The 72,089-nt window shown below is 34.2% G+C and overlaps 1 pseudogene; it reads right to left on the bottom strand.

Annotated features, from left to right (window-relative positions):
- Positions 1 to 19,429: 19,429 nt before the first annotated feature.
- Positions 19,430 to 22,789, bottom strand: LOC141512904 (LIM domain kinase 2 pseudogene; annotated as a pseudogene).
- Between the last annotated feature and the right edge of the window lie 49,300 nt (positions 22,790 to 72,089).

The raw sequence follows: 72,089 nt of genomic DNA, 5'->3' as shown, positions 1-72,089 counted from the left end.
ATGATTTTTATTTGGTTTTGCTTTATATATATATATATATGCAAATATACAAATATATTTAAATGAATACTCACAGATAAGTAAAGGGCATTAGAAATTGGAAAGAGCTCTATAAACCTGTGTTATTGTTATTTCTTTTCATTTTGCAGTTGAATAGAGTTGTCTGGGAAGTCTTCATGGCTTGCTAATAATGCTTAATGTTCTTCAACAACAATGCTGAACAACTATCTCATTGTAGTACTCATCCCCTTGTCTCATTTTGGAATTTATATGCTCTTCTCTTCAGTTCTACCATACCATTTCCTCCCCTCCTTAATGGTGACTCACCTTTGTAATTCTTGGGCAAGTCCTCTCATTCCAGGTCCTAGCCCTCACCACTTTTCACCTCAACCACTCCTATTTGGCAACTGGTCTTTCTTGAACTACTTTGGTGGGTGATTTCTGAGTATCTCCACCTGCTTTAACTTGGCTCACTTCATTTGTTCCAGGTAAAAAAGGTTATGAAGACTTTAACAAAAGTCAGGGTGATGATCTTAAGTTTATTGTTCATTTAAATCCACAACAATCATGTATGAAAGGGACTGAAAAAAGGTTGGGGTTTTTTTTGGAGGGTAGTATATTTATACACTGGCACAATCAGAAGGTGGGATCTTTAATAGTTGGGATTTTCAGTTCCCGTCCATCAAAGGAGCTCCCTGATGTGTTTGTGACCATAGTTAAAATTGAATTTTAAAATACATCCATTCAAAAGAAAAATTTCTTCATAAAGATTACCAAAAGAAGGAAAAGAGAAAAGCTCTTGGATTTTTAAAATGGTTTTATAAGTTATTTTGACTATTATAAATACCCAAATTAACTATAAAAGACATATGAAGAAAGATATCTATATCCAGAGAAAGAAGTGATAAATAGAAGTGTTTAGAATAATTGTGCATATGTGTGCATATGTTTATGTATATGCATATGTATATATTTTTCATATATATATATACACATATATTTGGGTCTACCTAATGGAAGTCAAATCTAGGTGAGGGATGAGGGGAGAAAGAAAAGAAAATATTGAAATTTTCATGATTGATTGTCATTAAAGAAATAGCAAATTGTACAAAGATTAGTATTATGAAAATGCTTAATTATTCCATAAATTAGAAATAAATTTTTTTACAAAAAGAAAATCACCCTAGGATCTCAACATGGGTATTTTATGCCTAACTTTTTCATTTTTTTTAAAATTTCCTTTCTTTTCCAATTACATGTAAAGATAGTTTTCATTCCCTTTTGTAAATTTTTGGGCTCCACATTTTTCTTCCTTGTCTTCCCCTCTCCCCATGGTAGAGAACAGTATGATAAAGGTTGCACATATACAATCATGTTTAACTTATTTCCATACCTAATTTTTCTGATATAGTATTTACTATGTTGTACTATGCCCTGGAAATACAAAGTCAGAAACCTAATATCCTCTGCCCCCTAACAACTTTTGTTTGTCCTTCTCTCCTGAAGAAGACCCTGACATCAGGGAATTCTTGCCACAACAAGTATGTGAATTGGATTTGAGTGAGGGGGCTGTACTAAGTTACCAGCCCCACTTCTTTATCCAGAGTCATCTGGGTCCAGTGACCAGAAAGGAATCAGGATGACTGGAGAAGAACCTGAATGCGAGGCAATCAAGATTAAATGATTTGCCCAAGATCACACAGCTAGCAAGTACCAGAGGCTGAATTTGAACCCCCATCCTCCTGATTACAAGGCCAGTGTTCTATCCACTCCATCATTTAGCTACCCTCCAACAACTTACATTCTATACATTAATGTTAGCAAAAGGAGGGCTTATTACATAATAAAAGATTTTAGGAGATATAAAAAGTTATAAGACTTTGTAAATATGTGACTCTACCTAGGCACCGACTATCAGAAGTCTAGGTATGCAGCTTCTCATTCTTACCTCAAGATATCTAGGAGTGTCTAAACAGTTATTTGGGGGTATCTAGATAGACCCCCACACTTTCCCCAACCAATTAATGGTGTTCTTTGAGTAGTATGAACAGGATAATGTGGCTAAGTGACTTGCCCAAGGTCATATATTTGGGTAATTATTAAGTTTCTGAGGCTGAATTTGAACTCAAGTCCTCCTGACTTCAGGGACAGAGCTCTATTCACTGCCCCATCCAGCTGTGGACAGAGCACTGGCCTTGGAGACAGGAGGATAAGAGTTCAAATCCAACCTCAGACACTATCTGATTCCAGCTCTCCTGCCCCTACCTGAGTTCCCTCCTCCGACTCTTCCCACCTTGTTCCCACCTCATCCTGGGTTGGAGGACTGAATACTTCTTTGATTGGAGGTAATGTTTCAAATAATGCCTTCTGATAGTCTAGACTATTTAAAGCCAACAGTAGGCCTCTAATTGGAGGGAATCTGGCTTTCTAGCTAGACCTCCTCGACCAGGACCTGCATAATTCTTGCCTTAGAGAAATATCAAGAGATGTGCTTGCTAAGCTAATTCTGTTTTTCTCATTCTTAAGGAAAATAATTAGTAATATTGCCTTTGATTAAGAAAAACTCTAGGAAGATTAATACATAATCATTCTCACAGGCCAAAAGTTATCAAGGACCCCTCCTCATTTTGAGGAATTTTTTACATCTTTCTTTTAAAAAGGTCAAGATCTCCCCCTGCATCTAGGGCCTTCTCCACTTGTCCTGATCCAGATCTGGACACTGAACCAACATTGCTTTGGATGTGAAAGTGAGACTGGTGACTTTCCACAGCCTCTCTGCACCTAAATCCAATTCCACTGGATGTCTTGGAATCACCTCACTGAAGGTCTGGTCTTCTTCAAGAATGAAGGACAAACAACAGTAGGTGGAGATGAATCCCTTCATTTTGGCTCCATTTACTCAGGACCATCTGCTTTTATAAATGACTATTTACTTCAAAGTCATAATAATAAATATATAAATGTATTCCCCCAATACATGGGAAGAATGATTCTCCTCCCAGGAGCCTCTGGAAGTAAAAGTGACTCATTCTGCAGCTTTTCTAGATTCCTATAGATCCCAGTCTGAGTTCCAAACCCTCAATATTCCTGGGGCTCAAGTCCCAGGCATCTTGGCTTCTAAAGGATTCCCTTCTGGCCTGGCTGGCTGTACTATGCTGCCTGAAGTCCTGGCTCCAAGGCCTCGAACAGATTACCTGCTAAAACCCTGAAGGACAAACAATACAAAACAGAAATAAACACTTTCAAGCCTATTTCTCAAAGCTGGGTTAAAGAGGGAAAACAAGGGAAGTCTTTTTTCTCTCACTGGTTCAATTCACAGTGCCCAAGTATTGGGTGAATTGGGATCAAGAGTGTCACCAGTTTTAAAGACATTGGTAGTACCACCACAGTGAGGTCCTGGGGTCTCCATGTTGGGCAATTTGAACATGTTCCTCCAAAGGAAGGGGAGCCTCTAGATAAGGCAACCTGGACATGTCCAGCTAAGGTCGGGTTATGCATAAATCCAAAAAAACTTAAGCCAACAGAACTTTGGACCTGGAGTTAGAAAGACCAAAATTCAAATCTTGCCTCTGACATGTCCTAATAGTTCATTCCTTGATAACTACTTTCAACTTTCCCCTCTGTGAAATGGGGTGATAATAATAGCATCTATCTCTCAAGGTTGTTGTGAGGATCAAATGAAGTAATACTGATAAAGTGTTTTGCAAATCTGAAAATGATATATAAATATCATCTACTGTAGCATATGGTACTCAAGAATAGACAGTTTACTGTTACATATGCTAATGAGTATCAATGAAACACTAATTAGAATAATGTTTCTCAATGAATGACATCAAACAATTAAAGCTTGCAAATGTCTGAAAACAAATCACCAATCTGTCATCTTAGAGGTTTCCAGAGGTTTCTTTCTTTCTTATCTGATTTCCATTAGGAACATACATGGATCTTGTTTCTCTCTCTATCCACTTCAAGGTCATTTATCTCTCTGTGGTGTAGTACTCTAATAAATCTTTGTAATCTCCATCAGCCAACCAACCCTGGCCCTGAGCCAATGCCAGTGCAAGGGTGGGAACACAAGAGTCACAAAAGTATCAAAAAACAAAACATAATTCTAACAAGAATTTTGGGGGGATCAGATTCTGGCAGAGTAGGTCACATATATTTCAGCTCTCCAAATTTCCTCCACAAAAAAAAGATAGAACACTGCCTCAGAGAAGTAGAAATAAGCATGGGGAAAAGCCTTGTCTTCCTAGAATAATTTGAGAAGATTCTAAGAGTGCCAACCTCCAGTGAAGTGCAAACAGCTCCATGCCAGTCTACAAACCACAAGCCCTGGGGGCAGCTGGGTTGAGAGGCAGCCTTAGCCTTAGAAACTTTAATTTTGTTGATAGTATGGGAATCTGATAGCTGAGTAGATGAAGATCGAAGGGCCTTCCACTCTTGAGGCACTGCAAGCAGTTGTGCTGTCCGGATTCATTCAGGGTTGTGGGGTTGTGCCTGCAAGGAGAAGGAACTAGTATACATTTGGTGGGGGCAGTAGTGAAGGATGGGGACCTACTGGCTGTGGACACTTGCCGAAGAGCAGTATTCAGTTCTAGGGCAATTAGGACAGTGTAAACCATGGAAGAACTGCAGGGAACATGACCATTTGTCCAAATAGTATAGTGGGGGTTCCTAGAAACGGATGGGATTAGAGAAGAGACCCCAAGGTTGGGTCCTGAGACAAACTTCAGAAAATAATAATAAGGACCTGGGACCTGGAACATCATTTCCTAAACCTTGGAACTAAAACTTGATTATACTCATAGCTGCTAAAAACAATTAATTAAATGAGGAGTAAGTATGCAAAGGAGAAAGATTCCCACCACTGATCATTTCTAGAGGGAGAGAAAAGATCTAGGTTCATATTTAGAGGAAGATAATGGAACTAAAAAAAGTCATTCCTTTTTCAATGAGAAGTGTAAAATGGTCCCAAGCACAAAAAAGAGTTCTTGGAGGAACTTAAAAAGGATTTTAAAAATCAAATGAGAGAGATTGAAGAAAAATTAGAAACTATATTATAAGGGAGAGCATTGCTGAAGTATAAAATTATTATTTGAAATTAAAATTTTCTTGTATAAATAAAACCTATGTAGCCAAAAATAAAAGGAATAGAAAATTGGGGTGAAGGTGGAGGAACCTTTCATAGACAATCTCTTAATTGGTTCTTATCCTTTGTTTTCTAAGAAGACTAAGATGACATCACTATGTTAGAGACATTTACATTGTGTCTGATTGTGACTGATCAGATCAATATGAGCTCAGAATGCTCTACCACAGGTTGGGTACAAATAGTCCTTGTGAACACCTGGGGTGGTTATTCTAAAGTGACATATCTTAATTTCCTTTGAGCCACTTCAATTCTGCCATGGTCATACAGCATCCATTCTGATGAGGGCATGCCAGATTGGGCAGTCCTGTGCTAGTTTCTCACATGCTATACAATCCATCCAAAGCTCCTAAAGAGACTTTCAGGGTGTCGCTGTATCTCTTCTGACCCTGCTGTGAGGGCTTGCCTTCTGTGAGTTCTCCATAAAGTAAGTCTTTTTGCAAACATAAGTTTGATATTCAAACAATGTGGACAGCCCATCATAGTTGCACTCTCAGATAAGACATAATTGGGGTTGGAATATTGTTGTGGTATAGGAAAGGATGAGCTAGTTGATTTAGAAATACACAGAAAGACTTGAACTATGAAGGAAGATGCTATTTACCACCTGATAAACAGGTTACAGGTGGAAATAAACATAGGATTTTCTTAAATATGTGTTTTAAAATATCTATACATGTGCATTATATATATACATACATATATATATACACACTTCCACACTTAATTATAACCTTCTTTGGAAGGGGGAAAAATGAAGTAAAAAGTACACAGCAGATAAAAGAAAACCAACAAAGAAGCAAAAAAAAAATAAAGCTAGGCAGCTTTGAAAACAATGTGTAGTATTTATTATATAGGTTTACTTGAAATGTAAAATTGTTATTTTATATTGAATCCTCTCTTAGGGTCTGCTGTAAACATGACTTTTTTCTTTTCTCATTTTGAATTTAAGTTTAATTTTTTTAAATTACAAAAAAATAAACTAAAAATACAAGAATTTTTAAAGTAAATTGCCTTAGGCTATACAGTTAATCCTAATTTACCAATATCAAAATTACTGATAGAATTGTGTATTGTTTTTTTAATTGCTTATCTGCCTTTTTGAAAGCTCTACATGTTTCCAAGTTGTTATCTAACTACCAAGGATTGGTTACTATAGTATAGTGAGAATCATAGTCACTTAAATTAAAAAATAATCTTTTTGCTAACCTTGAGGAAAAAATATGCTGTGAACAGTGCAATTTAATTTTTGTACTTAAATTTCTCAGGAAAAAAGTGCGTCTATACGTATGTAGTTATATAAAATGTTCTGTCAATAGCTATTCTTAGGAAGTTTTGTGGGAAAAGGGTAATGAATGTATTGGATACCCAACAGCAAATTATTTAAAATAAGATAGCTGAAAAACAAATGTCTTAGCCATCAGATTGAAAAGGAAAGAGAACTAAGCATCCTAATCAGTAAAAGCACGTTTGTGTATTCCTTAGGCAACAGAGCTTTTCTTGATTCTGAGAAACACTGGTCGGTGTCTCTGACCTTTCTAATTGGCATTAGAGAAATGCAGATTACATTTATTTTCTCATAAATTACGGTAAAGGAAGAACATAGGCTTGAAGAATGAAGGTTAATTACATGAAACCAGTTAGAATCTTTTAGTTACTGGCAAAAATAAACACTTAAAATTGCAGTCAAAAGATTAACAGTAATAGCTCTTTGCACAAAGCCTACTCAATTGTTCTTTTTGAAGTTCTTATAGTTCTTACAGTTTATTTGAAAGCATGAAAAGTCAGTTGATTTGCCTAAAACATAGAAGAATTTAAAATATAGATTATGAAGCCTGATTTTGTTATATTTTTGAATTAAAATTTTAAGACAATATATTGTTAGGATAAAAAAGGGATGAAGAATGTTTTGGGGGAGAATAGCAATTATCACAATCTGCTTTGACATTTTCTTTAGACTGAGTTCATTTTAAAGTAAAATGTAAGAGAAACTATCTTTGTACAATCAGGTGAATGTGAATTCACCCAAATTAAGGCATCAATAAACAAAAGCTCATTTTTTCTCTTTTCTCTTCTAAATTTTGGGTTCTGTCAGAGTTACACGAAGGGAGTAGTTCCTTCATGAGTTCTTTGTGGCTGGAACCTCAGGAGATCTACTGTTAGGCTATCAGTTCAGAAACAAGTAGAAATAAACTTAATGAATTAAAAACAAAACAAAACAAAACAAAAACAAAACTTGGAAATAATACCAGATCAAGGACAAAAATTAGAACTGTACTAGAGAGAGGGAAAAAAAGATTGGTGTTCTTCTGTTTCAAATAAAGAGGTCCTCTGGCTTATTAGGGAATAGGTTGGGTGACCCAAGGAAGAAAATCCAACTTTGCTTATCTAATTAAGAGATGATTACTAGGCAATGGAAACACTGCATGCTGGAGTCACATCAGAGGAGGTTCTATACTCTCTGGGGAAAAATTGCAGTGCCTCAAAGGAAACATGAGATGCACAAATTTAGAGACTACCCAAATTGATCATATGGATTATTTGTGGTGAGCTTATTGTGGAGCATTTCAAGTCTATATGGTCTGATCAGCCACAGTTGGATACACTGTATTTTAACTCCAACATAGTGGAGTAAGCAGCAGCATAATTGATGAGTGCTAAAATCTGAAGTCAGGAAGACCTAAATTCAAATCTGATCTCAGAATACTTACTGGTTATGTGACACTGAGCAAGTCACATAACCTTTAAAGAATGGATTTTTCTCATTGAATTAATGGAGACCTTAATAGAGCCTATTTCTCAGGGTTATTGCAAGAATCAAATAAGGTAATATTGTAAAGCACTTAAAACAATGCTTGCCAATTAGTAGGTTCAATATAGAAATTCCAGCTATGATGATCATTTCATTGATAAAATTTAAGCTCTTTAAGAATAGGGACTACTTCATTCATTCATTCATCTGTTTATTTATTTGTATTTTTATTTACTTTGTATTCACAGTACCTTGCATAATACATTGATTCTAATGTATACGTAATATTTTAGATAATTATTGATTGTCCCAATGGGATTCTTACTAGGTCCTATAAGAGTGAAGATGTTTCAAGAATGATGATAGTTTATAATAATCTGTTGGTCAATCAAACGAAGCTCAGAGAATCTTGTGTCTATAGAACTAGTCACCAGATGATCAGTTTTTAAATCAACATTAACTCTATTAGACTGTCCCCTTCATACAAAAGTTATCATCTGCATAAATGGTGGGAATGCCCATAAGCAGGAAATCACAAGTGCTCAATAATTCAAAATTATAAACCATTTTTCTCTTAATGACTCTGAAGTAGGTAGTACAGTTGTTATTTTTTCTAGTCTTATAAATGAAGAAATTGAAATTGACAATCAAAGAAGTTCATTGACTTTCCCATAGTTATATATTAAGTATTAAAGATAGGATTCAAATCCAAGTCTCTGAACATTGAATTCAGTTTTCTTTCTCTATATTAAAAGATTTTAAAGATATATTGAAGGAGAGAGGGTATGGTCATAGAAAAAAATCATCCAGCCCTGAAAACCTTAATTTTTAAACATTTATTTTCTATAGAAAGATATCAAAGTCTATTTTTTCTATCAAAATTTATCGGCATTTATTCATTTTAGATGCATTGTAAAAATTATTCCTGGATATCAATTTGTCTCCTAATTAGAATCTATTTTAGGAAAATGTAAATAATAAGCATATTCATTTAATGATAATATAATTCATGCTCTTATATTTTTGTATTATGATTTTATAGAGCTAAGAGGTCTTTTAAATGAAAAAAGCATTTAATAACAATTTTAAACTTCAACAAAAGTTTAATTTCATAACAAAATAATAGTTTCAAAAAGAGTAGAATGAACCTGTATCCTTTTAATAGTATATAATATGTCAATCAAAAATTTGTATTTATGCAAAGACTATAATTAAGGACTTGAATATGTTATAATTTGAACATATTTTAAGTGAATTTTGTGCTCATTTAAAAATATCAGATTGACAGTTCATAGACTGAAATCTTATTTTTACATGCTAAAAATTTAGGGGATAAATCACTAGTGCCATATTCCTTGTGTTATTTTGTTAAAATGAATCTTGGAACAAGGATTATTGATAGGAAAGATTGCTATTGTTCAACTACTATTTCCATTCATCCATTTGTGTGTGTGTATATGTGTATAAATATATATGAATATATGTAAATGTGCATGTATATGTATAATTATAGTTCCAGAATTATAGATTTTTAGCATATTTTCTTTAGTCACAAATGGTTATTTGTGACTAAAGAAAATAGATTTGAAAAAAAAAAGGCTGTGCTACTTCTCTGCCCCCCCACCCCGCTTCAACTCTCTTATCCCTTAGGATCATAATATTCTCATACTGTCTCCTCATTCTCCTCTCCAGTTTGTTCAAGGCTTTCTTATTCTAATGTTAATTTCTAATAATGGCTTATTATTCAAGCTGATACTATGGCATCTCAATGTGAGGCTTCAATGCATTAATCCAAACAAATATGACTTTAATTCTTTAGATTTCAAATAACATGGAAAATCACTAGAGAAAATATTTGGAATGTGGGGATTTTGACAATTCACATCATTAAACAACTACCTGTATATTACCTCTGATGCCTGATTTTAAAAAAATCATCATTTTTTATATAATTTTAATATAGTATATAGCAGTAGTAGATAAGAGCAAAGGGTCTGGAGTAAGAAAGACCTCTCTTCTTGAATTCAAATTTGGTTCAGACATTTACTAACTGTATGACCCTGAACAAATCATTTAACCCACTTTGCCATAGTTTCCTTATTTGACAAATAAGCTGGAGAAGGAAATGGCAACCTATTTTAGTGTTTTTGCAAGGAAAACTTCAAATGGGATCACAAAGAGTTGAACATGATTAAAAACAACTGAACAACAATATTAATATGGTCATTCTAAAAATGCAAAACAATGTATTATGTTTAGTTCCTCAAAATATGGAAATAAAAATGGAAAGGTAAGAGAAAGGTGGATAGAAAATAATTTATTGATAAATTCAAGCAATTTTCCATGTTAAAAACCAAATTACTTTTATTCGGATGATGCTATATCATCACATAGTTATTGTTTGTCCCTCTTTTTTTGAAGAGGATCAATGAGATCATAGGGTGATGTCTCGACTAACTCATGAATTAGATTTAAGTGAGACAGACTTGCACAATGTTATCAACCTCTCCCTCCTAGAGCCATCAAAATCCAGTAACAAGACAAAGTCAAGATGACTGATGATGACCCAGGATGCAGAGGATGACTTTAGATTTTTCATGTCTGACCAAACTCTAAATACCCCACAGTGCCTCTTCACTGACAGATGAAGAAATTGTTCTCATCTATCCAGTCTACTGGGGGGAAGTCTTCTCCAGCTTGGGGTGGACCCCCCACCCCCAGCTCACCAAAGAATTTGAGGTCTATTGTTTACCCTTAACAAGGTTTAGCTTGACCACCAAAATGGTTTACTAGGATGTGGCTGTTTTGCTTGCCACAGTTTCTTGGAGTCATAGTTAAGAGTTGGATCAACAGCCTCGAAAAGGGCTCAGCACACCCTCACACCTACTTTATAAGTGAATAAGCATCCTTTTTACTGCATAACTGGTAAGTATAATTCAAATTCTTCTAATTTTTTAAAATGAACTTGTATAACTATCAAGACAAATTTCGCTTTTTTTATAAACCTCCAGCCATTTCTATTAGTTCTGTCCTCTAGAGGCAATCAGGACAAATCCTTCTCCCCAATGACAGCCCTTCAAAGATTCCCTAGTACTTGACCTCTCAAAGCAACACATTTTAAGCTTGTTAGTATTTACTTTTATATACATACATTATCTCCCATTCTTTTGCAAGTTCCATATGAGTAGGGAGTATTTCATTTTTAATAATATTGTTAGCCCCTAACATAGTGTCTAGCACAAAGTTTGTGTTTTACTCATAGTTGATTAGTTCAAGAACTGCACACTTCAATTAACTAGCAAACATTTAAATATCTGTTTGTGCCAAAAACTATCCTAAGAGCTGGGGGACTGCAAAAAGAGACAAAAGACAGTCCCTGTCCTTATGGAACTTACAATATAATGAGATAACATGAAAACATATTTACAAAATAATCCATATGCAGGATAAATAGGGAATAATTCACAAAGGCAAGGTAAGAACCTTGCAGCTATTAAAGACAGCTATTATGTACCATGTGAACTTTCTCTTTTTCAGGCTAAAAAGTTCTAGTAACATCAACCTTTTATGTGTTATAGCCTTTAGGACCTTCACCATTCTGATGCCCTCACATTATACATCTTTCAGGATTTGAATGGTCTTTCTTCTTAAAATGTGATGTTCAATTCTTCCCCCAATACACCAGATGAAATGTGACAGTGCAAAATCAAGACATACTATTAAGACCTGTTTATTCCAATAAACCTGGACTTTAAACACGAGAGTCACATTACATTTTTGAACTTTTTTTGGTTGAATAACGATTGGCCTATTTCTAGTCATATACATCACTTTGATATCATGTTTCTTTCCTTAATAATTTATTTGAATTATTTTGCAATAGAGATAACCTTACAACCTGTCCAATACCTTTAATTGACCCTCAAATTTAGTTTCCCTAAGACTGTAATTTTTCAAGAATCATAACCATATACCATCACCAGAAAAATGTTCCTCCAATACATAGGATAATTGGGGGTTTATGTGGATAAACATAATTACTTTAGGCCTTACTAAGGACCAGATATGTTACATTTCATTCCTCTCCCAGGGATCTTTCAGTATTTGCAAAAATAGGGCAGATAGATGGCTAGATCATCCGCACTGGGGTCAAGAGGACCTGAGTTCAAATCCAACCTCAGACATTTCCTAGCTGTGTGACATTGGGCAAATCACTTAACCCCATTGCCTTAATAACATTTTTTTAAAAAGGCCCTCAGGGATGTCAGGTCTTTCTGATATTGGTTCCAGGCCAATTTAATGGCTCCTTGCACCCAAATCCTATTATTAGTCAAATTAACTTTTTAGAAATAAGTATCTACACTTCAGAGATATATCAAGAAAAAAATTTACAATCGCCCCTGTTCCCTTGCTCGAGAGAGAGAGAGAGAGAGAGAGAGAGAGAGAGAGAGAGAGAGAGAAGAGATTGGGCAGAATTTTACTTAGGAACCATATAGCATGGTTCCACCAAGTTTCAAGTCTAGGAAGAGTAAACCTGAGTACCCTGGCTTCTTGAGGGCTGCCTACTGGGCTGATAGGAATAACTGGCTTAGCAACTTCTCTTCTTGACCTCCAGGGTCCAGAGGTGGTCTTGAGGATGCATCAAAGTAAACACACACACACATGAATATGTTTGTATTTATTACATATATGTGCATATTTGTGAAAATATGCATGCATAAAGACTATATATATGTATGTATAAATGTGTATATTTTATATGCATATTTATACCTGCAGGTGCTTTGGCCAAAGGAATCAAATTGTGATCACTGAAACCCTGCAAACTATCTGGAAGTTTATAGACTACTTGTTTTTTTAGGGACAATGCTTCAAATCCAAATTACTCTTGCTCTCACTGATTGGTCAACAATAGGTTCTGCCCAAGACTCAGTGGGTCATTGTTTGAGTTTTAATAATTTAAGGTGCAATTGTTTGTTTTGATCAGAAATCCTGAGGGTCTTCCCATTCCAGATTGACCTTTTTAATCAGGAAAGGGGTCACTTTTTGCTTCATTTCTTACCTAGCCTTTATTATTGTGATGAATATTGCCTCAGAAAAATTTAGACCTTGCAAAGATCTTAGCTTAAAAAGACCAAGGTATCCTACTGGATCCAGGACATCTGACCCATATCTGTACCCAGATGACTCAGAACAAAAATGAGGTTAATGGCTTTGTGAGCACTACCTCACTTATAACTGTGAACATAGGCTCAGGAATACTTGTACTAACCAATTAAATATAGGCTAACTTTCCTTTATCACAGGCAAATCAGACAGTGAAATAGCACAACTATTAGTCCATCAGGAGGACTTCTGATTTCCAAGGCTGCCTGACTTACCAACAATCCATTGCAGTGAAACCCAGTTGGAAGCTCATTTGAGATTTGAAGCAGACACTGAGCTTTGGTGGTTTATGTATCTTTGAGAGTCTTCTCTATCTTCAAAGATTTTTTTTTCCATAAGTTATGAGACTATAGATCAACCTGTTTTTATGACTTTTTGGAGACAACCTCATCTCCAAGTGATGACTTTGTTTATAAAGCTTTTGGAATATTCTATTTTTGGAGATGTCTCCTTATGAAGCCTTGAACTATAATGGACTGTTTATCACTAAGAATGCCTTTTGATTTGTATATCAAAGGACCTCAACTCTAACACCAAGAATTCCTCATTTCCCCTATTTCCTGGGAATTTTTTATTAGCATCTCCTCAAATTCTAGCCTTTTCTCTTTTCTTTGTTCAAAATTTGTATAAATTTCTCTCTCATTCCAATTGGGCTTTGAACATATGTCAGAACTGACATGTTCCAGTGTGTAGACCTTTTGTTCTCAAACCAATAAAAATGTATTTTTATAATCTGTGTAAATTGTGATGGGACATGGTTTATTTCAAGTCTCCCTTCTTTGGTTCTGGGGTTTCTTCTATTTCCAGAGAATTTTTTTTAACAAATTCAATTCACTTACAAGTCCTGACATTACCTTCCTGATGTCATTGGTCTTCTTTGAAAATAAAGGACAAACAACAAACTACACACACATCCACATACACAAAATGTAGAAAATGTCATTTAAAGCCATTTAAAAAAAAACTATAATCATTTAAACACAATTAAATTTAGAATTAAGCACAAGAAGTGTATTAATTGCTAGTATTAGGATAGAGTTAATTTAATGTAAGAAATATATTGAAAAAATATATTTTGAATGTTCAACCACCTCATTTTATAATCATTTATCTTGATCCAGATTCACCAGTGTGGTTGATTTGTCAAGCCAATTGTTTGGTGTCATGAACATAATAGTAAAATTCTGGCTTATATGGGGATAAGTTCAGTCTTAATTCAATAAAAATCAATATTAATATGCTGAAACTAAGCCAGGAACACATTTTTACAATTTATCTTACCACTATGACTACCTTTTGTTTAAAGAGATATGAGCAATTATTTGGTTATAGAGATCATAGTCAACTGTTCCTGAATTATAAGACAGTTAAAAACTGGAAGGTTATTTTTTTATAGTTGTTTTGCTTTATTTTATTTTATTTTATTTTTGTCATATGTAGCTTTGAATCTCCATCAAATTCAAGGCTAAGAGGAAAAAGGTAAGCACTTCACAGACTACTTTCAATTCTGCCAGGATCTCGTTTTCTCTTCACAAAGTGAAAGTAGACTAAATTCTAGCACCCTTAAATAAATAAGAGACATATCCCCTGAACAATTTCAAGAATCAAACTTGAAGAGATCAAAGAGACACAGAAATGGTATTCTCTACTAGGCAAGAGGAATGTCAGTTCTAATGAGATAGCAGCTAAGATGGATATAGTCTTAGGCTCTGATAAGAATACCAGATACATACTGGTTTGATCTTATACTTGATAAGTATTCAGACAAGTAGAGGATTGTTCTGTCAGTTTTATTGGAAAAGTGCCTGTTTTTCCCTCAAAAGGTAGAGAGGAATTATGTACAAAATAAAATAAACAAACTACTTTGTAAAAATTTCACTCAAAATGATTTGCTGTTTTTTTTGTGAAAGATCTTGTGTAATTTTCTTAGATGCTGAAAAATATCTATATGTTTTCTGAAGACATGCAAATAAGAACATGATCTCTCAACATGGCAGGTCTCTTTATCAAATTTCTCTTTTTTTTTTTGGTTCAAGGTCAGAGGATTAAAGGAAAGGACCAGAGACAAATCAGCATACAATATAGGCCACTAAAATATAATAATAGCATTTATTCTGGATTACTGAATTTAAAAACAAAAAAGTAATTCTTAAAGTTGAACTTTCCAAACACATAATTTTATAACTGTTTTAGACTGCAACTTGTTCAAGGTGAAGGGCTCTCTTTTGCCTTTCTTTGTATCTCCCTCAACCTGCCTTCCCCCCCTCCCCCCTTCAGACTGAGAATAGTGTCTGGAACATTATGTACCAACAATACTTATTGATTGGCAGAGACAAGCAAGTTTAAAAGGACTAAATTAAAGCTGTGGCACTTTAAAGAAAATCTGAAGGATCTTTATCCCAATTATTTTGTTCACTGACACAATATATGGCCGATAGCTGGGGAATGACTCAACAAATTAAGTTATATTGTTATCTATGGGGCATATATGGGATATATGGGGCAGTTAGGTGGCACAATGGTAGAGTCATGAAGACCTGAATTCAAATATGTCCTCAGATTTGAATGACCCCAAACATATCACTTAAGTTTCCTCATCTGTGAAATGATCTGGAGAAGAAAAATGAAAAAAACACTTCAATATCTCTGCCAAGAAAACTCCCCAAAAGGGGTCACAAAGAGTTGGACCTGACCAATAAAAAAATAAACAACAAAATAACAAAAGAAGAATGGTTATGGAAAAAAAATCAAAGACTTACATGAATTAATAATAGGTGAATAAAGCAAGGACAAAAGAACAGTAGATGATGTTTATATAGCAATTTAAAGAATATAAAAATTTCATGTAAATTATCATTTGATCCTTAAAACATCTTTCAAAATAGATATTATTACTATTACCATTATACAGATGATAAAATTGTGGGCTACGGGGGAATATTTCAGTTCTTGACTTCCATCATATCTGAATCTTCATTTAATAGCAAAAGTGATTATGTTACAATGGGCATTCTGGTTATCATATATAATCATGCTTTCCTTTAGAATATTTTATGGATGCCACATTTTATGTTAAATTCCTTTGGATTATGGATGTGTCTATTTTTTATTGTGTAACATGCATCATTTTGACTCAAAAGATACTACCCATTAAACAGCTGTACAGATACCAATACACAAATGCACTGACTTAAGTTTATCACTTGATAATAAGAAGGACGTGTCCTTAAATTTTGGCATTATTATACTAACATTTATCATTGTACTTCACAGATTTTTTTTTAAATGTATATATTGTTCTATATATTATGCATCTTGGGAAGCAGAATTATGTAATAGATTGAGCATTGGATTTGACTTTAGGAAGGATAAGAAAGGAATATTTTTATAATATTATGAATTCTCCTAAGGCACTCAACTAAGTATTTTACAAATGTATCTCATTGGATCCTCAAAGCAGTCTTGTAAGGCATGTCCTGTTATTATCTCCATATTAGAGGTGAAGGATACTTAGAGTTAAGTGACTTGCCTAAGGTCATATAACTCTGAGGCAGGAATTAAACTCAAATCTCCTTTTCTCAAAGAGATGGTACAATGGATAGAGTACTTCAGTTGAAGTCAGGAAGACTTACCTTTCTGAGTTCAAAGTTTCTTTCTTCATCTGGAGCAAGTTGGAGAAGTTAATGGCAAAAGACTCCAATATCTTTGCCAATAAAACCCCAAATAGGCTCACAGAGTGTTGCACATGACTGAACAACCACAAACTTCCTTACTCAAGGTCCACCTAGCTGGCTAAAAAAATCAGCCATCAATCATATACATATCTATGCGTATATATACATAAACATATATGTATACATGCATATATAAACATACATGTACATAATATATTTATATATGCTTTTATGTATAGGAGAATCTATTGTAATGACAAATCAGGTATCATTATAGATATAGCACTCATTTGAAAAGAAATATGGTTTTGAAGAGTTTGTGATATTTGCTTGCTGAAAAGTCAAGAGGTCAAGAAATGCATTACTTTATCCTCCAGTGGAAACTCATTTCTATTTTATTCTCACATCTCTGCCAACCTTCAGGCAGTGAGCACACAGTAGAGATAAAACAACCCATTGCATTTGTTTTACCACAGACAAAATTTATATAGAGCTTTCGGTTTTACAAAGACTGTTCCTCAAATTGTTTAAGCTTTTAACTAAGTGGCATAGTAGATGAGATATATCTGACTGATAATCAGGAAGGCCTGAGTTCAAATGAAGTCCCAGTCAGTAGTGGTGGAATGTCAAACAAGTCACTTAACCCATAGCCACTTACATAGCCACAATAGCAAAGATAAATGAGATATTTACATATTTATAAAGTACTTTGAAAAACTTAAGGCACTATATAAATAATTGTTATTATTAAAACCTTGTTAAATAGGTAGTGAGAATATTCTCATCCCCTTTTCCAGATGAGGGAACTAAGGCCTAAATAATTTGCTTAAACCTTGTGAAATAGGTAATGAGAATATCATCATCCCCTTTTCCAGATGAGGGAAATAAAGCCTAAATAATTTATGTTTAAATGGTTATTAAATATCTAATATAGATTTGAAATACAATCTCAACTCCAGGTCAAACATTTTTCTATTATATTTCATTGTCTCTCATAACCAGCAACTAAGCTTAGATAGAAATAGAACTGTTTCAGAAAGTAAACAGAGAAAGTTGGTAGATATCAAACCAAGGGAAGTTAAAAGTAGCTTTTCTTAATTATGTGAACTCAGAGAAATGAAAGATGCTAAGGAAACAACCCAGTATTAAACAGAAGAATACATCATGTAGCTATGATTAAAGTGAGACAGACAAATGAAAGTCATGAGGAGGGAGTGCAGTTGGTTATGGTAAATAATATTTATTCTATGACTTGAATTATGACAATACACCTTTGATTAGAGAACAGTGTTGTGTTAGCTGAGCCTATATTAATTTTGTATATTATAGTCAAAGTTCCACTGAGATAATACAATAACATCCTGCAAAAAATTTCTTTTATTTAACTAAGGAACTAAGAAAGTAAATGACTATTATCCCCACTTTATAGAAAACTAAAACTAAGAGTAAGCAGATTGAGCCTGGCTTCTATAATTGACTTCAAGTTCCCTGCTCTCCAGAGAACAGAATATTCATCTCACCTGCTTCAGTTGTTACCTAGAAAAGTTCAATGTTTTTCTAACATTTTAAAGTAACTATAGAAAGATATCATTCCATTCTCACTCTTTGCCTATTAAAATTAGAGAATGAACTAGCAACTGAATTTCTAATACATTAAAATTAAAATATAGATTAGATAGGAGAAAATATTCTTTGGGGATGTACAAATTTATTAAATCTAACATGTATAATCTAATTTATGAAAGTAGGCTCAAGAATAAGTAAAACAATTGACTAGCTTATTTCTTTTTTTCACCAAACTATCCAATTTCTGAATTAAAAAGGATATCAATGTACATCTACCACTAACTTATATTTGGAAAAGACATGGTCATAGACAGAACCAACTTCTGGACCATAGTGAATACTTAATTAATGTATTATCTAATGTAATTTAATCCACTACTACTCAGATATGTTCATTCTACTTTTGCATGGCTTTAAATGTTACATTATAATTGTTTTTAGTAGCTCTAACTTTGTGTCATAGATCTTCAGAAAAGGAAATGCCTTTTCCCATTTACATTATTTAAATTTTTTCTCAATTATGTGTAAAAAATAATTTTTAACATTTAAAAGTTTTGAGTCCAAAGTTCTTTCCTTCCCTTCCTCCTCTCCCCCATCCTTTGAAAGGAAAGCAATTTAATATAGATTATACACGTGTAGTCATGTAAACATATTTTCATATTAGCCATGTCATTTTTTCCCTAGATAAACTTGGAATATGTTGGTGAGACAAGTGTCATACCTGATTTATTCATGCATTTTTCCCAGAAACCAAGAAAGTCTTTGTGTATTTCAAATACTTAATAAATTGCTAGGTGGGAGCTGTCTGAAGAGGCCAATGTGTATGAAAATAATTTCTTAGCTAACAAGATTCTAAAACAGTACAGAAATTGGAAAGGAAAGATAATGAAGGGTTACACAAATATGGCACAATATTATAAGAATAATATCACAAGGAGCTGAGAAAGTGAAGAAAGAGGACAAAAAAGAATTTTTTTAAGCAATAGGAATAATGAGGAAGATCAAAGAAGAGATAACTTATTACTAAGTTGGGTAAAATGATTATAACTCACAAGAGAAGGAAAAACTGCTCAATTTCTATTTTAATTCTGTTAAGGAGAAACATCTTAGAACTGGAAAGGTCAAGGCAAATATAGATAAAATGAAAGATAAATAAAATAATATCCAAGATAATTAAATCCTTGATGGACTCAAGTCACTTGGACCTGCCCTTGGAAGTATTTCTGAAAAAAATTAACATATGGGATTACTGAATCACTAATAAGAGATATTTGAGAGACTGAGGAATGAGAGAAGTTCAAAGAAGTGAAAAAACCCTGAATTTCAGAAAAGAGTGAATAAAAGAATTTACAAATTACAAATCAGGCCGTTTTACTTAGATTTCTTGCACCATTCTAGAGTGCATTTTTTTGGTCTTTCTAATCCACAGCCCAAATAATTTTTAATATTGGTTCTATCAGCTACATATATTGCTTCATTGATTGAAGTCGAACCAATTGCCCCGCTTGGCAACCTCTCCTGCCACACTGTCACTGAACAATGTTGGTTCTTTCCCTCTTGTGGGGAAGGAGATAGTTCACACCATTTTCTCTCTTTCCTGCCTGATAGGCCCACCACATTCTGTCACCAAGGAGTCTCTAGAGGCCTACAGCCAATCTAGTCAGCTCAACAGGGAAAAAAAAAGTAAACTTTATTCAAAACATGACAGCCAGTTCCACAATTCTTCAGGCCAGTAATCATTATTTCACATTTTTCTGTCAACAGAACACACACAAGAATATTAACAGCATCTCTCCCCCACCCTCCCATCTCAGTAACCCCAATACTGGTTCCCTGACTGTTATATATGCTGTCAGTTTGGAGGTACATCTGAGAAGGCAAGATCAGTAGTCTGGCTGTATTCACCATCAGGGCTGGTAAGGGAAAGGGCCCCAGGGAGTTGCCTCAGCAGAGAAACTTCTAAGTGCACCCCTTCACCATCCCAGATTACTGAAGAATATGTCTTCAGCACCTGTCATGCCCAGGAACAACAACGTCCACCCTGGATCAGACTTGGTTCTTTCTGGATCTTAAGGCCATTTCTGCTAGCTGCTGACACTGACTCTTGCTTCCATCATAAAGGACCTGCCTTGGGGAAAGGGGCAGCAGCCATGAGTGAAGTTCACAGCGGGAGGGGAAAGGTCTTCTCTCCATCTTTTGGTATGGTCAAGTGAGGCACTGGAGACTTTGGGGTCCTGCCAGAAGACCTCGTACACTCAAAGCAATAAAGTAGCAGAGACACTCTTTCCTTCAATCAGGGAAATTCTCTAGAGGGGTGGGAGAGCCTCCCCTAGCTTTTGCTCCCACAATCTTCAAATCCTCTTGAGAAAATGGAGGGAATCTCTCCCCTAGGGTGGGGTTGGGAGCCCTTGGAGAGGATGGCAGGTTTCTTGGTCCCCCAAACTCAGTCCCAGCCAGTCCCAAACCTCCCAGTTTCTACCAGGTCCTCTCTGAGGCTTGCAGTCGAGGACTGAGTTTTGTGCATCTCCTAATCAATTAGTGTTGGGTACCTTTTCCTCCAGAGGAGATAGAAAAAATAAGCCTGGCCAAGTTGGGATGGGTCACTGCTCCCCAAACGGGCAGTACTGTGCCTTGAAATGACTTGCAGGGATCTAGGGCGAGCTTAGGAAAGGGGGTCTCGGCTCAGCTCGTACTCCACACTCACAGTTCGGTCCAGCTCCTCCAGTTCCGAGGGCAGGGGGATGCCCAGCTCTCCCAGGTGGAGGGAAAGTGCAGCAAAGGAATCTTCCAGTTTTGAGAATGGGGGTCTGCTTTCGGGCTCCAGTTTGCAGCAGATGGCGGCAAGGGGAAAGAAAACTGGGGGACAGTCTGTGGGCACAAACTTTTCCCAGAAGAGTTTCACGTTGAGGCCAAAGTCCTGGGTGCGGGGGAGGCAATCAGGGTCAGCAGACACCTGCCCGATGATCTCACACAGAACTATTCCAAAGGAGAAGACATCCACAGTCTCGTCATAGCTCTTCCCGTTGAGCATCTCGGGGGCCATCCAGAAGGGGTTCCCCACGGCTGTGTAGCGCTTTTTGCGCTCATTCTTGCGCAGGTTACACTTCTTGGGGGACGCCTTCTCGGAAGAGGGCTTCTTGGTCTCCTCCACGATGATCCTGGAAAGGCCAAAATCGGCCACCACCACAGTCCTGTCCAGCTTGATGAGGCAGTTGTGGGAGTTGAGATCTCGGTGGATGACGCACAGGGAGTGCAGATAAGCCATGCCAGAGGAGATTCCTTTGGCGAAGTTGACCTTCTGTTGCCAGGGAAATGAGCCCACGCTGCGCAGGAAGTCCTTCAGGGTGCCCCCCTCGATGTATTCCGTCAGCAGGTTCAGTCTCCTGCCCTTGTAGAGCACCCCGATGAACTTGAGGACGTTGGGATGGTCCAGCCTCCTCAGGACTTTCACCTCCGTTAGGAGAGTTTTCTGCGTCTCCTCATCACACCGGATTAACTCCTTCAGAACCATGACCTTGCCGGTGGCCTTGTGCGTCACCTTGATGGCCTGTCCAAAGAAGCCCTTGCCCAGCACCTCTCCCTGGACCAGGTCACAGGCCCTGAAGATCTGCTGAGAGCAGCTGCTGAAGCTGCTCAGGGATTCGGACCGTTGGATGTCTCTGCCCAGCCGCAGAGACTCCTTTGGGGGGCAGGGGCTGGGGCACCTGGGGAAACTGTTACCGCGCCTTAGAGAACGCCTCGGCGGGGTCCCATCCAGGCTCTTCATCTCCAGAGTGCTCCCGGTGTGAGGAGGTCCGTCGGCTTTCTTGTTGGGGGAAGGTGGGGTGTCTCCCCGAAGGTGACCCAGAAGCTGGGAGACAGGACCATGCTCAAGCAATAGCGGAAGGGTCTGGCTGCTCTTGCCAATGGCATCCTCCACCTCTTCCACCCGCGGGGTACGGACTGGGGTCCCACTGATAGCCAGAATCCGATCCCCAGCGCGGATGGCGGGGCTGTTGTGAGGTCCACTGACCTCATTCACCCGTACGGCGCTGGCATAGTCAGGGCTGGTACTTTCCATGGACATGGAGAAGCCTCTCTTGCCGTCGGTGATGGCTGGCATGGAGATGAGCGTGACGGAACAAGGCAGTTGGTCATGGGCAGATTCCGAGGACCGCCTTTCAAACCTGAGCGTAAGCATCACCTCATTGTAACCCTTCCCACAGTACAGAGTGGAATGCTGGACCAAGGCACACCTTGGTGGAATGCTGGACCAAGGATCACCTTGCGGCTCGCTCAGGCAAAGCATTCCGAGTGATACTTTGTATCGTCCAGAATTCCCCAAACTTCATCTAGTAATCCTCGCGGCAATCAAGTTTCCCGTTCTTTTCACAGTAGCCCCTGGTAAGAGGATTCTGACATTCTGGACACCAAAAGGATGCCTGGAAGTGAAGTAAGGCCGGATGGACCAATAAGCACCCGTGGCCAAGCCCTTGCTCCGCAGGCTCTGGGAGAACCTGACCACAGCAGCTTTATGACAGAGCCCATCCCTCGCCCACCTCTGTCTCCAGGCTGGAGGAGGGACCGGACTCCAGGGTGCCAGTCAAGGCGTTCATCAAGCCTAGCCCACAACCTTGGCAGGTGCAGGGCATTCCAGAATACATTATTCAAAAAACAGTGTGAACACAAAGAAGGATGAAACGATCACAAAAAATGTATAATAAATAATAGTTCACTAACCACATTTTTCTTTACAATTTTAAGCAGCTAGCAGATCACGAGAAAATCTTAGAAATATTTTGTCTCAGTTTTAGTCAAGGACTACACAAGCTGTTTCTTTTTTTATGGAAAAGACAGACAGGTGTGGGCTAAGTGACAGAACGATGAGACAGATTTAGTTCAGGTTGAATGGATAGATTCGAAGAGTAGGTGTTAATTGCTTCATGTCAACTTAATAGGAGGGATCTAGTGCAGTTACTCCAGAGCTATCCTTGTTCCTGTGATGTTAAAATTTTATCAGTGACTCGGCTAAAAGTAGAAATTAGTGAATGGATGAATGAATGGGGAGAAAAACATCTATAAAGTGCTTTCCATGTGCAAAACATTGTGCTAAGTTCTGAGGAGGAAAAATAGAAAGATGGTCCTTTTGCTCTCAAGTAGCTCATATTCTAATGGAAGGTTTCAGCTGAATATATATAATAGAAAGTTCCCATGGTTCCTAAGGTTTAGTGGCAAAAGATATTAATCTTTCTTCTTTAATGTCATATTCCATGATAAAATTTTATCAGTTTTTGATATTGAGCCATTTGACAATTATAAGGATTTGGGGGCAAGAACTCTCTTTTGTGAATGGACGGTAGTTGGAGCAATAAGATCGGTAGGAGCATTTGGCAGCTTGTCTCTCCTATGGTGTTGCTTTTCAGGACGATGATTTGAGGCACTGATTGGACTGGAAGTATTTGTTGTTCCCAAACTTCTTGGTCCTGATATCTGTTTCTATTAGGCTCTGAAAGGAGATGACAGTTAAGGTGGTAGTTGAGCAAAGCTATCTCCTGCCTCATTAGCTTGACTACCCTGTTGATAGAAGTCGGTTGCAGCTATTGGGGATAGTTGTCCACTGCTCCAAAGGTGCCGGTTTTCCATATGATAAGTTGAGTGTTTGGATTGGAAACAAGGCCAGGTGTCTGTGGCAAGGATGAAGAAGGAGGATGTCATATGCTTGAGATTTTAAAATGTTATCAATGTTAGGGGAACAGGAGAACTGAAAAGTTAGGTGGATTTAGAGTGATCTTGACAATCTAGAACAAAGTGTTAAAACAAATCAAATATGAGGATAAATGTAAAAATTCACACTTGGTTTCAAGAAATACTTCTTAAGATCTAGACAAGCCCTAATTAGTATAATTAATAAATCTCATGAAGTGCTTGCATTATTCAGTTCTTCAGTATTTCATGCTATAATTATCTATAAACTATAATAGTTTTAGCTTCATTTACACTGGCTACCTTTCTAGTAATTTTAATATCAGGCAATTGAACTCAATCTTTAAAGTGATCAAATCAAAAAACTGTAGTAAGAAATTTTTTCACTAATTCACTTTATTTGCATTTTCCTTTAAAGAAATCTAAAAGCTTTGTATAAATGGCTGATTTGGGAACAGGAACGTATTTTTTAAAATGGAATTTTTAATCCATAGAAATAAGTCATTCCATTTCCATCATTATAACATTTCTATTCCTTGTTGATTTTAAACCACAAAAAGATTCAGCTTTTAAATTTTATTTTTGCTGTTTTATAATTTGTACTGAAAACTATCCTTCTGCTATCCTGTCCTATTTTATAGTTCTTATGATCATATTCATGAAGTTCAACAACATCAATTTTTTATTCTAATGTGTTAACTATCAAAACTTTTTTCTTTTTGTACTAGTTATGTTTCCATCTGAAGTATTCTTTCTTATTATATTAAGGATTTTTACTTTGAAAAAAATAACATAACTGTTGGTAATGTGGTAAGCAACAGCCTATATCATCCATACTAGCTTATAGATACCTGAAGATTGAAAGCAAAGACGTAGGAGTGTGTTAAAACTCTTGACTAGCTCACAAGTCATATTAATTGAATTTTGGCTCAAATTAAATTCACCTTTACATCATTTTTTTAAAAAATTCAGTAAATTAGATTCACATTTACAATAATCACAACCTAGTTGTACAGGATAGGGGAACTATAGTTAGATAATAAACACACAAAAATGTAACTTTTATTGGTTAAACATTCATTATTGATTGGGCAGAGCCAGGATGACAAAGTAAAGGCAGGGATTCACCGGAGCTCTCTCCCCAAATCTCTACAAATACCTTTAAATAATGACTCTAAACAAACTCTAGAGTGGCAAAATCCACAAAAAGACTGGGTAACATAATTTTCTAGCCCAGAACAACTTTGAAGATTGACTGAAAGGGAAGAGATTGTTGCATCAAGATGTTCAGTGCAGACCCAGCTATGCTGGAATGTACAGGTCCCAGTAAACCAGGATCAGGAAGCAAGGCAATTGGATCAGTGGCAGAAATATAAGTTTCCAGACCTCTCAGCCCAGAAACTGCCATGGACAACTAAAATTGTCAGCAGGAAAACCGCTGCACTGGGGTGAGAGAGGAGTACCATGCAGTGAAGGCATTGGCAGGGCAGGGCAGACAGGACCCCAATTGATGAGGAGCAGTCCTTGGGAGCTTCTGAATTAGCAGAGGCAACTGCTTCTGGGGATCTTGATTAGGGATCAGAAGGAAATTGTAGGGGTCTCTTTGCTATCACTTGAAGCAGAACTCTGTTGCTTTGCCCATACTCTGACCTGTGTTCCAGGAAAAGAAGGAACTAACACAACAGACTTTGCTGTCAAAGTGGGAGCAGGGACCTTCCTGCTCCAGGGCAGAAAGGAATGCATGTGTTCACCCACAGACCAGAGCACAGACCAGAAGAGAGATAAAAAAGGACAATCAAAAAACATACACCCAGAAGAAGATAATAAAATAAAAGCTCCTAAATCCAAAGCCTCCAAGAAAAATATAAATTTGGCTCAAGTCATGGAAGAGCTCAAAAAGGATTTTGAAAATCAAGAGAGAGAAAAAATTGGGTAGGAAAATCATGAAAACTGGGTCAGTAGTTTAGTGAAAAAGACACAAGAATACTAATGAAAATAACATCTAAAAATCAGACTGGGCTAAACTGAAAGAGAGGTACAAAAAACCAACATGAACAAAAATGCCTTAAAAACAGAACTAGCCAAATGGAGACAAAATTTCACTGAAGTGAATAATCCTTAAAACATAGATTTGAGCAAAGAGAAACTGATGATTTTGTGAGAAATCAAGGAACAATAAAACAAACCAAAAGAAGAAAAAACTGGAAGACAATGTGAAATATCTCATGGAAAAACACAATTGATCTGGAAAATAGATCCAGAAGAGATAATTTAAAAATTATTTGACTATCTGAAAGACATAATCAAAAAAAAGAGCATGGTCTTCATCTTTCCAAGAAATTATCAAGGAAAATTGCCCTGATATTTTAAGAAGCAGGAGGTAAAATAGAAATATAAGGAATCCATTGATCACCTCCTAAAAGAGATCCCAAATTAAAAACTGCCAGGAATATTATAGCCAAATTTTAGACTTCCCAAGTCAAGGAGAAAATATTAGAAGCAGCAAGAAAGAAACAGTGGAATATTATGGAATTACAAGTCAGAATAACACAAGATTTAGCAACTTCTACATTAAAGGCTTGGGATATGATATTCTAGAAGGCAAAGCTCTTGGATTACAACCAAGAATTAACTACCTAGAAAAATTGAGCATTTCAGGGGAAAAGATTCAAACAGGTGATTTTCAGATTTCCCTGATGGAAAGACCAGAGTTGAACTGAAAATTTGATCTTCAAATATAAGACTCAAGTGAGGCATTAAAAAGGTAAACCAGAAAAGCAAATCATAATGGACTTATTGATATTGAACTGTTATATTCCTTCATGGGAAGATGGTACTGATAACTCATCTGAACTTTCTCATTTATTAGGTAAGTTAGAAGGGGCATATATAGACATGGCATAGGTTGGAGTTGCATAAAAAGGGATAATGTACTAAAAAGGAGTTAAGGGGTGAGAAAGGAATGTACTGGGAGAAAGGGAAATGGGATAAATTATTTCACACAAAAGAGGCAAGAAAAAGCTTTTTTTGGTGGAACGGGAGAAGTGAGAGTTGGGAGTGGGGTATGTGAGCCTTACTCTCACTGAAATTGGCTCAGAGAGGGAATTATATATATATATATATATATATATATATATATATAGTGCATATATTCTCTCATATATACATATATATATATATATGTATATATATATATATATATATATATATATGTATATACACACAAATACACAAACACACACTCAATTGGGTTTAGAAATCTATCTTACCAAATAAGGAAAGTAGAAGGGGAAAGGGATAGGAGAAAGGGGGGCGGGAAAGTGATAGAGTGATAGAAGGGAGGAAAGACTGTGGGATTGTGGGAGGGGTTTTGAGTAGGGACAGAAAGAAAGGATTGAGATGATAGAATTATTTTCACAATTGCTCCAACATTGTATTAATTTCTCATTTTCCCTACATCTCTCCCAACATTTGTTACTTTTTCTTTCTGTTCTATTAACTATTCAATAGTGAGTTAGGGCTGTTTTTTAAAAAAAAAAAACCCTAACTCACTATTGATTAGAGAAATGCAAATTTAGAACAATTCTAATTTACTACCTTATACCTATTGCATTGGTTAATAGAACAGAAAGAGAAAGTGACAAATGTTTAAAGGGATGTAGGAAAAATGAGAAAGTAATGCATTATTGGAGGAATTGTAAAAGGATTCAACAATTCTGGAATTCAACAATTCCATGCCTGCCTTTTGATCTAGCATTTCACTTTTAGGTCTATATTCCAGAAGAGGTGAAAACATAAAAGAAAAGGACCCATATGTCTAAGGATATTTATGGCAGCTCTTTTCTGATGTCAGGGAACTGAAAATTGAGAGGATGTCTAGCAGTTGGGGAATGGCTGAACAAATTGTTGTATGTGATTATGATGGAAGTTGTTCTGTTATAAGAAATGGTGAGCAAGATGCTCTCAGTAAAACCTGGAAAGACTTGCACAAGCAAATGTATTGGGAAATGTATTGTATATGAAGTTACAGTAATATTGTAGGATGATCAGGTATGAATGACTTAGTTTTTCTCAGTCATGTTATGACATAACATTTATGATAAAAAATACCATCTATTCCCAAAGACAGAGTTGAATCTTTAAATACATATTGAAGCTTATTTTTTTAACTTTATTTTACTTAAGGATTCTTTTTTTTGGGGGGGGTATGTTTACTTTTACAACATGACCATTATGAAAATACATTGCCTGACTACACTTTTTAAATCTATATCAACTTGTTTTTTCAATGAGAGGGAGTAGGGTGGGAAGAAGGGAGAGAATTTGGAACATAAAAGTTTTAAAAATAAAGGTTAAAATTTGTTTTTCCATGTAACAGGAAAAATTAAAAATAAAATTCACTATTACACAAAAATCAAAAAGCTAATGCAAACTACTTTTTTAGAGAAGCATACTTGATAATATGATAAATTTGTTCTTCTGCAGATTAAGCTATATCTAATAATAATGTTAGTTTTACATAGGCAGGTCATTGAAAACATAGGCAATTTTTAAAGGAGATTATTGAGTTAGTAAAAAGTCTGTCTTGTGAGTAAAGGAATTGAGGACTTTTTTTCTGAAGAGTCGAATTTAGGGGAATATGATAGTTGCTTTCAAATATTTTAATATTTTAAAGGTTATCCTGTGATAGAATTAGAGATATTCTGTTTGAATTCAAGTAAAGACAAGGTATTATATATATATATATATATATATATATATATATATATATATATATATATATATATATATATACATATATATATATATATATATGTTGCAAAGGGAAAAACTCAGGTTTGATGTGAAGAGAAAACTTATTTTAAGAGTTTTAATTATCTCAAAATCCCTATAAGTACTTATCTAGGTTTGCTTTTATACTCCAGAATCTTTTTCTGATAAAAAATCAAAAATCCTTTTTTCATATTTTTACATATTAGTGATGACTTCATATTACCTGAAATGACAATCTTAATTTCTATCATATTTAGTACAAGGAGGTACTGCAAGAGGATAGCTCTCCAGATTAGTGCTCTTAGCATTTTTCAGCATAGCTTTGTTCCCTTTTGATTGTAGGGAGAAGGCCAGATTCCTTTAAGAGATAATTGCATGGAAATTTAGCAAAACAATTTTCATAGTGAACAATTTTCACTATGAAATATTCTGAGCATTAAAAAGCAAAAGATCTTTTACAAGACATTTAACTTAACAGCAGATCTTTAAGAAACAGTTTCCCAAGTTATAATCAGAATACTGATTTTGTTTTTTTTTATTTCTGTCTGGGGCAATTTTATTTCAGGTAATTGATCCAGAAGTTTCCCCTCTACCACCTCAAAAAGTTGATTTTATATATATCCATATATGTATGCACATATATCAGCTGAAGAGATGTAATATTCCAGAAAGTGGAAAAACTTATTACAAAAAATTCAATATATATGAATGCAAGAAAATCTAAATAAAGTATTTAAATTTCTTTTTACACGTGAAAAAAAATAAATTTATTATTGGTACTTAGCCAAAAAATGATTAATTTATTTCATTTTTATAACAGTTACATTTAGGTATATTACATAACCTGCGACATTTTGATATTTATTAAATTATTTCCCCTTCAAATGAATGCTCCTTGATGGTGAGAGGGGTGTCATTGGTGACAATATAGGAGAGGAGAAAAGAAAAGTTCTTCTGATTTAAATCTTCAAGAAAGGGCACATGTGGCTTCCATATTTTCTCCATTCTTTCTCTGATAAAGTTCACTGATTGATTCCTTGAACTCCCAACATACTGGTCACAACAGCTACTACTTTCTCACTTCCTGCTAGCTATTACTATTGCTTGATTAAGCTCCATGACTTCCTCAATTGTTGTCCCTGATTTTGTTGGAATTTCTTTTTGAATTTGAACTAGTCTTGCTTGCTTTCCGACCAGGAGAAAAAGATAGAGTCATGCTGGACAGCAAGGACCTTATCCATACCATTTGTGTGAAGAGAGGATAATTAGAAAAATTGTATGTTACACTCTGGTAACTACTGTAGAGACAGATAAATGAAAAAAGAGATAGATCTCAGGGAAGCTAGGTTGTGCAGTGGATAGAGTACTGGCCCTGGGATCAGGAGAACCTGAGTTCAAATTTGACCTCAGGGACTTAATAATTAGCTGTGTGACCTTGGGCAAGTCACTTAACCCCATTGCCTTGCAAATACTAAAAAAAAAATAGATTTTTTTCTTTTTTTCTTCAAACATTCTAATGAGAGAAGATAACACAGGAGAAAGAGCTAGAAAGCAAGTGATGGATAGCAAAGGTTCCAGGGTGAGGATAAGTCTTCTGAGAAAGTAGGGATGTATAGAGTATTGAATGGAACCAGCAAAGACATGAGTGTGACCTGAAAACTTCATAAAACTCCAATATGGATATGGGCCACCCATATTTAGGGTGATTAGGGAGGAGCTAGAAAAGGGACAGAGTCTTGGGTAAAAAGCAAGAGAGGATATAAAAGCTTAATGCTGCTACTACAAAAGGATGAGGAGGAGGGAAGAGATTATCTGTCCCTCCAGGGAAGCCTCTACTGGGCCAGTCAGGGTTTGGTGAGAAGCAGAGTTAGACAATGACTACAAGACAATTTCAATCCTCTCTTATCACCCTAAAGATGGGAGGCCAAGATCCAGATCACAATTTCAATATCTTCTTCCCAGATTCCAGAGATTGGTTTGTGCAATCGCTGGGTTGCCTGCCTGCCCCCCCCAAAACAAACACTTTAGAAACTCTTGTTCTACATAATATTTCAATAACTCTCACATGCCTGAATCACTATGTCTGGTCACCCTCCAATTAATGGGTAACTTTATTTACAATTTTTTTTTTTTACTGCCAGAATATTCTATGAACATTTTGGTATTCATAGAAATTTTCTGTTCTGGATTTCTTTTAGCTTTATGCTCAGAAGTGGCACTGCTGGGTCAAAGAGTGTGAATTTCTCACAAAATTCCCAAATGACTTTCAGAAGGTTTGACCCAGCCCCCATCACTGATTGTATATTGTCATGTCTGTTTTCCCAGTGTTTAAATTCTTAGAAGTAAGGAATTCTAATTTAATTATCTAATCGTTTTTCTTGTGGGAGGATGGAGATTGTGTGTGTGTGTGTGTGTGTGTGTGTGTGTGTGTGTGTGTGTGTGTGTGTGTGTGTATGCAAGCATGCATTTCTAGATGGTTCAGTGAATAGAGAATCAGATTTTGAATCAAGAAGCCTTATCTTCCTGAGTTCAAATATGGTCTCAAACAATTACTAGCTGAGGGACCCTGGGCAAGTCATTAAATTCTGTTTGGCTTAGTTTTATCATCTATAAAATAAGTTGGAGAAGAAAATGGAAGACAACTCTAGTATCTACAAAAAATATTCAAATGGGGTCACAAAGAGTCAGACACAACTGAAACCATTAAACAATATAATAAAAAATAAATAAATCCAGATACATAATTTATAAAAGTAGAAAACACTGGAACATGTAAACTCCCTCTATTATCTATAATTTAGAAAAAATGGAAAAGAATAATTTATATGCTCAGTACTGTCCTAAAAAGCTCTTTTTAGATATAAAAATCATTATTTATCATTGAATTTGTCTGAGTCCATAAGTCTACTCTGTTTCAGTTGATACAAGTGCCTCTTCCCTATTTCTCTAAAACTATATCAGATTTTATATTAAAATAGTAAATAAACATCTATTAAGCACATTCTATATGTCTAAGCACTAGGAAGCACATTGCTATGTTAAGCACTAGAAATACAAAGCAACAATAAAAAAGAGGCAAAAGAAATTCTTATTTTCAAAGGGCTCACAGTTTCTTGGAGGAATGAAAATTTTAAAAAGACTATGTCATTAAAATTATATATCAAAATATGTTCATCCATTCCAGAACTGATGGGAAACCCTTTGTTTCTAATTCTTTGTCACTACAAAAGACCTTCTAAAACATACAATAAAGTATTTCTATAAGCATAAAAACACATTTTTGTTTGTAAGCAAGGAATACACATACACACATATATGTGTATATATATATATGTGTGTGTGTGTGTGTGTGTGTGTGTGTGTGTGTGTGTGTAATATTTACATATGTATATCCATTTTAGGGTATAGACCCAAAATGGTATTGTTGAGTGAAAGGCAATGCAAAATTTAATAATTTGGGGAACTTTGTTTGAAATTACTTTCCAGAATGGCTAGACCAATTTGTAGGTCCCGTTAAAACTTCCCTGCTTTCCTGCAGCCTTCATAATATTTGACATTTTCTTTATTTTTTTTTGCTAAACTGATGGATTTAAGGTAGTACCTTAGAGTTATTTTAATTTGCATTTCTCTAATTATTCGTGCTAAGTTTTCAAAAGGCTGTATATAATTTGGAATTCTCTTGAGAGCTACCTTTTAATATTCTTTGCCATTTATGAGTTATAGAAATATTCTTAATTTTAATTTGATTCATTTCTTTAAATATCTTAGAAATTAGATCACTTTCAAAGAACCTAGCCCAAAGATTTTTTTTAAAGTTAAATATTTTGGGGTGGCTAGGTGGTGAAGTGGATAAAGCACCGGCCCTAGAGTCAGGAGTACCTGGTTTCAAATCTGGTCTCAGACACTTAATAATTACCTACCTGTGTGGCCTTGGTCAAGCCACTTAACCCCATTTGCCTTACAAAAAAAAATAAATAAAACCTAAAAAAAAATAAAGTTAAATATTTCCCTCCTAATCCTATCTATGTCTAATTTGGGCAAAAACTGCTTAATTTTATGTAATAAGAACAATCCTTTTTATCTCCTCTAATCTTCCATATTACTTTTTTGGTCATGACATCTCCTATTACCCATCAATCTGAAAGGTAGTTTTGTGAGAGAATTATTGAGATGATAATCATATTAAGTTCCTCAGTGATCTTAATGCTTTGATTTTATTACAGTTGGATCAATTAACTAAAATATTTATAATTTATACAATTTACCTCTATATATTTTCCTTTGAAGAAAATCAGGTTCATCATGAATTGTTCAAGACTTACTAACAGAATTGTGGCATTTGTGGTTTTACTTGGGACTATATGTCTATTGGACTAAGCATAATGAAATCTACTTTCCTCTTGTATCCCACTATTCCAAACTCTTCTAATGATTTAGAATTGAGTGGAACAGATTAATAATTCAGCAATTAAAATGACTAATGAAAAAGGATATCATTGCAGGTCTGATTGTTTCACTGAATGTTTTTGTTTCCTGCAAATCTTGATATCAATAAAAATATTTTATTGAAGAGCAATTAAATAATTTCATTCTCAAACCAATTTTTAAACATTTTCCTACAAACGTTTCTTTCATGAAAAGACTGAAATGTAAAAGATCTCTCTCTCTCTCTCTCTCTCTCTCTCTCTATATATATATATATATATATATATGCATTAAAAATATGTTAGACTAATGTTTTTTGACACCAATGATGTCATAGTCTTTTTTTTTAATGTCTCTATGTTACTTTAGGTCAGAAGTCCAACATCACTAAATGGAAATTTTGATGTGCTACCTTTCCAACATGGTTCATTTTACTCCTCTTAAAGCAATCTCATAGTTGTCCTATTCCAGCAACTTCCCATGATGGTACTAGATTTTGAGAGTACCCAGATCATCTTTAGTTTTGCTAAAGCAGAGAACTCCCAACTCAAATAATCTGCTAGACTCAATTTCCCTGGTAACAAGGAAAGTTACATAACACAATCATTTCTGTATAAAGTCTCATAACCTTATCCCCAGAATTTAACTATTCCTTCAAAAAAAAGTTTAGAAAAATAACTAATACAACACATACATCTGTTAGTATTTGCAATATTTTACACATTATCTCCCATCTCTATGCTGAAAGAAGTATGCTTTATTATCTCTTCTCTAAGACAAATATAAGGTGAACATCCACCATTAAAAAGTTTCATATTTACTAAGATTTGAAACAAGAAGAGGGGAAAAAAGGCATATTCTAATTTTGACTTCTTCAGATATTTTAAAGGCAATATTAATTACTGTTATGTCAAAGAAGCAGGAAAAAATTACATGCTATTAAATTGCTTAAGAAATTTTAGCACTTTATTTTCCAGAATGAAAGACTAGAGGAACATAAACAAATCAGTCTTTTCCTTATTTACAGAAATTTTTGGCAGCAATGTAGACAAACAGCTTTTTATATAGACTATGTATGCAATTATAATTTGAAAAAAATAGTAGTGCCATATCATTCCTTCTGGTATTTTAAAGTCAACATTTCTATCAAAATTATACACAATAGCAAAAAATGCAAGAAAACACTATTGAAAAAATGAAAAATCAATATTGTAAAGAATATATAAAGACAGAATAACGACAAAACATGCACAAATATAATAATGTTAAGTACAAGTTTCTGTGCTTAAAGAAATAAACAGTATTATACAGTTCTCATTAACTAAAATGTCATCTCTCAAGTTATATTTGAGAAAATATAACTAACCATCAATGGCAGAAAAGCCACAACTGAAGGGAAGCACTGAATTTGTGTATATAAACACAATTATAAATGGGTGCACAATCATCTTTAAAGATTTTTTTTCTCTATTCTGTTAATTGTGTTTTTAGTTTCATTCTCAACTTTTAGAAGAACTTAGTTGGGTTCTCACTAAACATACTTTTAACTGCTTTTATTTCTTGCGGGCTTTATATATATATATATATATATATGATTTCCCACCATCATTCTCCAAATAATTGTATGTGGTATTATAATATGAATGTGTATTACCTTTGCCCATCATATCACTCTGCTTGGTAAGTAAATCAGATGTTAGCTGACTAAAGCAATTTTGAGGATCTTGATATCCAGTTAATGTTTACTGCTTTACATTTGCTAGATATCTTATGAAATATTTATAATTTGGGTCAGAACACCTTTTTTCTATAAATTTCATATTTCTAAATGTCAAAATTTGCTTAAATTGTTTGTTTGAAGGTTTAAAGAAATTATTTTTCATCAATGCAGCCACTTTACCTGACTTTTAACATCATAATCTCTCAGATAAACTTCTAGAAGAAAAGAAAAATAAAGATAGGAATAGGAGTTGAAGCAGTCTAAATAATGCAGAGCAAGAGCAATATAACTTGGAGGACAATAAGTCTCAAAGTACCTGATGAAGAAGATAGAGGTATGGGGGAAGGATGAGGAATTCAGACTTTTATTTCTACCAAAAATTAGAAAATAAACTAAGAGAACACCAACAATTGCTGAATTTTATGTCTATTTTTCCAACTAGATAAAAGAAAGCATTAAGGACATCTTTAGTTAGGAGGACATTAGGAGGAAAGAGGTAAGTTGCTGAAAGCAATAAGTCAGAGTAGAATATTCATGGGGTGGCTAGGTGGTACAGTGGATAGAATACTGGACCTGGAATCAGGAAGACTCATTTTCCTGAGTCCAAATCTGTCCTCAGAAATCTTCTAGATATATGAACCTAGGCAGGTCTTTTAACCTTATTTGCTTTAGTTTCCTCACCTATAAAATGAGCTGGAGAAGAAAATGGCAGAATCTCTGCCAAGAAAACCCCAAATGGGGTCACATGACTGAAAAATGGCTGAACAGCAACAAAAACAACAACCATTCATCCAATTTCTTGAAAAACTCTCCCACTATGCTTATTTTTGGTAGACTATCACTATTGTTACATATACATATATGACAATTCCTAATAAATATTAAATATTAAAGCCATAACTTATAATAATAATAATTATATTTTCAAAACCATTTAAGCAAGACTTTGTTAGTTAATTGGTTGTTTGTTGGCCTTCTTGCTTGAAGAAGACCAAAATGATATTAACTAAGTCAGGGGCAAGGGACCCGATTGTGACTGATCAGATAAAATGAACTCAGAAAGCTCTACTATATGTTTGGCATAAATATTCTATATGAACATTTGGAGTAGAGATATCTATATGCACATCTCAAATTTATTTTCAGATACTTTGATTCTGCTTTCCCTGTTTTCTCTTTATTATTTTTGATTTGGTGTTTTATTTTCCTCCAGTTACATTAAAAAACAACTTTAACATTCATCTTTAAAATTCTGAACTTAAAATTCTCTGCCCTCTTCTTGAATTACCTCTCTATACCCTCATCACTGAGGTTAGCAATACTATATAGGTCATACATGTGTAGTCAAGCAAAATATTTCATAATTATCATGCTGTGAAAATACTGATCAAAAAAACAAAGAAAAATAATGCAAAAAGCCAAGTCTGTTTCATTCTATATCCAGAAACCATCAGTTCTTTCTTTGAGATGGATAGTATTTTTCAGCATAAGACTGTCAGAGCTGTCTTGCTGAGAATAGCCAAGTCATTCAGTTGATCATCTCATATTATTGTTGTTACTTGGTACACAGTACATTTCACTTTGCAATAGCCCATGTAAGTCTTTTCAGATTTTCCTGAGAGCATCCTGCTCATCATTTTCCACAATAGAATAATATTCCCTCATCAACATTTATGACAATTTGTTTTACCATTCCCCAACTGATGGAAATTCCCTCAATTTCCAATTATCTGTCACCAGAATAGGGCTGCTATAAATAGTTTTGTATGTATTGTTCCTTTGCCTTTTTGGCTTTTCTATGTCTTTTTGGATACAGACATAATAGAAGTATTGCTAGGTCAAAGAGTAAACTTGGCTTCATAGTCCTTTTGGTAGCATTCCAAAGCGCTCTATAGAATATTTGAATCAATTCATAACTTCACCAACAATGTGTTAATGTATCATTTCCCCCACATATCTGCAATGTTTATCATTTTTCCCATTAGCCAAACAGGTATGAATGAAATAGTCCCTTAGAATTATTTTAATTTGTATTTCTCCAATCAATAGTGAGAGCATTTTTCCATATGGCTATAGTTAACTTGAATTACTTCATCTGTTCATATCTTTAGATCATTTTCCAATTGAAAAATGGCTCTTACTTTTAAAATTGGACTCAGTTCTTTATAGATTGGGGAAATAAGGCCTTTATTAGAGAAACCTACTTCAAACTTTTCAGTTACTATTGCTAACTATGTTTCTCTCTATTCTATTGCCCCCTTTATTCTTTTCTCTCCCCCACTTTTATTCTGTCCCTCCTCAAAAACATTTTGCTTCTGACTTCACTCTCCTCTGCCTCTCTTCTATAATCCCCCTCTTCTCTTATCCCCTTCCCTTACTACTTTCTTTTACCCAAATGAGTTGTGTGTTATTCCCTCTTTGAATCAATTAGGATGAGAATATGATCCACTTACTCCCCTTTGAGCATTCCCACCACTGTGAAAGGGGTTTTTTTTTTTGGCTCCTTTTTTTTGTGAGATAATTTACCCTGTTCTATCTCTTCCATTCCCTTTTTCTCAGTACATTCTCCTCTCACCCCTCAATTTTATATTTTTTTAGATATTATCCCTTGATATTCAACTCACACCTGCACCCTGTTTACTTCCCATGTAGGAATTTAAACAGTTTGACCTTATGTCTTTTGCTATTTCCTTTTCCTATTAATCTTTACTTCTCTTGATTCTTGCATTTGAAAATCAAATTTTATGTTCATCATTAGTCTTTTTATCAGGAAAGTTTGAATGATCCCTATTTCATTGAATATCCATTTTTTAGAATAAACTCAGTTTTTCTGAGTAGCTGAGTCTTGGTTGTAATCTATGCTCTTTCCCCCCTTCCAGAACATCATATTCCAAGTCCTCTGATCCTGTAATGTATAAGCTGTTAAATCTTGTTTTATCCTGACTGGCTGCATGATACTTGAACTGTTTTCTTTCTGAGCACTTGTAAAATTTTTCAATTGATCCAGGAGACCTAGAATTTGGCTATAATATTCCTAGGAGGTTTCATTTAGGGATCTCTTTTACCTGCTAAAATCTTTCAATTTCTATTTTACCCTCTGCTTCTAGAATATTAGGGAAATTTTCCTTGAGAATTATTTGAAATATGATTTCTAGGCTATTTTTTTATCATCACTTGAATATTGTACATAATTTAAATTTAAAAATTATTAGTCAATTGTTTTTCCTATGAGATTATTTCATTGTCTTCTAGTTTTTCATTCTTTTTGTTTTGTTTTATCATTTATTGATTTCTCATCAAGACATTGGATTCAATGTCTTAATTCTAATTTTCCATTTGATCAAGCCTGCTTTTCTTCAGTGACTTTTTGTACTAATTTTACCATTTGGTCTAGTCTCTTTTTAAGGTTTTTTTTTAATTTTCTTCGATTATTTTTTTTTTGTATCTCCTTTATCAAGCTAGAGATTTTCATTATTTTCTTGTATCACCCTCATTTTTTTCTTTCCATTTTTCCTCTATTTCTCTTACTTGATTTTCAAAATCCTTTTTTGGCCTGAGACTATTTCATATTTTTCTTTGGAGATTTTGACTTTGTTACTTTCCTCTTAGTGTGTGTTTTGATCTCCCTTGTCAGCATAATAATTTCATTTAGTCAGATTTTTTTTTCTATTTGCTCATTTTCCGAGCCTATTATCTAACTATTAATTCCGTTAAAGCAGGGTTCTGTTTCCAGGATGAAGGTACATTGTACCAAGCTTCAGAGGTTTTATATTGTTCTTTCAAGAGGTACTTCTAGAACCTGTAAGTTTTCAGTTCTTCCAAGGTGGAATGAATTAAGGAGATATAGAATCTTGCCCTGCGCTCTGGTTTGTGAGTGACTACAAGGGTTCTTTGACCACAAACTCCAGTGTGCTAGTATTTCTCCTCACCCTGGTACTGCTATCCCACAGTGTGGTCCAGGTCTGAATATAGGCAAAGCAACAGTTTTGCCTTAATGTTAATAAAGAGATACCTGTTATCTCCTTCTAACCAATGGTTCGACTCCCTGCTACCGCTGCAGAATAGGCTCCCAAGGCCAGTTACTTGGGACCCAGCACATGCTGTTATGGTTTGTGTTGGACTGTGTTTCTTTATTGCCCTGGAGCAACAGACCTTCCCTGCCAACTTCCCATGTCTTGGGCAGGAAAATTGTTTCACTTTGTCTTTTTGCGGGTTCTGCTGCTCTAGGACTTTTTTTAGATACATTATTTAAAGGTATTTGGAGGGGTCTGGTAGAGAGCTCAGGAGAGTCTCTGCCTTTACTTTGCCATCTTGGACCTGCGTTAGTCTTAATCCATGTATAAAGTCCAATTTATATATTTATATATATGTATGTATATACATGTATAGCTATATATATATATGTATATATATGTATATATATGTGTGTATATATATATAGTCTTATATTAAATGAATATGCTTTCTTCCAAAAGTCTTAGTGCAGTTTTAAATTTGAGGAACTTTCATGTTAAAATTAAGTATAATCATATTTTTTGCTAGACATTCCTTCGGTTGATTTTTAAACTTTGTAAAAACTTTTCAGCAGCTGCTGCTCAGTGACTGAAAAGATTTCATTTGTAAAACTGAACTTTAGGCCATCTGAAGAATGAGGTTTTGATGTTCATGTGACAGTTTTGAAATGACGTGACAAGAAAGTCTAATGGAGATAGATATGAAACAAGGTGACTTATCAAGAGAATCTCTTTCTACTGATTTACCAGTCTGAGAAAGCAACATAAAGGAACCAAAATGCACAATGCATAATAATGAAAGGGTCTCCTGAATTATTAAAATTAGAAGTAAATATAGTTTATTCAAAATTTACAAAGCTAATTAAGTGTAAAAGAAATTTTAATTAACTTTGAAATGATTTTTAAAAATTCTGTAGCACTTATACTTTGAAAGTTCTCAAAGCTTAAAACTGCAGAGAACTTTTGAAATATTCTGGGTGTGCCATGATATACATACTTGTATGTTGATTTTTATTCATAAATCTACATGCAATATACAATTGTATGGTACTATGCAACTATAAACATATTTATGTAGTCATAGCTATATTTGCATCTTATAACTTTTAGTGATATATATGCATATATAATATATGCCATATTTGTTTATTTATATATATATATATATATATATATATATATATATATATATATATATATCCTTGTCCCTCTCTTTCTCTCTATCAATATCTCTGTCTCTTAACATTTTGATCTCAATGCAGCATCTATAACTAACTATTCTCTGGTTTATTCCATAGTAGTTTGGTATAGTTTATTGATCTTTGCATTTGGAGTCAATAAGATCTGAGTTCACTTATTAACTTTGTGACCAGGCAAATCACTAAATATCTCTCAATTCTAGATTCTTCATCTTTAAAATGGGGACAATAATAGCATCTATATTTCATTATTGTGAAGATCAAATGAAATAACATAATACAAAATGCTTTCCAAAATTTAAGTCTTTAAAGTTTTATAAATGTTAACCATTCATGTGCATATGTATAAATAGGTATGAATAGATATGATGTCCATATAAATATGTATATATATATATATTTATAAATATATGTATATGTACAACAAATACCTCTCTCTCTCTTTTCTGTGTGTTTGTGTGTATATGAATACTTGAAAAGATCCTTGATTTTTAGCCTTACGAGGAATAGGCAAGTAGGCTTATATGCCTTTGGAAAATGTGAAAGAATGGAAGAAAGAAGTATGAAGGAGAGAAAGAGAAAGAGAAAGCCTGAAAGGATATAATCAAAGAACCATGACACCCCTACCCTCAAAAAAGTAATGTGATTATATTTTGGACTAAGCATAAATTAGGTCAGTGTAGTCATTCATTTTCAAGTTTTAAAAAAAATAATCACTCATACACTGAAAAATCTAATTAAATTCAACTTTCATATTTCCTGGGAATTAGAGTGATGTGTTTAAGTTAAAAGGATTTCCCCCTTCCTAATGACCAAGTCCAGGACTAACCTGCAGACAACTGACACTCAAGAATAATCTGACAAAATCTCCTTTAGTTAAGCCTCTTATTCTTTAAATTGCCTGATAAGTAAAGTGCCAGATAAGACTGAGTAAAGGGGAGGCATGAGAAAGACAGGAAGAGACTTGGAGTATATAGTCAGTGGTGGGATTCAGCCAGTTTGCATTGATTTGGCAGAACCAATACCTGATGTTATGTTGAGTTCAGCAAACTGTTAAAATGGCACTTGTAATGAAGATTCTCTCTCAGGTGGGCATCTGGACAGTGGCTTAATGTGGAAATCACAAATTTATATTCCTTACTCTTTTTAAAAAAATTTCACCTGTGCAAGAACATTTTCTAAGTACCTGTGATAATGTTCATTCCATCCACAGGTGAAAAAAAATTGATGAAACTGGGGCTGTAACATTTTAGCCCTAATATATCTGGGCATGTAACAACTTTTAAACTCTCAATTGTTCAACAGGGCTAATAGGCCTCTCCCAGTGAAAGCCATAAGCTATTCCTTGGTGGCATAGTTTTCAAAATTGTTCTAAAGCATCTGACATAAATAAAACAAAAAAAATTACAATTTAAAAATAAATTAAACCACTGGAGATTGAACTTAATACGAATAAAAAACATTTAAAATATGCATGTGTGAGTTGGGGGGAAGGGACAGTTTGATAGGAACAATTCACAAAAGTCTTCTAAAGTAACAAAAAAAATCAAGAAGTCTAGTTCCACCTGCAGAATACATTCTCATAGCTTTGGATCTGCTCAATCAAAATATACAAGTAATCATAGACCTCTTACATTCGATTTGCACTAGACTCAGCTCATAACCTCAAACATTCAGTGTTCTCTAGCCTTTTTTCCTAAGAAACCCATCAGAAAGATGACATCGATTCTGATCCCTTTGGAGTTCTTGTTTGAGGGTTACTCCACCACAAGCACTGGGGCTGGATCAAAACTTCTCTTCACTTTCATCTTGCGGTTCAAATTTACAAGAGTCAAGAGAAGAATTTTCTTTTCCTATCATGTCTATTCTTTTTCAATATGATTTTTAAAATGTTGTTTTACTACTCAAATATTAAAAAGGAAAAATCCTCACAAAATCCCATCTCTTCACCACCCACAATCTTTCTTTGTGGGAATTGTTTGAAGTTATCTTTAAGGAAAAACTAAAACATTAATTTTTTCCATCTCCTAATTCCAGGAATTTTAACTGTTTCTAGGCCTCTAATGTCCTGTCTTTTCACTTCCATATCATAGCTTCCTTCCAATCCCAGTTAAAATTTCACCTTATACAGGATGCCTTTCCCAAGCCCCTTTAATATTAGTGTCTTCCCTGTGTTGACTATTTCTTATTTATCTTTTATATAGCTTGCTTTTACATAGTTTTTATATTGCTTCTGCTTTTAAACTGAGTTCCTTGAAAGAAGGTCTGTCATTTCCTTTTCTTTTTAATCTTCAGTACTTTATCACAGTGCTTGGAACACACAGATGCTTAATGAATATTTATTGACTCTTGCTTTATATATGTTTATGTTGTTTCTCTTTTAAAATGCTTGGTCTTTGAAGTCAGAAACATCCACTTTCCTCTTTGCATTCCCAGCACTCAAAGTAGTGCCTGCCATGTTTAAGTTCTTAATGAATGTTTGTTGATTGATTAATTGGTTGACACTAATCTTCCAAACAATTTGCTTTTGAAGTAAGTTGACAAGCTATGTAAGAAAATTAGCCTTATTTTATAATCATATTCCATATGCACATGTATATATTTAGAATTGCTAATCATTATGTAAAGACTTAGCATAAGACACAGTTCCAAAAATGTTTGCAAACATAATTACCAGGCCCATAAAAATATCAAAGAAGCTTATTTTCTCCCAACTTTGAAGTTAGTTATATTTTATAGAAAAGGATTAAGGTAAATATTAACTTAAATGCCTTCCTTTTAAGCTTAGAAGAGGTCACTTTTTTTTAAGAAAAGGATAAGTTCCTTGACAGCAACTTGTGTGTTCCATGTTTTTGCTCTTCGTAATTTAGAGGACAGAACCATAGGCAATTAGGAACTTAAAAAAATGTTTTGATGATTGAAAAGTTATTCAATCCTCCAATTATTAAATTAACAGATAGCTTCATTGGTCTTTCTCGTACCTGAAATTTTTTCCCCCTCTCGTGTTTTTCTTCAGGACACAGCTCAAATACCATATTTGATAATTTCTGAAGCCTTTCTTGATTGTGCCAGCTACTTCCATACCAATCAAATTTCAAACATTTTGTTTCATTAACTTGTATTTATTTTTGTATTTGTTCTGAAAATTTCTATCAACATAAAGGTTGGATGAACATGAAATGAAAACCCTTTGAAAGTGGGGATCATTTCATTCTTTGTATTTCTATTTTTAATAGGAAGTGTTATCCAAATGATTATTGTTTGATTAGTTGAGTTATATTTATTAAATGTTTAATGTAAATATCATTGAATCAAGCACTGTGGTTATCTGTCTACATAATTTGACTTCATCTTACTTAACCAGGCTAATTTTATGCAATCAATAAAATAAATCCTTTTTGTACAGAGGATATAATGTATTACTTTATATCAATGTATGATACATATAGACATATGTACATATAAAATACATTGAGTACTTTCCTTTCTTAAAATTTTATTTTTATTTTTAGCTACAAATTCTCTCTCTGATCACACTTCCTCCCTCATTGAGAAGACAATACCATAGTCCTTAAACAAAGAAAATCATGCAAAACATATTTCTGCATTAGCCATATTCCAAAAAGGAAAAAAAAGCCAGAGAAATACAAAAAGTAGGCTTTGATCTGAACTCTGAGACAATCAGTGCCCCACAGCCCTTTCCAATAATTATTTTATTTCTAATCTCCATCAGTCATTTCTAAGCAATTTGTGCAGAAGAACCAGATCTAGAATCCCTTCAAAATCTAAAATTCAATCATTTTTGCTTTTACTTTAGTTGTAATTCCTAGTTTTTAGTAAAATGCCAGGAATAAACACAATGCTTTATAGTTTGAAAAGACTTTAGAGATCATCTAGTTCAATTCTTTCCTTTTACAAATGAGGAAACTGAGACCCTCAGAGGTTCACTAAATTGTTCAGTTTACACCCAGATGAAAGAACCAAGATTGAACCTCCTTTTTTCCCGGTTCTAAATTTCATTTTCTTTCTAGTGAATAATCATATCATACTGGACTTTCTTGAGCTGTACTATATAAAATCAAACATTTGGATGAAAACTAAACCCAATAGACTAGATAAATTCAAAGATCTGGGCATCATCTGGGGGAATTTTTTGGTCTGTATTTTAAAAGTTTTCATGTGGTAGTTTGGCATTCTGAAATCTTACTATTTTCCAAGCAAAACAATCAGTTTAGTTGTGTCTTGCTTCATCAGGTTAAGGTAGGTCATTAGCAATCAGACTTTTAACAGGTTGGGGAGGGGAACAGATTTTTATTTATTAAGCACCAACTCCATAGTAGCACTATACTAAGCACTTTATGTGACTGAGGTCATGGAGATACTGGCAGAGACAATAAATATTTCTGTCTCTGTTCTAATACCAGAAATGAGGAATCTAAAAATCAGTGAATATTCCAGGAGTCAGAATCATAAGGAAGAATTAAAATATACTGGATTTAAACCATGAAAGTAGGGATGTTGCAGAAAAGAAATTGATCATCTTAGTTCCTTCCTAGGCAGCTAGTCTACAGAATTTTTAAGATTAATGACAATAATAACAAGAATTCATTGAGTTCTTTATATTAAGCACATGTGCCATGCCGTTTTATTTTTACAAAAACCTCATTTTGTCCAAAAAATTTTGGGAGTAGGTGTGATTATTATACCCATTTTACAGTTGAGGAAAATGAAGCAGAGTTTAAATGACTTTCCTTTTTTTTTTTTTTTTTTTTAGGTTTTTGCAAGACAATGGAGTTAAGTGGCTTGCCCAAGGTCACACAGCTAGGTAATTATTAAGTGTATGATGTCGGATTTGAACTCAGGTACTCCTGATTCCAGGGCCCGTGCTCTATCCACTGCACAACCTAGCCACCCTTAAGTGACTTCCAGAGCCACATAATTAATTACCACCTGAGGCTATAATAGCCTACCCTCAGGACTTCCTGATTTATTAGAAGAAGACCTTTTAGAAGACCTGCTCAAGGGGTCAGGGGAGAAATGAAGATGGTGGTGGTTGTATGAGCAAAGAGAAGAGTATATGACAGGCTTTGAAGACAACAAAATTTGGCAATGGATTAGAGTTGAGAAGCATGTTAGAGAATAGCTAGTGTAACTTTCTCATTTAATACATGAGGAAACTGAGATTCAAGGCTACATGACTTTAGGATCATAAAGAGTGGTATTTTTCAGACACAGGATAGATTTTATAGTTCCGTCTTCTCATTTAATAAATGAGGATACTGAGACCCAAGGAGGTTACATGACTTGCTTAGGGTCACAAGAGTTGTATCTTTTAGAGACAAATAGAAAAACAAGTTCTGTAACTTAGGTTTGAGATATATGGACTAATTCAGCCTTGCCTTGGTATTACAAGGTCTGACTTCACCTGTAATGCTATCTCCTCACATTCACCCCACCCCCCACCCCCCAGGTCCCTTCAGGCTTAGCTTAGGTGACAATTTCTTCTTTTTAATTTTAATTTTGTTTTTGTTTTTTGGAAGGCAATGGAGTTAAGTGACTTGCCCAAGGTCACACAGTTACATTAAGTGACTGAGGCCAGATTTGAACTCAGGTGCTCCTGACTCCAGGGCTGGTACTCTATCTATTGGGCCACCTAGCTGCCCCTAGTTGACAACTACTAAGAAGAGATCCCTTTCCAGAGGCACCCTGATATTAGTGTTTTCTATTCCTTCCCCATTACTTGTATTTACTTTTTTTCAGTACATTTTATTCCCCCTAACTTCCCTGATAGCAAGAATTTTTTGTATTTTGTTTTGTATCCCAAGTACCTATCACTGCTCATTGCACATTGTAAGTAAGCACTTCAAAAATGAACGTTGAATTGAATTCAGATTCCAAAGGAAAGCACACATATAAAAAGAAGGAGTATAAGCCCTGTGGATACTTAGGGACTGCTGTTTGATCTCAGACCAACTAGAGTCTCTAAAGCAAATTCCTCAGCTCCCAGTGAGAGCTGGGGGTGAAGGGCTAAGCTAAGCATCAGAGACCAAAGCTGATGCTAAAACCAAACAGATATAATAGAATGCTCAAAAGCATAAGAAAATACTGAGGACTGAGATTGGTCCAAAGTGCTTTTTTCAAAATCCACACATGCCCATCATCAGGGCCCTCTACTGAGATAGGTCCGGGGTATAGTTGTGGTTTGGTTTAAGGAAGGTGGAGAGTAATTTACAGAAAAACAAAAAAGAAGCCAGAAATCATAGGAGGATATGATGCAAAATAAGTAAATTGCAAATAGCTTTTCCCTTGATAATGCAGGAAGGGGGAGTGGGAATAAACATTTTACACACACACACACACACACACACACACACACGTACATATATATAATATTATGTAAAGATAGATATATAGTGACATCAATATATCAGATAGTGTTATCAATAGTGATATATAGCATTTATATATGAAGCAGACTGTCCTAAGTTGTTTAAAAATATTATTTCATGTGATCATTACAACAGTCCTGCTGGGACTTAGATGATGTTATTATTCACATTTTATAGTTGGGGAAAAAGAGGCAGGAAGAGTTTCAGTGACTTGCCCAGGGCTGTACTAATATCTACCTTAATTTTATTTCTGAATATAATACACCTTAGGTCCTGATACGATATATTTTGATACTTATAACATTCCAGTTTTATTTTAAAACAAAAATTAAAAATTTCACTGGCAGTTTAATTATATATGTAAATTAATATTGTTTAATGAATCATATTGCACAGAAATGAAATATATTATAAAAGGATATCAGAATTATATACAGCATTTAATCAATATATGACCATGGGTATAAACTATTTATTTATTTTCTTTAGGGTAAATCCATTTTACTTTTTTTATTGTTTATCTTCAGAGGGGAAGACAGCAAGATGCAATGGAATATGGGTCTGATTAGACTCAGGATGTAGTCCCAATTCCCTTGTCTTGTCTTTACAATTTTGTAACTTTTACAGGTCATTTAAACTCACTTAACCACAGTTTTCTCATATGTAAATGAGTGATTTGAATTGCATGAGCATAAGAATTCAATTTTAATTCTTCATATAAATCCTAACGTCCTATGTCTACAGATATTGGGATATTTTTACCATCTTCATTAACTGTAAATACTATATAATGATAATTTCAGATAGTTTGCATCTCTGCGATTACAATGAAAAGTCACAGTGAATGTGACTTCATAAAGTGTAACAAAACAATTAGAGCTAGGTCTGAATTTATGACTTTCCTCTGATACATACTGAATGTGTGAGCCTAGAAGAGTCACCTAACTTCCATCATTACTGCATGCAACTTTCTAAGGTCTAAATTTCAGGAAACTTCTTACCTTCCTTGGTAGAGATTTCCTCACCTGAGAATGATTTGGTAATGAAACACATCTTATCACTAGTTATAGTCAAGCAGCTAGGTGTTATACAGGATATAGAGTGAGACTGAGTCAGAAAGTCCATGCAGATTCAACCTTTGACACCTACTAGCTTTGTGACCCTGGGTAAGTCATATATCATCTGCCTGCCTCAGTTTCTTCAACTAATAATAACAGTTCCCAACTCCCTATTCTTATGAAAATCAAATGAGATAATTTTTACAAATTACATAACCCAGTGTTTGCTATATACCTTTTTTTCCCTTTCAATCACTTATTATTTTACACTTAGCTCATATCTGCTTATATTTACATAGTTACATCTCTGACTTTTTGCTCATTTCCATACAATTTTGGGAAAGTAGAACCATATTAGTACAAGTGCATTTGAATAAGTTTCTGGGATGGATTTTTATATGAAGTTTGGCACAGCCTTTTTTTCACCATATTTGAGAATGGTATTGTGGAAAGCAAAAAGATTTGGGAATGAGGCAATCTGTTTTCTTTTTGGTTTGTTTTAACTTTGATTCCATCATTCACTACAAGTGTGAGACTTCATGTAAGTCATTTAAGAGTTTTCATGTCTATAAAATGAGTGGATGGGACAAAAGGATCTTTAAGCAATCAACTCAAACAGGATGAGTTTATTAAAACAGAAGGGTGCTGATTAATATCAGCAGAGGGTTATGTCCAAAAGGTTGAAATTCTCTCTCCTTGAGGAATTAATTATATGGTCCAAATAGAGTTTATGCAGAGGATAAATGGATTAGTGAGGCATGCGCATCATGCCAGACATTGATGACATAATGGTCATCCAATTTAAAAAATACAAATTATAAAGTATTTCTGATCAATGAAATTGTTGCCCCTATTATTCTTCCTGAAGGTACATTACTATAAATTTCCTGCACCTATACCTGTACATGAACTTATTTCAGTGCTTCAGGTATCTGTTCTAAGCCCTACTCTCTTGTCTATACTGTTTCACTTAATGATCTTATTAGATCATGGATTCAATTATCTATACTGCTGATTCTCAGATAAATTTCTCTGTCCTTTCTATCCTTCCTCTTAAAGTCCAGACTTGCATCTTCAATTGCCTCTTTGATAACCCAAAACATCTGAAACTCAACATGTCCAAAACTGAACTTCTCCCTACTTCAACTTCCCTGTCTCAAACTTCCCTATTGTTGAGATAGAACAAATCTCCCATTTACTTTGAATTAAAACCTAAGTATCATCCTTAACTTAACCCTTCAAATCTAATCTATTGCCAAGTCCTGTTGTTTCTGTGTTCAAAATATCCGCTTGCTCTCTACTGACACTACCAACACTTTGCTGCATGTCCTTGTCAGTTCATTCCCGGACAAGTAAAATAATTTTTTGATCTCCTTGCTTCAAGTCTCTCTCTACTCTAGTCCATTCTCCCCTGCACATTTCAAATCAATCCTTCTCAAGTACAAGTCTGACTATATCATCCTCCATTCATTAAACTGAAGTGGTTCCCTAATGCCTCCCAGAATCAAGATAGAATTCTTAGTGCGGAATTTAAGGTCTTTCTTAACTTGTCCCCCCCACCTCCCAGGAAATTTCAGTCTTTTTAAACATTACCCGCTCACGTTCTCTGCAATCCAGTGATATGGACTTTCCTAATGCACCTCACATAAGACAGTCCACCTCCCTACTCTTTGTATTTTCATTGGCTGTTCCCCCATGGTTCGAATTTTCTCCCACTTTATCTCTTCTAGCTTCCTTCATGTCATAGCAAAAATCCCACTTTCCACCGAAAACCTTTCCAATTCCCCTTAATTCTGATGCAGAGGACCATGGGCATGGAAAATATTGAAATCAATTGGAAATCAATTTTGTAAATCTTTTAATTGCACTGTTAAAAAAAAATCTTCCTTCTTCCTTTATCCCTCTGTTAAATAACTCGATCCTGACCTTCAGTCTAACCTTGTTCTCTTTTGGTCAGGGGCAGCTGGGTTGCTCAGGTGCTGGAAACAACATCTGGAGACCACCCATACCAGAATTCCAGGCCCTTTCACCCCTCCAGAAAAGGCAAACTCTCCAAAGCCAGACTTGGGCCACTCCCAGGTCATCACCTCTTCCCATGGACCCTGAGGGGGAATTTAAGGAGATTTTTGGAGGGGTTCAGTCTCTTCTTTTTTCCCAGACTTCTGATGAGCCTGATGGCTAGCTGGCCAAGATTAATTAGCAATCTCCCTGGATTTTTTTTTTTAACTCTCTTAACTTTCCTATTACTTTCTTTTGGGTTGTAACTTCTTTTTAATAAATCTCTATTTCCTTTTTACACCTTCATTCTTGGTGATGACTCTGCCATGCTCATTATGAAAGAAATGGAAGAGGAAAAACCCTCAAAATCACAGCAAGGCCCTGAAAACTTCTTGAATCCTAACCTATTGTCCTTCCTCTCCCACTCTCAGAACCATACTGTTTCTCATAATTATTAGGATGTTCTCTAGAGGTAGAGATAATTGAGGTAGCATTTTTTTCTCATTTATTGGATATGGAAAATACCATTCTAATCATAAGCTACTATGTATAATGATAGCTGTAGGCATCCACTACCATGCTTGTTGGTAACAGTTTTTATTGTAGAGATGTTTTTAATACTCTCTTGCATCTCAATTTACTCAGGTGTAAATGTTGCTTTTAATACTTGTACTGCTCATCTCAGAGGGTTTCTGTGAGGAACCTTGCAAATTGCTATGGAAGTCGAGTTGCTGTTATCATTATCCAACTATGATTTTTGTTTTTATCGTTTGATTTGTTTTAAGGGAAAAAGTGGTTCTCTGGTGCCAGTGATTTTCTCTTTTTCATGGTGTACTCTTCATATAACAGCAAATAAATTATGAGACAAAATGAGTAAGTCTGAAACAACAGAATTGCTCATAACTACTTTTTTTTCTTAAGGATAATTTTGTAAACCATTTCCATTGTCATTTCTCCCCTCTTGAAATTTTCCATTGTATAAATATATCCTTTGAATAATAAAGTTTTGAGAACCGACTGGCATCTTGGGATTTGTAGTTCAGAAAGATAAGCATTTCTCTTCTCAGCCTAAAGAATGATTTGGAACACCTTGATCCCTGAGCTGGAAGGCAGAATTGAGTCATGCCTAGGGGCTCTTAGAGTGATGCTTAGTCTCTTCAAGATACAGACTGAGGGAAGAAAGGGCTTCAAAACCTTAAAGGGAGAGAGTTGGTGGCAAAGGGGCAACAAGCTAGAGAACAACTATAACAAAAAAAGAAGACCTCAGCTGTAGCAGAGAATGCAGAGATAGAGAAGGGCTGAAGGCTAAGCTATGGGTTGTATCTGCCTCTTTAGGGACTGAGGACTTCACCCATCCTCAAGTTGTCAACCATATATGTACATATACTTTTCCTCCTGAATACTTATTAATAGACCTGAATTTTTGCTTCACCTGTAAAGAGTTCAGTAATTAGCTGGGGATAAATACTAATTAAAAATACTGTCAAAGAGTTAAATATCCAATTTTTAAGATTTTCTTTAAATGGGATCCTTTGAGCTAGTGTGATTTTTTTTATCTTATTCCTAATTTTTCTTACTTAATATAAACTCCATGGAATAGCATAGAAGGGGGAGCATACAGAAATAAACAACATAATTATATGACAACTAGATTAAAATGAGCTTTTGGAACTGGATGTGGCTCATAAAATCTAGAAGGACAAAAGAAAGTAAAGAGGAGAAAGGGAGGTTGGATTTTAAAAATGCTTTGCACAGAACACTAAATATTAATCTTTAATTAACTTAGTAAACCCCAGCTTAAAAAAACCCAGCACTACCAGGAATTTCTTACAGCATCATGCTCTTCCCTCTCCACCTAATATTTTAAAATCCTTTGAACTAAATAAACTTCTTGAGAGTAGGGATTGTTATTCTTTTTATTTGTGTTTCTAATGCTAGAATCTACATTGTATTCATTTTTCACATTTCATATTTACTTTTTAAAAACCCTATCAGAATTGTTTTTCAGGTAACAATGAATTAAATAAATTAAAAATGTCTTTCATTTTATATGGTTTCCAGGCTATATATTAATAGGAAAATAGACCTTTTGCAAACGTAACCTTGTTTCTAACCTTTAAAGAAAACAAAAAGACATTTAATCATAGCAAAAAATGACCAAAATTGTTGATGTATAAAAAGAACTTTTAATTGGATAGGGACAGTGAATTTCATGCAGATTTATTGAAGAGAAAAATGGGTAAACATCATGGAACTTTAAACAATTGTGTGCTTTGACATAGCCATGAAATTATTTTTGACCATAACAAAACATAGCCTTCTGATAATGAATCTTATTTAGAAAGCAAATAGTGAATTTACTGATCTTGAAAACAAAAGTGGTGGGAGAGGCTACAAAAAAGGAATCTGACAGTTGTACTCTGAGGCTTGCCTATAACACAGTAATCAAAAGTGGCATGGCGTGCACAGTTTTATCATAGATATATTATGGATAAAGGAATAAGTGGATTACACAGAGAGAAGATGCCGTGCTAAGATAATTATTGCATTATGACTGCAACAAAGTAGTCAGCCTTTCATTTTGCACTATTTTTCACGCACAATCTAATGTGGTTAAAAAAATCTCAGGAATGAAAGTTGGTTAATATAATGTTTATCAGAGAGATAAACTTTCTGAGGGGGAGAAAAGCTATAATGGCATTTCAGAAGTTTAGAGGAATAACTTTTCTTTTTCTATGTTTATTGGAGGGAAGTGTTTCTCAAATTCAAATAGCAATTTTAAAATATCTTTAATCAGTGTATATAAAACATTAAATTGTGATGAAATAATTAGGAGTAAAGGAAAATTGTACATATATACATATATAATACACATATACTTGTATATCTTTAATACAGTACTTTCTTAATAAAAAATTATTACTTTATCCACAACATATATAAATACATGTATACACATATAGCTATAAGTATAGTCATATATATGTACATAAAACTATGTATGCAAATATATATATGCATTATTTTCTTCTCCTTCCAATCAAGTCTTCCATCACAGTTCACCATGTTAAAAACTAAAGACAAAAATTACATATATATATACACATATAAAATCTGTATAAACATGATAATGCGCATACATATATACACCTACTTACCCACCATACACAAATAAATATATACATACAACTGAATATATATATGTATAAAAGTAATATATAAATGCAACTGAATACATAAATATTCTAATTCTAATAAAAAAAGAATACAAATTTAAGGTTGATGTGATTCATTGTTTTGATAAAATGAAATATACAGTCATGGGGTTGCTAGATATGTTATGATGATATGCTATATAGAAATCAATATTTCAACACATCTGTGGTTTCATCAGTCATAGTAAGTCAAATATGTCATTCCTGAAAACTGTGATACCTAATTAAAATTATGTTGTTTAAAGCCTAGGGGGAAATATAAAAATCCTACAAAGTCCACAAGTCTATCTCTCTCTCTTCTTAGATTTAGGTTATTTATTTTAGATGAAAAATTATTTCCCAATCATTCTGAGCCTCTAGTAAAGGAAATTCCTAAGATTTAAGCAGAGGTCAGTCTCTTCCTATCTATCTATCTATCTATCTATCTATCTATCTTCTATCTATCTATCTATCTATCTATCTATCTATCTATCTATCTTTAATCTCTGACCTTTTGTATTTCAAGCAGAATTCACAATATAAATGAAATGTATTGAAAGAAAGGATATAGTGTTTGTGAATAAGCAAGCATTAGGAAGAAATATTCAAAAATAAATGACAACCTTTTCTTAGAACTTTTCTCACCCCAGATTTTCTGTTCTGAAATGGTCTGTAGAACCAATAATAACTCCCATTTTTACTAAAGCTAATTACTATCTTTTTTCCCCTCAGAGTGCACTAGAATAACATATATTTTTCAACCTCCTGAATCCAGACCATCTCAATTAACATCTCGTGTGGACAAATTTTCTAAACTTATCCAAACACATTTTTTTGTGCAATTCACTGTGATTTGAAGAAAATTTTTATACATCATTTTAAATCTATGAGAGTGGGATATCTTAAAATTTATTTGAAATTGTTGGGACAAATAAATAGTGCTACTATTACAGATGCTGGATGAACATGGAGTTTAAATGACTCAACTATAATCACAGAACTAAGTGTTTATTTGAATGAACTACCTGACTCTGGTACTTTATGTGTACTCTGTTCAAGATACTGCCCTTTCTTCACAGAATTTGAAAACATATCTGTTCTGATGACCTTGAGATCACACCTCTGTTAGAGTATACAATGTAACCTCATTATAAAAAAAATAAATTATAATATTCAGGCACTTGACAGATGAAAATCTGTCACACAGACCATCAGGTTTTTCATTATAGACTGATTTTCTACTGAGAATATCAAAACAGAAATAATTTTAAATCTTCACTATACACAAATTCATACATGCATGATATACACACATCATGCCTATATGTGTAGTTATGCCATGCATGTACAAACACATACATACATATTCTAGTTATATTCATGTACATGCATATAAATACAACTTTTAAAGAATATCAGGATATTATATACATACAAACACATAATACAATAAATAAAAATAAACATAATCAGTGCATTCATGCAATCTACATTTATGAACAAACATATATATATATATGCATGTATATATCCAAACTTATGTGAAAATAAGAATATGCATAAATACATGCATATATACTTGCACAAATAGTCGATGAGTTAGACAAGTAGATGGTATATGAAGCAGGTAGGTAATACTATGGCTAGAGTGTTAGGTCACTGAACCTGGAGCCAGGAAGTCCTGAGTTCCAATTTGACATCAGATCTTTAGTATTGTTTGCCTGAGTTTTCCTACTTATAAAATGAACTGGAGAAGGAAATGACAAAGCCCTTCAGGAAATCTGCAAAGGAAACACCTTAAATGAGGTCACAAAGAGTTGGACATGGCTGAAACAATTGAAAAAGAACAAAATGCACATGTGTTTGTATATATTCTTATTTTTCTGTTCCTTTTTTTAAAAAACAAACTTGTGACTTCATTTATATAGGTAATTCTCCCTACCAATTTTGACCCAGCACAATATTGAAAACTTATACTTCAACTTTATAAAAACAATAAAAAATTGACAAGATCAGATAAACAACATGTGACAGAGGCAGAATTTGAACCCATTTCTGTTTTAATGATCCTCAGATTAACTCTTTTTCTGTTAGAGTCCACAATGCTACCTCATTTTACATAAAATATAATATACAGGTACTTGAGAGATGAAAATCCTTAGCTCACAGACCATTAGTTGTTGATTATAGATGTCATACTGATTTTCTACTGAGAATATCAAAACAAATAATTTTTTTTAAAAAATTAATATTCAGTTGCTAAAGAAACTGACTGTACATCTGTTATTTCATTTTGTTGGATAAAATTAGCCAGAGTTCATTTTACATATTCAAATACTAAGAAATAGGTGACAAGTTCTTGTCCTTCCTTGTAAACACACATCTTTAATTCAGTTAAGATAATTTTTCCCCTCATATGTCAATGCCCTACATATAGTAGACACTTAATAGATGCTTATTGAATTCTAGAATTGAATAAAAAATTGCCAGTTATCAGTTAATGGATATCTTTTTAAAAAAGAAAGAGAATATAACTAGAGACATATATGTGTGTATATATATATATATATATATATTTGCATTTGAATTGGTAGAAAAACAAATTATAAGCATGCAAAGTAAAATTTGACTAACTTTAATTAAGTGGGGGGAGGTGGTAATGATATTCAGTTGAACCTAAAATAGTAATTTAGTACTAATGTTTAATGTTAGAGGTGTGACTAATATTGTGATGTATAAAAGGAATAGACTATCAGGAACAAGGAATTTTCTTTGTACTCTACAATAGTTCAGAGATGAGACAGAATGTAGTGGGGGGGTGAGATTAGAGGTCTGTAATCAAACTTTGCTCCTTCACATAACAAGTTATTTGACCTTGCACAAGCTACTAAACATTTCTACACAAAAATTTCATCATTTATAAAATAGGGTAAGTAATCATGTGCTTTTTATGACAAAAGAATTTTTTTTTAGGTTTTTGCAAGGCAAATGCGGTTAAGTGGCTTGCCCAAGGCCATACAGCTAGGTAATTATTAAGTGTCTGAGGCTGGATTTGAACTCAGATACTCCTGACTCCAGGGCCCATGCTCTATCCATTGAGCCACCTAGTGGCCTCTTGACAAAAGATTTTTTACAAGGTTCAAATGATGAATCATAAAAGCATTTTTAACCTGCTGAGTGCTACAGTAACCACTAATGTCAATTTTTATATGAAGTTTATCTATAAATTCCATTTAATGGACATTATTTACTCTAATAAGACTCAGATACTTCCAAATTATTAATGTGTTTTAAAAGGCTAGAGATACAGAATACACAAAGACATGCACACGTATATGTGACAGTCTATGCATATATCGATATACAAACTTCTGTCTAAAGCCTTTTATTTTCTGCCATATTTCCTTATGTCTAAATTTTGAATTTTTTCTTTCTAACTGTCCTGAAAAACAATAATATTATTATACTTAGTTGTTTCCAGATCTGGATTGTGCTCCTTAAAAGTCATTTTCTTATATATAATCATTCCCACCAACACTCCACACAGAAAAAAAAATAGGTATATGATATCTTAGTAGTAATCTCACTTTTAGGAATGAGAGAGGAAGGAATTTCTGAAAAGTTTACAAATATTTATAGAGTCAACAATTTTCTTACTAAAATAAATTACAATAACTAAATATTTTAGATAGAAATCTCACTCACTAGAGAAAAAATTGGAGGCAAACTGGCTTGACTGCTTCAAGATAACTCAAGATATCTTTCTCTGAAGTTTTACAAAGTCCTAACTCTGCTGTGATTTTATTAAATTGTGTGCCCAAGGCTTTTTTTTACCAGTGCTTCTTGGATTTTATTCTTAAGTTTGAAGTTAAATGTTGCCTTGGTTTAGAATGTATCTTGTCAGTCAGTCAATAAACATTTATTAAACCTCTGAACTCTGTGTCAGACTAAGTATCAGAGATCCACAAAGCTTTGTAGATTGTGTGTTTTATTCCATTGTTAAATTCTTAATCACTCTTTAAGAGATTAAGAAAGAGAATGAAGGACAAACAACAAAAATTTCTAGTGCTTAGCACATTGACTGACTTATGATAGGTATCTATAAGAAATGTTTATCGATTGAAAGAGGAAGAAGACAGTTCCTGCCCTCTAGGAGCTCACAGTCTACTAGGGAATACATAAGTAAAAAAATATATACAAAGTAAGTTACATATAGGAGACAATTATCAGAGGGAAGACTTTAGAATTCAGAGATGTTGGAAAAAGACTTTCTGTAAAAGAAGGGATATTAATTGGGATTTGAAGGAACCAAAAAAGTCTGGAAGTAGAAAAGAATGAGAGATTCTAGACAGGAGGGTCAGTGAGAGAAAATGCCAGGAACAGAGATGGAGCAGCAAGGAGGTTAGTATCACTTTAGTAAGGAAAACACAATGAATGGTAAGGTGTGAGAAGACTGGAAGGACAAGTGGAGCTTGGATGTGAAGAACTTTGAACACCTATTTGATCCTGGAGGCAATGGGGAGCTATAGGAGTTTCTTGAGTAGGGAGAATGAATTGATGATGGGAAATTGGACTCTGTGGCCACAAAGATCAGAGGCTCTAAGAAATGAAAAACTCATGACTGACCTAGGGGGTGTAAAAACTCAGATTTTTTTAATTCACAAGCCTGGAAAGTTCACAGATTAAACTTTTTTTTTTTTTTTTTTCTGGAGAGACAGTAAGCTACTTGAGGCCAGGCTGAGTTACAAAGATTGAGGAAAGAATGCCCGAGGGAAAAAAGAGAAAGGAAAGGGAAATAGTCCTAAGAAGTGACTGGGTTTGACCAAAGGGAGTCTGACTTTGAGGGAAATGGAGGTCAATCTTTTATGGTCTTTACTACTTCCTGCGAAGGGAAGAGTCAGGAAAATGGGAGTTAAAGGGTGACCCACCCCCTCTAAGTGACCAGAGTCAAATACACACTTTGGAAGATTGAGAGACAAGAAGCTAGAGGAGGGTGTAGAGGGATGGGCTGAGGTCACTTTTATCTTAGAAAATTTCCACTTAACAATGGAGTTATATTGAACAAGAGGAGGGAATTTACATCTAAGGCATTTATGCAGAACAATCTGGGTCATAGAAAATTATCAGAAAATATCAGGCAGGCACAAATAATCTAGTCTTAATATTAAAAAAACTAGACAGATATTTCTCCTTCAACTATAAGGTCAGATTGGCAATTTAAGAAAAATCACATTAGTAGCTAAATTAGAGGATGTATTGGCATGGGGCTAGATACTTGAGACAGTTGATCCATTATTGCTGTTGCAATAATTCAAATGTAAGATAATTAAAGCTTTCAATATTCAGAATGGTGAAAGAGAAAAGAAAAGGATGTATTGAAAGACATGGACAAGAAGTATTTACAGTTTTGTTTTGTTTTGTTTTGTTTTGCAAGGCAGTAGGATTAAGTGATTTACCTAAGGTCACAAAGCTAGATGATTCTCTTTTTTAAATTGATATTTTTCTAAATACATGTTATGAAAGTTTTTCAACATTCATCCATATGCACATGTATATTTTTAAGCTAAAAAATTTCCTTCCACCCTCCCTTCCCACCCCTCCTTCCCTCAGTGGTGAACAGTCAGGTGAATATTCTGCATACACATGTGTTAAACATATTTACAGATTAGTAATTTTTGTAATGAGGAATTAGGATTAAGGGAAAGAAATACATAGATTTTTTTTTAAAGTGAATGGAGGGCTCGTCAGATTCTGAAGGATTTTTTATTTTGTTTTGTTCTATTTTTCTTCCTCTGGATGGGGATAGCATTGTCTGTAGCTGTTCTAATAGGGCTTTCCTAGATTTCTGAATTGCTGGGGGGAGCTGTTTCCATCACGACTAATCATTTCACAATATTGTTGTTAATTTGTACATTGTTTTCTTGGTTCTACTCCCTTTGCTCAGCATCAGATCCTGTAAGTCACTCCATGTTTCTCTAGAGTCCAACTATTTATGGTTTCTTTGAAAACATAGTATTCATGTACCATAACTTGTTTAACCATTCTCCAATTGATGGGCATCCCTTCAATTTCCAATTCCTTGTCACTACAGAAAGAACTGCTGTAAATATTTTGGAACATGTAGGACTTTTCCCATTTTTTTTATAATTTCTTCTGTATATAGCTGTAGATTTGGAACTGCTGGGTCAAAGGGTATGAACAGGTTTTTTTTTTTTTTTTTTTTTTTTTTTTTTTTTTGCTCTTTGGGCATAGTTCCATATTGCTCTCCAGAATGGTTGGATCTGTTCACAACTCCACCAGCAAAGCATCAATGTCCCAATCCTCCCACAACCTCTCCAAAATTGATCATTTTCCTTTTTTCTCATCTTGGTCAATCTGATAGGTGTGAGGTGATACCCTCATTGTTGTCTTAATTTGCATTTCTTTAATCAATAATGATCTGGAACATTTTTTCATATGATTATATATAACTTTAATTTATTCATTTGAAAACTGTCTATTCAATATGCTTTGATGTAGTTCTCTATAACTTAAGAAAAGAGACCTTCATCAGAACTCCTGTGAAGATTGGTTCCCAGCTTTCTGCTTTCCTTCTAATTTTGGCAGCATTGATTTTATTAGTGAAAAAACTTTTTAATTTAATATAGTCAAAATTATTCATTTTTCAGTTCATAATGCACTCTATTTCTTCTATGGTCATAAATTTGTCCCATTGTAATAGGTCTGATAGAGTATTTCTTGGTTTATTAATTTCTCTATGTTGTTGCCTTTTATGTCTAAATCCTGTACCCATTTTGACCTTATTTTAGTATAGGGTGTGAGATGTGGATCTAGCTATGTAATTCATAAGCATCTGAGGCAGATTTGAACTCAAGTCCTTCTAACTCTAGAGTTGGTGCTCCATCTATTTTTTTTTGTTCTCGTTTTTATTTTTGTTTTGTTTTAATATGAACAACTAATTCTTTCTTATCAGTCTGACTGGAAAGGACTTTACCTTCTCTTTTTCTCTTTCTCTTTAGATGCCAAGTTTTAAAAATTACTCTTATTTGCTTTGCTTCTCACTGGCAATTGTGGTTGAAAGTTTAAGTGATTTCTACCACTGATTAAAAATGGTTAAACTAAAATAAATTCAAGGTAATTTTACCTTTCTTCCCACTACTATATATTTATTTTTCATATATAAGGAATCATAGGAGCAGAGGTATAGAGCCAGAACGTGCTAGAGAGAGAGACCATGTAAACTAAATTTACAACTAGCTCCTAAATTTACACATGATCAAAATTTTGCACGTATATGTGGTCTCCCCTCCTTCTTCTCCCCCAACCACCTGGCCCCAAAATAAGTTTCTTGAGTGCAAGGACTGTTTCATTTTGTTCTTTATGTCTCTATCGTTTACTGTAGTGCCTGACACATGCTAAATACTGAAGAAATGATTGTTGATTGATCGAATGTTTCAGGACTACTTGTAAATATCCAAGATTCTGTCTATTGTTATCCATGATAATTTAGAAATGGTTGTGGTTGTTCAATGTTCATTTTTCTATTTTTAATTCTATTAAAATATTCAATTTAATGATCTTTGGCATTTAAGATCCTGGAAATTAAAATATAGTGTTGAAATTTTTTCAGAATTTTAATAGCCTCTAAAACATCAGTAGAAAAGAAGAAATGAAGAATAAAGCACAAATAATGGATTTATGAAGATTTGAGTTCAAGTCTTATCTTTGACAAATATCTGTGACTCTGGGCAAGTTATTCAACTTCTCAGTGTTGCAGGCAATAATCTAATACTATTCATTTCATATCAATAGTCAATCTTTATTAATAGGGGAAGCTTCCACTTCTTGAATTTCTTATACTGAAGAAATAAGTTTGGATTAAAAAATAGAAATGAATGAACCTCTAATGCTCCCTCTTTTAAGTTTATGAGAAAAATGCCTTCAAAGTGTTCATTGTTTATAATAAAAATAATTCAAGCTTGACTGTTTATCCTGAGCAAAAACTTTATGCTAAAAATGTGTTACACTATAATAATTTAATTTGAACCATTATGCATATTACTAAATGTTCTATTTGTATCATTTGTTTTCTGGGTTATGGATAATTGCTGTTTGCAGAATTTACATTAAATAGTGATATATCAAGATAAGAACTGTAGTAAGGAAACATTTCATGACTTTAATATTCTCTTAGAGTTGAATCTTTTTAAATCATTTTGTAATTTTTAGAAGTGGCTGAAGATACCATGAATTCTAGAGGAGTACATATTTTCCATTAAATGAATATATAGATAAACCTCAAAATGAAGCTAGTACTAATACTAAAATCTTCTGACATTATGTCTTATGTTGAAGTTTTTAATTAAAAAATACATGTATATATGAGTTTTATTACATATATATACATATAATATATATATATATATATATATATATATATATATATATATATATATATCATGGTCCTTTAATATATTTGCCCCATATTCTCATTTAGGATTTTCTTCAATTAAAAAACAAATTTTGAAGAAAACTACTGGGATTCAAATGGTGCTATCTAACCTCACCTTAAAGTCAATCATTCTGGCTCTCACTGATTGGTTCACAGTAGGTCCCATTTTTGATGGTTCAAAATGAATGTAAATAGCAATTTATTTCTGTTCTGACCAGGCACACTGGATGTCTTCTCCTTCCATATTGATGTTTGTTTTTTGAACAGTTAAAAGAAGTCATTTTTTGTTTCATTTCTTACTTAACCTCAGTAACTGAAGACATGTAATCTCAGACAAACTGATTCTTGGGAAAGACCTTAGTTTAAGAAAGATCAAGGTTTCCCACTACACCTGGGACAATCTCCAGTAGTCCTGATCTCTCTCTTGCCACAGTACCCAGATGGCTCTGGAGGAAGAGTGAGGCTGATGACTTTTCATAGCCCAGGCTCACATTAATCTAATTCTCTTGAGAGTCAAGATATCACCTTCCTGATGTCATTGTCCTCTTTGGGAAGAAAAGACAAACAAGAGCAATATCTCTTTGTAGCCACAAATTATAGAAACTGTAGAAAGGCATATATTCACATATGACTATGCATGTATGCACAATCACACACTTAAGATATGTACAAAGAGTTTTTTCCTTAGAAAATATGGCTCTTTGAGGATGGGGATTTAATTTAGGCTTGGCTTTTTATCCCCAGTGTCAAGCTGAGTCTGAAACATAGTGGGCTTTTAATAAATTATCATTGCATGTTTTGCATGTCAGAGTCTAATATTTACTTATCAATAGTTTTCTTTCAAATGTGGATCATAGTGGGATGAATTAACAAACAAGAAGAAGAAGAAGCATTCCTTCAAAATGCTTTATTTTAGAAATATCAAAGCTATCTTTTTTTTGAGAGCACTGGGGTTCAGGGTCTGATATCGATGGATTAAGGAAAAGTCAAATGTAACAGCTCCTACTGGTACAGAATTAAATTTATAATAAACAAGTTCCCCATATCAGAGTGAAACTTACTCATGTTGGACAGGTGGTATGTGTATAATACAAGACTTGCATCTTGTGGACTCCAAGGCTGTCCCCCTCTGATTCTATTTATTCTACTCAAAGTTCCTTTATTTAAGTCCTCCTTCAATTATACTTATTACCATAGATTCTCAGTCTGATCTCTTATTTTTCTCTGTTAGTAATCTGACGACTACAGTATTCAGGAAGGCTGTCTTGGATATTAGTCAAAGTTCTGTTGAAATTATATTCATATGAGTGCTAAAAAATGTGAATAGTTTATTGAAATGCACTTTAAGTCAGAAAATTCTACCTCAAAATAAGAAGATATCAATTAATAGACTTAATTGTTACATATTCAAGCAAGATAAAGTGCACAAAATCCAGGATAAGTTATGTAGGAATTGAGATAAAATTCAACTAATGCCATTTTATGAAGGAGTAGACATTTAAACAAACTTCATTAGAATCTGTTGTAGCTGTAATATAATGCATCAATACCCATGGTTTTAGTACAAAAGTGCCTTTGTTCTCAAATTTTAATCCTTATATTTAGATCTTAACTTATAAAATTCACAAAATAAATACTCCAACTATTATTATCATATTATAACAGACAGAATCCGATGGTTTCCCTTAAGTAAATGGGACTTCTTGTCCATGATCAAAGAGGACCAAAATGAAGTCCACTATGTTAGGATCAATTGACTATTACTAATCAGATCATTACATCAGAAGGTTGAACTACAAGTGTATACAAATTTTTTAATATTTGGAATGGAGATATCTCAATTTCTACATCAAATTTTTTTGAGGTACTGCAATTCTATTGTGCTCAAAGAGTATAATGACTTCTTTGATATGGACACAAATGCTCCATGGTCCTCTGCCAGTATTTCCCATTTCATAATTGATTTTAGTTATTGGTTATGACTTTGAAGGTCAGAGAATTTTGTATTTAATTTTGGAGTCAATAGGGAGTCACTAGGGTTTATTGAATAAGAAAGTGATATGGTCAAATATATTTTAGTAAAATCACTTTCGTGACTAGAGGATGTATTGGAGTGAGACCCTAGGAAAGGAGATAAGAGCCTACACCAGAGTGCTGGCAGTGTCAGAAAAGAGTATTTGAAAAATATACTACAAAGATAAATTTTGCACTGAGCTAAAACCAATGGTCTTTGAAGAATTGGATGAATATAGTCTGCTAAACTGGGAAAGGAAAAAAAATCCAGTTAAGGAAAATTGTGAAGTCAAGTGATACTATACAATTCAATTAATTCAGTTCAAAAAACAATGCCAAAGATGTGCCAGGAATTTTGCTAGTTCTGAGGCTACAGAGACACAATGAAAATAGCCCCTGTCCTCAAGCTTTTACATTTTGTGATGGATAGTGTAAGAGCACAAAGACTTAGAACTGGTCTCTGAGTTGAGCTTTGAAGAATACTAGTTATTCAAAGAAGTAGAGCTAAAAGTCAAGTACATTCCAAGTGTGGAGGAGTAGTTTTTGCAAGTATCCAGTATATGAGATGGAATATCACAAGGAAAAGTTAGGCCAATTTGAGTGGGACAAAGAATGTGTGAAGAAAATATGAAATGAGAGTAGAAAGATAATGGCAAATGCAGATTGTGTGAATTTTAAATGCTAAGACAAGGATTTTGTATTTTTGAAGAGAAGTCATCAAAGATTCTAGATATGTGTGTATGGTGGTGGGAGGGGAGATAATGGGATGATAGATCATTACTTAAGGAATATTTTTTCATTATCTCTGTGGAGCATGAATTATGGAGAGGGTGGAGAAAAATAGAATTAAATTTAATGTAATAGTTCAAGTGGCAGAGATAAAGACCTGAGAATAGAAATTTTGTCAGTAGAGAGGAGACATGTGAGAGGTGGGATCTGACAACTGATTAGCTATGGGGGTTGAGTGTGGGAACATTACATTTCATCAAGTCATCCAACTTCCATCAGGTGGCCAAATAAGTCTTTATTCTTTCCTTCAATTGGGACAGAACACACTGACCAGTTCTACAAAAACAAAATGAGCAGTCAGATTTTTTTTTTTTGTTTAAAGACCTTTATTGACAAATGCTTTGCAGTCTGTGATCTTTCTTATTTTAAATTAAAAAGGAGCTTCTTAATCTCTACTTGACCAGATATAAAACATTTAAAACAACTATTCAAGTTGTATTGAGAAAATCAAATAAAAAAACAAAACAAAAAAGCTTGTCATTTTCTCCACAAAAAGTTTTTTAAGTTACAAAACAAAAAACTCATGCTGCATAGATAATGCAGGTAGTCCCAATTATCTGGTTAATAGCAAAAAAGAAAAAAAGGAAAAGGGGAAAAAAAGCAAGCACTTAGTTCTTCTGTTCCAATCTTTCTCTCCCTTTCATTTCTTATTATTGATGGAATTTCATAATTTCATTTTCTTGTGTGTTAGTTAAACTGATGGAATAGATGGTAAGCTAGTTTTTGCTCAGTCCATCTTTGCTCAGCCTTGGGAGCCAATTTATTCTTAGCTGATAATTGGGTTTTAACTGTTTTGTCATCTCATGGTTTTAGGGTTCTCTGGGCATCTTTTTGTAATCAGAATTACAGTGGTACCAACGTTGAAGTGGCTGCTGACCCTGAGGTCCCATATTCTTGTTTTTTTATTATCTTTATTACCTTACTCTCTCCAGGCTGTCTTTGTTGAGGTGGCCATCTCAACTTGATTTTCAGTACGCTGTTCTATCATGACCCTCTATCCATCTTTGTGCCCTCTTCTCACCTTCTTGCTGGAGGTTAGGAATGCTGTACTTGATGCTGATGGGGTCTCCACATGTAATAAAGTGGGATCCTCCCCTTAGGGTAGGGAGGGTGGCAATGTGACTAGCATTGGACTTCTGAAGCACTCATCAATCCTTTCTCCTCAAATACATTTCTGATAATTTTGATGATGTCATGGAGGAAGCCCGTGAAGTGGATAGATGTTTATGCAGATAATTGTTGGCTGCCTCTTTGCTGCCTTGTGATCCTAATGCACCAGGGGCTGGAGCATTAGTTCTCTCAGCACCCCATTTTCTTTCAACATCCTTAAAACTCCAGACTTTCTATCTCCTATGCTGAGAAGGTATTTCCAGGGCTTTTCTTCTTTATGGCAGTCTGGTGTATAAAAATATCTTAACTGGCATCACTGGAACCATTTATCTTGAACCATTTTATTGTTGACAAGACCTTCTTTGTAATGACCTTATCCTGGTCATTTGAGGCCGTGGGGGAGGGAAGGGAGGACTCCCCCAACCTCCTTACTCCCCCCACTTCCCCACTCCACACCCTAGTCCTGCTGGTGATCCCTCCTTGGAGTCTGGAATACAAAGGGTCAGGCTGTGGAGGCTGCTTAGTATATTCCTTATGGTTAATTGTGACCGTGGCGGTCACTATGGTGATTTGGGTCTTGTTGGGTCAGTGGTGTTGTGATGGTAACTAGGAAAGTAGCAGTGCTGAGGTTGCTTTCCCTGCTCTCATTGCCTCAAATGATGGGTTGAATCCATTTTGATCTGTACTTTCCATCTTGCAATCGATCGACATACTGCTTGTTAAGCAAGAACACGAACTTAACCTATTGCACCCCATGATACCCACACTTCATTTCCCTTCTAAAAACTCCAAACCAGACAGCTTGATTTGTCCATGTAAGAGGTCACAAGATTTACATGTCAAGGACTATATAATGTATTTTTTTCAAATGTTCAAGAATGATCATGTTTGCTATAACACTAGTAGAGCTTCCATTCCTATCCTATTATCTAAAAACAGAAATTAAAGGAAAAGCAAGGTATTGGCAAGTTAAACAAGAAACAATGTAATTATTACCTAATTTTTAGAATAGTAAAAATATTTAGTCTTTTAAACTATAAAGAGAGTGGAGAATCAAGTTACAAGCCCTCTCTAATCTCAAGTGATTCCCTATATGTAAATATCGGTACCCTGAAAATAACCACTTTTTCCTCTATATAATATTCTTTTTTAGTGTAGTTGTTTTTTCTATGTGTGTGCATTTACCAACTCATCTACCCTGCAAATACCCCCCCACTATTATGCTTTCTAAGAAAAAAGAACATTTTATGAAATTGTCATCATGTAACCCTTGACCAAAAATCCTTTGTCAACCATGCCCTTATATGAGTTTTCTCTTTAGGATATAAATTTCTTGAATGTACAGAATTTCTTGCTGTATATATGAATGTCTAGTTACTATCATGGTCTTTGACACAAACTTAGTAATTAATAAATATTCATTAGGGTTAATATGATGACTAGGCTTAAAATCGGGGGGGATGTCTTGAAGAATAATGGTATTATGAAGAGAAATGAGTAAGACTGGAGAGAGGTGTTTGGGGAAAAGTATGAATTTTAATTTGGACTACAGAGCATCAATGTAGAGAAATATAGCGGGGAGCTCACAATACAGGACTGAAATTCTGAACAAAGAAGATAGTGTAAATGTGGTAGTCAAATTGATTTTGGAGATGAAAATCGAACCCAACACAGCTGCTGAGAATGTAAAGAACGAGGAGGAGTGCCCAGGACAGACGTTGGAAGATATCCACAATTATTGGAGGTAGAAAAGGATGCAGAAAAGGAGAACAAGAAATATTTACAAAGGTAGGAGGAAAGGAGAGTATGTTCAGGAGAAGGAGTTGGTTCTCAATGATAAAAACTATTGAAAAGTCATGAAGAATGAGGATTGAGAAAAGACTACTATATTTAGCAGTTAAGAGGTTTTTAAAAATCTTGGGAAAAGCAATCTAGGTCAAGTGGTTAAGTCAGAAACAAGATTAAAAGAGATTGAAAAGTGAAATGAATAACTTGAAAAATTTGCAAAGTCAGGTTTTGGTTTTTATTTTCATTTATTTTTTAAGGATGGAAAAGATTTAGGCAGGTGGAAAAGTGAATATGTCTTTTTGGTTTGAATTGAAAGTGGTCAGATTTTTCCTGATTCCCCAGATTGCTATCACCTCCTTACCCCCAAATTACCTTGTATTTATTGTATATATTGTGTATATATATATATATATGTATGTATAATAAAGGCATGATGATTGATTGTTCAAACAGTAGAAGCTAAAGAAGACAAATTACTATTACTTGCCCTAAATGAAAGATAAATAAAAAAAGTCAGATGAAAAACTTAAATGCTGAGAGTAAATGGTTATGGATGGCATTTTATTTCTTGAGTTTTGCCCATAAGGTAGGAGTTAAGACACTCTCCAATGAATTGGAAAATGTGAATCCATTTGTAGGATTCATCTGATGGTATATAATTCTAGCCTGGTCTAAATTATTTATGCCATAACCCCAGACAAAATTTACATATCACTTCTCCTTGCCTCAGGCACTGAACCATTTTGTTTTTACTAGTATTCAATTTTTTTCTTGATCTTCTTTTGCTTTTTTTTTCACCCTTCTCTTCTCATTTATTTGACCAAATAGTAATTAAATGTACCTATTTTGCTCCTTACTTTATTGGTGCTTTTCTTTTCTGTATATGCTGATGTCAATATGTTCATTTTATAATGCAGTGTCCTTGAAGATATAAATGTCTTTCCATTCTCTTGCCTCTGTATTAACATACGAGTAGATGAATTCAAATACATGTACCCAATAGAAACTTAATGTTTGCCTCTGTTAACTGATGATCTTTCCTTTGTTACAGCAATTCATCACATCATAGTTGCTCTTACTTTCAGTAGATAATTTATTTTAGTAGCCATTTTAACAATGGTATAAAATGAATTTCCTGGACAAATCCAGGCAGCTTAGGTTGCTGCTGAACCTCTTCAGAAGTTTGAGCTGATAGATTTGAGATCCATGAGAGGGACAGGTGAGAAATCATAATAATGGAATCTCATGTACAGGTTGATAGATTGTGCTAAAAGATAAATTAAAATTGCATATTTACTTGGTTTTCTAACTTTTACTAAAATAGTAATGCTCTATTCCTATCAATTTTGGAACATATTTACAATTTTAGTTTCAGAAAGGATTTCAATTATAACTCTCTTGTGATAATTCTGGCATATGTTTTAAATCAGAGAATGCCCTTATTTCCAATTAACAGTAATAGATCAAATTTTTAATCACAAATCCAAATTAGAAAAAAATTATTTGATATTTGAATCAGTCCTCATATTCAGAGCCCATCCCAGACTTTTTAATTCAGGAATTTAAATAGCATTTTCCATCACTTCAAATCTTATTTGCACCAAGGAATTCTTATCAGTGCACACTTTCTACTTTTCTCATTTTAAGTAAGACCAATCACCAATTTTCTTCTCCCTACTCCCTTGAAGTTCTGCAATTTACTTTCTATTCCTGCAGCTCTAGATTTTGGGTGACCTGACGAATCTGTCAAATATTCACACTGAATGACACTGACAGGCAATGAACTAGTTTTCTCCTCAGCTTCCTTGTTTCCCATGAAAATTTGTGCCAAGAAAAAAAAAAGGCTTCATTTCCCATTACTGTACTAACTTCTCCTTTTTCTTCCTGAAGTCCATTTCCCCACTGCTGTCTCTGCAGTTACACCTGAAGCTTAATAAAACATGACTGAAAAAATGTGGTCGGACTTATTCGACATGGTTTTAGTGAACAATAGAGACCCAGAAATAACCAGGCCTCCCCTCACAGGGATACCTCAGATGTACTGAATAAAAATGGCCAGACATCTTGGTCATGTCAGATTCTGCATCTGTCATGTATCTTTAGAAGATCACCAAATCCAATTGTCTTTGCCAATATTTTTTGATATGCATCTTGAGATGTTGAAAACAACAAAAATAATTTCAGGACTAAATGAATATTTGTGAGGGGAATACATATCGAGAGTGGTAAATTAAAATGCTTATATCTTTAGCTAAACAGATTAATGAGGTGTAGTGTTGTGTTGGGTCAACTTTGAAGTCAGAAAGAGCTGTGTTTGAATCCTATCTCTCATTCATATTAGATATGACCATGTAAAAATTATTTAACCTTTTAATACTCCTAGCATCTTTAAAAATTATTATTATATGTTATGGATTAGTTGTGGATTTATATCAATGGTGCTATTTCACACACATGAAATTCTATATGTCCCACATTCCAAAACTCATTCCCCTCCTTCACCTTTCCTTCCAAAATAAAACAAAAATGAAAATCTTCACAAAAACAGAATAATAAAGCATAGCATCATAGAGCAATGCCTTCAAAATCAGGGGGCTTATATTCAAATTTCCCCCTCTGACTATACCACCTTTGAGATGTTGGGCAAATCGTTTAATATCTTCTGCTTGTTGAATTGTTCTCAGTTTTCTTATCTTTTATAGATAAGAATGAATGACCTCATGCGTCCCTTTCAGCTCTAGAATAATAATCTTACAATCCTAATCAATCTCTATAATCATCAATTCCCTTTTTAAAGACCCCCCCCTTCATAGGGTTTCAAACAGTATTTGTTTTGTCACAATTTTTAGTCCATTCCAATAACAAAGCAGTTGATATAGGATTCTGGACCAAAGATCTAAAGGACTTAGAAAGGCCAAACTCAGCTGAGTTATCATTTTTTAAATTTGTATTCAATTTTTTTTTGAATGAAGAAGAAAAGAAAGGGAGGTTTGAGAAATGATGAAAATGGAATGTTGTGTGCAGGTGTCTGAACAAAGTCAAATCATCAAAATGGTAATCAGCATCATAGATTTCATTCCTTATGCAGATATCATTGGGAAATAAAGAGAAAGATTGAACTATAAATTGAAATGAAGAATGTTATTTTTAAAATGTATTCTTTAGGAAATCACTTAAAAATAGATTCATTCATGATTGGTTGTCATTTCAAAGGCTTCTTTTATTACAAAAGCTTCAACACAAAGCTCAAACTGGTCAATTCAGTCAAACCATCTGGTGACAAAAAAATCACTCATATCAGTTTGACTGAATTTGTTAGTTGATTCAGTTGAAAGTGCCCATTTGTTTTGACACAGCTGGAAAGGCACAGCCACAGTCACTTGATTCTTAAGTCTAATTTGCCCTTATCTTCAATAATGCCTATTGGTGAAAAGAACAACATTTAGAAAAAAATATGAATCTGCAGATTTTCTTTGTTAAAATATCAAATTATATATCTTGGACCTATGAGTCATAAAATGGTACTACAAACAAAAATATTCCTTCTTTTTAGGTTGGTCCTAACAGCAACAACAAAAACAACAACAAAAAGGTAAATTATTATCTGAAATAGAAAACAGATCCTACATAAGACCAGAAGTCTAAGACCCAAGCTTGAACACAGAGGTAAGCTAAGTGTATTAAAATATAATAGCAGTTAAAATTTATATAACACTTTAAAGTTTACAAATCACTCTAAATGTTCTCTCCTTTTATGCTTATAACAACTATGAAATAGATGCTATTGTCATATCTATTTTACAAATTAGAGACCTAAGGATGAGAGAGAAAAAAATTCAAATATACTCTATGGGCAAAACTTGTTACCTCCTTTCCAAGTTCAGGTCCTTATTCTATAACATGTCATTGTCTCATATCTACTAACCTTACTTAAATTAACTTGTCTTTATTAGTTAATTGAAAAGAATAGACTAATGGAAACAAAATGAAGTTTGAAGTGATTATAGTATAGAATGGTTGAATAGATATTGATTAATGAAGACCATACTATTGTATATTACTTATATTGTAATTGTAACATAAGTAAGCATTAAATTTAAGAAATTTTACACATAGTAAAAAAATGACAGAATGCAGAATGAAGCAAACAGTTGGAAGAGAACAATATCCACATTGACTTTAATCATGTAAATGAATACACCACTAACATCAAATTAAGGAAATTTGAGGAACAAGTTTGGTTTTGGAGAATGGATAATGAAATATACTTTCTTCCTCTAAGTTGGGGCAATGGATCTAGGAAGTCTTGTTTGACTCATTGTGAACTCATTTGGGTTTTCCTAGCAGGAAAGACTTGAAAGCTTTGCCATTTCCTTTTTTACCTCATTTTTTCAAATGAAAGGTTGGTAAATAGGCCTGAGCCACTTGCCCAGGGTCACATAGTTCGTAAATATTCAAGGAGTTCACTCAGGTCTTCTTGATTACAGACTCTGTGCTCTAACTATTGCAATGCTTCGCTGACTCTAGAATGTGGTACCCACACTTAGTTATAAATACTTTGTTAATTGATTTTGCTTAAATGCAAATCCTTGTTGTAGGGAAGGGTTAGATAGTTGAGAGAGGAGGGTTCTACAGGGAATGGCTATATAGATATAAAAATGAAAGGTCATGGTAGAATAAACAATACAAACAGATTAAAATTATTAAACAACTAATATTTTTGAAAATTCATGAAGAACTGGAAAGATTAATGTCATTAAGAAAAGAAAAACTTAATCTATGTTCAAAATTGGCTTATCTAACCAATTACTCATTTGATTGGATTATTTAATACAAAGTTAATAACTGGGCAATAATTTAGACAAAACATTAAACTGATACAGAAGCAGGCATAATTTCCTTCCCTGAAAAAGACAAACTCTCTAAATTACATACCTATCTGACAGAGAAGTACTGGAAGAGACCATCCAGAAATAAATTTATCCATAACTAGAATATCACTGCATAATAAAGTATGCATTTATAAATGAAAAATTCTTATCAGACTTATCTGATATTTGCACAATGAAGGAATAGTAAATTTTGAGGAAGGAATAGTAAATGTCATTGATATACCAGGTTCATTTCTCCTTAAGCATATTCTTTCAAGAGAGTCAGACTTCATCTTATATCTACT

Source organism: Macrotis lagotis, chromosome 2 (genome assembly GCF_037893015.1).
Source record: "Macrotis lagotis isolate mMagLag1 chromosome 2, bilby.v1.9.chrom.fasta, whole genome shotgun sequence".
NCBI lineage: Eukaryota > Metazoa > Chordata > Mammalia > Peramelemorphia > Peramelidae > Macrotis > Macrotis lagotis.
Note: the sequence above shows the minus strand (reverse complement) of the source record. Positions and strands in the feature narration are given on the sequence as shown.